General features: G+C 41.5%; 1 protein-coding gene and 1 long non-coding RNA gene across 3 annotated transcripts in view; both read left to right on the top strand.

Annotated features, from left to right (window-relative positions):
* The first annotated feature begins 21,559 nt into the window (after positions 1-21,559).
* Positions 21,560-37,834, top strand: RAB18 (RAB18, member RAS oncogene family). Its single transcript, XM_080583362.1, has 7 exons — positions 21,560-21,725; positions 23,635-23,690; positions 29,737-29,798; positions 31,755-31,827; positions 33,935-34,053; positions 34,131-34,197; positions 35,695-37,834. The coding sequence occupies exons 1-7, from the start codon at positions 21,658-21,660 to the stop codon at positions 35,868-35,870; spliced, it is 621 nt and encodes a 206-aa protein (XP_080439488.1). The 5' UTR covers positions 21,560-21,657; the 3' UTR covers positions 35,871-37,834.
* Positions 37,835-52,112: 14,278 nt separating this feature from the next.
* The window catches only part of LOC308191181, a 45,639-nt gene continuing 25,662 nt past the window's right edge, over positions 52,113-72,089 (top strand). For both annotated transcript variants that reach the window (XR_013947772.1, XR_013947773.1), the window contains exon 1: positions 52,113-72,089. This exon is cut by the window's right edge. This is a non-coding gene — a long non-coding RNA (uncharacterized lncRNA).

Here is a 72,089-nt window from a genome sequence, read left to right as displayed (position 1 = left end):
CAATTTCACTGGGAGAGAGAGAACATTATTGATATCATGGACACAATGAAAACGGTTATGTTTCAGGACTGTCATCCACGTTTTTGTGCATCTGGAACATATTTTTCTTGGAGCACAAGAAGAGATAAATCCTGATTTGAAGCCCAAAGAAGTCAACAGAAGTCTTTAAATTGACTTCAGTGGGTTTTTCACCAAGGCTTTGACTGGCACATCATATAAGCAGAAGCCTTAAATGAGAATTAAATTGATTCCTTGGGCTTGCACTGTTTTGGACACCTTTCTTAGCATTTTGGATAGGGAAACAGCAAAATTTTCATGAAAAGATTTTGCTGTGTTGCAATGCATGAGAGACTAATCCATTGTCTGTGATGAAGACAACAATGCCAGCGCTTTATGAAAAGCAAGAGGCAGCAGAGCCCAGGAGTGATGCAACTACGAAAGCTAACCCATGCGTTTAATTTAAACCCGGATCACTTTCTAATCTGGAGCCAGAGTGCCCAGTGCCAGGCATTAGAAAACCCTCAATGCCCAGTCATCAGGCGGGTGCCAAAGGGACTTAAAATACCAGTTTCAGGAGTTCAGAGGCTTCGTGGTATTATCCACTATAGTTTTACCTCATTCAGCAGTGCTTGAGTTTCTTTTGGGCTTTCCATGAGTAGGCACTGACCCAGTATTTGGCCTTTAATGAAGAACAGAAGCATTAAATGCTCTAAAGTTTTCCAATAAAGAAGCAAGCCATTACTGAAATTCACTCATTTTATCCTAATAACATTGCATTTCCTGCCAATAGCTTAAAATATGCCGTTATTCTCCCTGAAAAGAAAAAGGTCTTAACTCTAAAATAAGACTCTGGAAATGATATAATATAAACATGTGCTGACATTAATTACTGTAATATTTATCTATAAAACAGATGGTAGTGCTTTCAAAAATGTGTGAGCAATGATCAGAATGAATTCATTAGGCATTTATACTGCTGTCATGTACTTGCATAGGTGTTGCCTTGGACCCTGCTGTATGCTAAGGGGCTCTTTCTTTTAAAGTGAGGTTTTACCAAACAGATGGAAAACATTATTAACTACTGTTTTCCTTTCTTGTCAAAGATGTTTTGTCTAATCATCGCTATAATTACACATCCACATTGTAGTAAATCATGCTGTATAAACATTTAGAACAGAGTGGATTATTAGGGTGAAATGCAAAGTATTCCAGACATTAAAACAAAACAAATATGGACTGGACTGTGCTGAATAATAACAATTTTCAACATCAAGGACAGACAAAACATAATTTAATACCTTTGGCTTTTCTTTTTTCCATTTATGTCCCATTATTCTATGTACAGTGTATCCTGGGTGCTTTCAAATGCCTCCCTCCCCTTTCTTTGTGTGAATGTGTTACTGAGGAGACATTTTCCTTTATACAGCAGCTCCCTTCAACATCTTGCTGCCAGTGTTTTCTTCTTTTCTTTTAACAAAGGACCACAGAAGCATCCCAGGACACAGCGGACAACAATGAAATCTGATGTGGGTCCTTTGTTTGCTAAGATAGCCACAAAATTTCCATTCTAGTTGAAGCAAGTGTGTTTGATCAGGGCAACCAACTCTTTTGGGGCTGGATCTGCAGTACTCAACCCTTCCACCTGCAGGTCCACATCTGTCAAGTTCACGATCACAAAATACTGGCATGAACAACTAACTGCATTTCTGTCAGGCTTGTAACAGGCTGCTGCAGCCCCACTTTGGGTCACAACCTCAGTTCGGGAATTGCTGGCACTGCTGGCTGTTTGGTGCAGTGAGTACAGCCAGAGTGGATCTGATTTAATATCTAAATCAGATAGCCATCAGGAAAGATATCTGTTCAGTTGCTATAGACAAAATTCAGATTTTATCAGGGATTGGAAGAACGTTTATTTCATCTACTATATGGTTCAAACTTGGGAAACAGCAAATACCTTGAAGCTGTACAATTTCAGGACCATTTTCAGGTCTTCTATTTTAAGAGTTAGGCTGCATCCACATTTTCTCCTTCTAAGTTAAAGGCTATTGCACCAACTGGTTTTTGGACGATCAACAGTTTATGATAGCTACAGGAGCTATGGCCAAAGCAATGAAATACAAAAAGTTTTAGTTGGGTTTAGACATTTTTTTGCATACTTTTGTATTCACAATAGAATTGTTCAGTGTCCTGTGCTGTTTCTGAAAGACACCATGGAACAGAAGAACCAGGAGAGCATTAATGATACTGGGAAATTAAAGTTCCTTTATAGGGGAGCTGAAATATTGAAAAACAAAACAAACAAACAAACAAAAAAAAAAAACTGAGAGAGAGAGATAAATAGCTTCTACGGAAAAGCAAACTAACTATATTCAGTTATTCAATGGGGGGAAAAATCTGTATGTACAGAATCAATTCACCAGCCAGTAAAGGCTTGATCTGTTGGTCTTCTGTGATTCAATATCACTATCTAATTAAAGCTTAAAAATGCTTGGGTCTTCTTAAAAACAAACAAGCAAAAAAGCCAGATTTAACATTCATGATTTTTCCAAAGAAACACGTCCTTTTCTTCCCTGCATCCTACTGTTTTCCTGTTTTTAAAAACCATTAAGCAGTACAAAACAGTGTTTTGCTGCTGCAGATTAATATATTTCTATCCACAAACATTTACATATTTGTGTCAGAAGTTGATCATGGCTTAGATCTAATCAGCAATGTTCTCTTTGTTGTAATTCCATACATTCCCTTAGGAAAACCAAGGGTTCAGAGCTGTCTGTTTCCACAAGCTGATTAAAAAGTCTGTGGCAAATTGTGGGAGTTTGAGCTTGGTTAGTGTCTACTACAACATAAAAACTCACACAAATTGTTAGCACAGCAAAAATGGTTGATCATCTGAAAGCCTGTTATACCTTTTCATAGATGCATTTTTTTACAAGTTTATAGGGTATATTGCAAAGCCTGCCTTCCCAGTTCTCCTACATGGAATGCAGAGGGCTCTCCTCAGCTTAGTTTTGCTGTGTTGAGATGACCCCACAGGGCCCCATCCCTGGAGGTGCTCAAGGCCAGGCTGGATGGGGCTTTGGGCAACCTGGTCTGGTGGGAGGTGTCCCTGCCCATGGCAGGGGGTTGGAACTGGGTGGGCTTTAAGGTCCCTTCCAGCCCAAAACGTTCTCTGATTCTGTGATCCTACTGCAGTGCCATTAGCTGGCAAGGCAGTAGGTATTTAACGTTGCTCTTTCAGAGCACATTAAGGCCACTGAAGCCTTCCAGGCTCAACCATTTCCAACTGCTCCGGCATTTCCAGGCTCCATGCTGCCATTTTTGCACAAGGGCCGCCCCACACGGTCACCCTGTGTGCCCAGTACTGCTCTGAGTTCAGGCTGACCAGATGACAGCTCCCTGATTAAGTGCTGGTGCACGGGGAGGATCAGGCTGTTTCGGTGGCATGCTCTTTGGGTCATACTGGAGCACGCTGTAATTTTGCAGTTACCACTTTTAAGGACTGCCGTGCTGCTTACCCCTGCTGACAGAGGTTTGACAGAGGTTTTGCCAAGCAGAGGCTTGGCACATTGTGACTTTTTGAAAAAGTGGATATTCAGGGTGTCTTTGTGAAGAACCACTGAAGTCATGAAAGGAAAAACTAAGGAACCTGGCACACAGATCCATGCTTCATGAGGAATCTGTTAAGAAGGCTCTCTCGTGCTGTGAGAAAACCAAGGACAAAAACAGACCTCTGGCTGCTTTGAAGCCACTTATTTTGTCACAGTCTGTACAATCTGTGCTCACCTTCATGCCACGTTTTATGCTGACATCAGCGAGCCATCAGAGCTATCAAGGGCACCGGGACTGAATGATAGCAGCGGAACCTCACATCTGTACCAGAAGGTCTGTGCTTCAAAGCTTATGGCAGGAAAAAGAAATCAGCACTGGCCACCTGAATGGGTAAGTCTCACCTGGTAAGCACCGTTCTTGTGTCATAGTGGAGCAGGTGGTCTGTAGACCCTTCCTGACCACACATCTAGTAACAGGTTTCCTGTTACTGCAGCTGAAGGGTTCTGTGGTGCTGGTGGACTTTTCTGTTTATAAGCTCCTAAGAGTTACGATGATAATAGATGATGTATGATGGTAAATATGATGATATATGACTGGTGTTTAGGGCTAGAAGTCTTGTTTGGGTGCTAGCTGGATGTTGCTGTATTGTGCAGATGTGAGCCGCTGAAAAGCCTTTTCAAAGCTGAAAATGGGGATGGCAGGAATCACTGAAGGCAGCGTTGGGAAAATGCTGTATCTGGCTTTCCTTACCACAATCCTCTCTTCGTTTCTTTCTGTCAGTTGTCAGCCAAAACAAGCCCTCACCACCAAAATGTGCCTGGGGAGAGGGATTAGGAGTAGTTGTGAGGGAAGGAGCAGTTTAGGAACACGGCTGCTGTAAGAAAGCAAAAGCTCTCAAATCATCCAGTTGTGTGTGTCTCTCTCAGCTTCTGACTGCCTTGGGTGGTACAAAATGACACATACGTTCCTCCTCTCTTCTATTCAGTGCAGCAACTTCAATAATATCACCTTATACTGAAAATACATGTGAGGATTGCAGTGAGACATCATTTCAACTTGTTCATTTAATTGGACTAGTGTCCTGCTCCTCAGATGAGAAGGACAGGGAATGGCGTAGGAAAGCCTCATCTTGATCTCACAGCTGATCTAGCAAAGATCTTCTGTGGCCCTGCGGAGTGCTGCGGAGGTGAGCTCTGCACCCACAGCTGCTGAGCCCCACGGCTTCTCTGGCATCTTGGGGTTCTGCAGCCAGCGGCGCTACTCCTACCAGGTGCACAGCTGAGATGTTTACTGCTAGCTGAGGACCTCAAAAGCAGTATCCACAAAGGGCAAGTAACCTAAAAGTGATTCCACTACTAGTGTCTAGTCGATGTGCTCTTTCAGTCATTTTTTTCCCTGCTGTTACCATTGAAAGGGACTGGGCTACTGCCACTGAAACAAAATGCTGCAAAACCAAAACCTGGTAGGTTTGCTCTGTTGCAATGCTTTTGGCAGACTGTCAAATATATCACTAGAAACTGCCAGATCCAATAGTGTTTTCTCCATGCTAGCCAGTAGGAAATCAATAACAGCCCTAATCATGAAAGTACAGAGAGATCATGAGAGAGCAGTAAAACAAGGGAAATTGTGAGTTTGAGCTATCATTCCTGTTGATTCTGGATGGTTTCTGCTGGTAATTTCATAATGCATCATGAATTTCCATAAGGCAGAGGGCCCAGCACATGCATAAAAAACGTGTGGAATTTTTGTCCATAGGGTTGAATGCTTAATATAGGGGTTTATATATTTATTTATTTATTTTTATCTATGGAAATACAGGCTGAGACTGCAGTAGGGGACAATTAGCCAGGGATAACAGGTTGTCTGGAAAGCCCCGGTGTGGTGCAGATAACTGTAACCTCTGTACACCCCCAGCCTGAGCAGACGGCCCCTGTGGCTGCCCCAGCAGCCCCTTCAGCTGCCCTAACTCTTTGGCTTCAGTTAAATGACTCCAGCCTTCCGGGGCTCCAGGTGAAACCACGCGCAGTTCCTTGGGAGGGCAGCTCAGAGGTGAGCTGTACTTACCCTAGGAGTATGCGGTTCTGCAGGAGTCTAGCCTGATTTACAGACAAAAGGGACAGAAGATGGGCTAAATTGTGCAGGGTTAGGCTCACATAGCCACATCTCCATGTTTGCACCAGTGTGCTGTGATGCACAGGAGAGCCATTGATACTTCCCGGATGCCAGCCGCGGGAGCACTGCAGGGACAGGACACAGCCTTGGAGAAGAAAGGGCTCCTGTTTCCTCTCAGCAGCCTCCTCCAACCTTCTGTGCTCAGCATGAAGTTGAAAGCAAAAGGAGAAGGACTCTACAATGCTTCTCTGCTGGGACAACACTTGTCAGGAGCTGGGGCTCATGCCAGGCCTGAGGAGGAAGCGAAGAGGAAAGAAGCTTCCAGACAGCAATTATAAAACAATCCCGAAAAGCAGACTTTAGACGGATCCGGTCAGAGCATAGGAAACTATTTATGAACCTATCATGTTCCGTTTCTCAGCAGACTGAGCACTGAGCACGCCGTACGTGGTCAGGTTACTTCACGAATAGATGCATACATACCACTTGCTGCGAGGAAAGGTGATGTGCCAGGCAGGAGGATTTCTGCCATGCGAAGGTGTAGGGTAGAGAAAAAATGTAAGGATGATACTGTTTATACAGCAAAAGGTTTACTGAGCTAGGATTAGGCACTCAAGGCTTTGAAAAGGGGGCAAAAGGACACATTACGGTGATTCTTGATAAAAGAAAGTAGCAAAGACTTTATAGAATTAGGAGGAAAATCCCATATCTTTTTAATGAAATATTTTGTGTTGGATTTCAGCTGCAATGAAAGTACAGGAGCTGTGGGAAGAAGTTCATCCAGCCCTTGGCTGATTACTTTGAAGAATTATTATAGAATTTATATGCAATCCCATATCTCATCTCAGGAACTATACTGTACTTCCATTCATTCAGACGCACACAGCTATAACACGTCAAGTCCGATCAAAGGCGCATTCTGTGGCGTGACCAAGATGCATGTTGAACCAGCTCTGGAAAGAGAGTGCAAAATCCAAAAGCTGTAGGAGCAATAAATAAAACATCACACTACCAGAACAATTTTTGGTTTGTTTGTTATTCTTTCCTCAATTTATTCCTCAAGAGTTCAAGAAGTTCAAGCAAATTCTGTACTTTCAACACTTGGGGAGTTCTGTTCTAGCAGAAAATAATCTGTGGTCCTTTATGAAGGCTTAGTAGTTCAGAACTTCTGAATTTTGGATCACTGATAAACTTGAAATACTTAAATAGTCGATGTGTTATTTTTCTTCTGACATCTATTAGTAAAAGAATAGTTAATCACCTAGTACATGGTGGTGAGGAGTACCTGTGTTCCTAGCAAGTGGTCAGATTTTATCAGTCTTTGAACACTTTTCCTAAAAACTTTTCTTTCTTCCCCTAAACAATCCCGTTTTCACTTGGATTTTATCAGTCTCCATATCACCAATCAGGAAAAAATAAATTGGACAAACTTGGAGTTGTATATGCCCCTGAATTAATTTAAGAATAATAGAAGATTATATCACCTGTATATATGCCATCTGTGTGCTACGAACTCCCAGGACACTGCAATGAGGCCAGTAGTGTAAACGATGTCTGGAGAGGATGACATCCACTGCCCAAAGCTGCTGGTTACTGTTTCATGTACACGAGGGTATTATTAGGAGATATAATTATGATGATGTAATGTTTGAAATTTTATATCCTCTTTCCATAGATTCGGTGGGTGGAATTTCTAGGCTGAAATTACCTTAGCGTGTTTGAATTAATCTCTCCCATTAAAAGAGGTTGTATTTATCACCTGCCTGCAGAATCTAAAACAGAACTCCACGCAGGTGGATATACTGTTTGCCACAACAGAGCTCCTGACTTGCAGATGCTATTCAGGAACCAAGGTAGATCTCAGTGGAAACTATTTGTTCACATAAATATTTGTACAAATTTTCCCAGCAATAAAGCTAAAACTAAAAATAGAAGAAAATTAGTGGAGATAGAAAGATAGATGGTGCAGCCGTGAGATTGATGCTGATGCAACAAGAACTTTCTTTTTGCAGGGCTTGTTTTCAAGCTGGACTTAGAGCTTGCCCACTGCACATCATCAGGAGCCAGATCCCCCAGGAGAGTGGGAAAAAATGACAAGGTCCCTGCTTTTGGCAGCACTGGTCTCAGAGAGGCTTCTGCAGCCTGTGGAGTGCTCCCTGAGTGCCTGCGCTGTGGAGGATATTTTAAGACTGTCTGAGCAGCTAATAAAGCCACCCCAGCTTTAGTCAAAACAGGATTTTAGGAGCTGCACAAACTCTTTTCTTCACATAATAGCACTTGAATCATGTAACTCATTTGCTGTATTGGTAGATATATTTCTCTCCTGAAAAAGTACTGCTGAGGAATAATGGCTTAGAAAAGAGATCTTCAGTCTGAGAGGTGAGAAAATGATAACCTGTTGTGCTTCCTGAAAAACAGAAGTTCTCAATCTCAGCTTTTGCCCTAGACCTATCCAACCTCTTGTACAAATTAATAATTAGACCATGCTTCAGTTTTTGCTGATTCTATAACCTTCTGTAGCCTGTACATCCTGTGACAGCTCCCTGTGACATCCAGCCAGAGCTTACATGCTCTTTTCGAGATACACATGAATATGCACGGAGGGTGAAGCTTGTTTTGTTCATACTAGTTGATTGATAGGGTATTTTTGTTAATAACCTCAAATCTTAATTTAGTGCATTTTCATGGGAGGAAGAAAAACTCCTCTAGTTTTATTTCTTTAAAGGATAAATCTTGGGATCTGCCCTCAGCCTGATTACTCAAACTGGTGGAAGCACCTTTACATGGGAGCTGTGGGGAAAAAATAATCTTTTTCTATGCTGCTCCTGCAACATCAGGGCTATATTAACTTTTCTAATTGCTAATCTTTTGCAATGCCACAGAGCTGCGAGGGAATGGCTAGCAGACATGAGGAGCCCTGCTGTCTCTAGTAGGAATGAAACCAGGCAGGGTGTGCCCCTGGACTGTCTGCTCCCAAAGCACAGAGACCATGTAAAATCTCCTTTTGCTGTTCCTCGGATGTCGCTGGCAGCACAGCAGGGCCGTGCCTTCAGCTTGTGTTGAGGAAGAGGTAGGATGTGATTGAGTTTGATTAGAATATGATCTTAGCAGAAAATGCAATTTTAGAATAAAAGGAAGCTATGAAGAAGTAGCCAGTATCGCTTACGTCTGTAACATGGGAAAAGCTTTACTTTTATGTGCTGGCTAGTAGGCATCTGTCAATCTGTCAAGCAGAAGGCTTATGGGGTCTACAGGTCATAGGGACGTTTTCTAATATCAACTTTCTTTGCTTTTGTAGTGTTTGTAACACACAATCCAGCACATGGAGCTAAAGTTTCACACTAATTCTGCTGCACAGTATGGCTCTATAGCACTGTCTAGCTCTTTCACGATGCTTTCCATCACTAGAAATGTTCTGTAAAGGAGCTTATTTTCTTGTTCCAAATTTGCAGATAAAGAAAGGCAGGCAATAATAACATAAATACATAATGTCATTTTTATAGGTCACCCAGCCAACTGCCTCAAAATTGAACCCTGGCCACAAAATCCCCGCGGTGTGATCTAGCCACTACATAACAGGGACTTTCTTGTGTGTACTCAGCTTAGCCAGAGTGTTATAGCTATTGTTTGTATAGGAAGTTGTATCTCCTGAAACATCCTGTAGCCATGCTCAAGGAGAGATTATTTATTTTAAACAGAAAGGGTAAAGTAATAAGAGGTCCTAAGCAATTTTGAGAACTGTTGGCCTCTGCATACGTATTTAAGAAAATGTAATGTTATAGAACCTGTGTTTGCTTATTTGGCTAGACGTTAAGTTGTTGCTAAGATTTCAAGGCACAGGGAGTTTTTGATTCTTTCAGACCTTTCAGTTCAGTGGAAAAGCCTCCTCTGGTTTCCTGACTAGCTTTCTCTGCATTACCTCCTCTCTGCAAATTGTCCTCTGTGGTCAAACCTGTATCCTGACTTCAGGCCACAGCTCTCTCTGTTGCCAAGATCCCTCCAGCTAGGTGAACTCTAACAAGACCTCCCTGAGAACACCTCTGCCCTAATTCTTTCCTACATCCATGTTCCTTTATACAAAGAAGCTAATATTTTCTGATAAATGACATCATCCTTCCTAGAGAAGTGCAGGGAAATACTGGAGTACCTCAAATAGACCAAGATGGTGACTGTTGGTTAACATTAATGTGTTATTTTTGAAAATAAAGAGAAACTTCCAGCCAGTTCTGCCTACACAAGTCCATGAGCACATCCTGAATAGCAAAATATTATGTGAAAATACTTCCCTGGGTAGCGTTGAACATTCTCTATTCAGACACAACACACTGAATCAGATTAAATGAGCAAAAGCTTACTGAAAATATATGCTTGCAATTGCTTGTTGACTGAGTCTTAAATACTCAGGTGATGCACCAGAAACCACAGTTGAAAACAAGTATTTTTTACTTTTATTTTTTTAAATGGAGACAAAAACAACAGAAGACTGAAAAACAGGAAATACGTGCAAGGAATCACTGTGGAGTGTGAAGGAAACAGGGTGCATGATGTATGAGGGGAAAACATTACGAGTTAGCTCTGCTTATACAGAAAATCACTGTGAGATTTATTAGTAGTTCCCCAGGAACAACACCAAGCCCTGTATAAGTGGGCAGTGAATGAAAACAGGAGGTCTGGTACTGGACTGCTAACGAGTTACATCCTCTCATGCTCAATGTGTGCATTCAGATCACAGATTCAAAATAGCAAAAGCCCATGATGAATTAGTTCTAAAAAAGAGTTGCTAGGTTCCTAGAAGACAATTTAACATCAAGCTTTTTTGTCCTACGGAGAAGGTCTAATAATTTCTTAATACCCTATGAAGAATTTGCCTAATTTCACGAACTACAGTTGCACGTAAACACACTGAAACAGACTGTAAATTTCAGAAGTGATCTGCAATTAAAAAATTTTACATGAACCTTGTCTTGCTGGCATTTCAGTCAAGAAGAGATTACTTTCACTGATCTTTACAGGAGCTGAAAAAAGTCTAAAACATGTAGTGATTGTAACTCTTTACATTTACAAATGAAAATGAAAAAGCACCACTGTGTTAGCAGTCTGCTAAGAGCTGGGTAACAAGGAAGACCTGAAATTCACTGAAAAACCAACAACCAAACAAACTCAAAAGCCCATGGAAGCCCAGAACTGACTGTCCAGGGAAAAGCCCCATAGCACATTTGCTGAAATGCAATAGCAACAGATATTTATGCATCGTCAAATATTAGTCATGACAGAGACATAAGCATTGTGCCTTGAAAAAATATTTTGTTTGAGGATTGTGCACAGATTATTAAAAGGTCAAAGCAAACAGGAAATTATTCATATCACAGTGCTTTGGAATCTCCTGCCACTTAAATGGATGAACATACTGTGCCTCATCACCTCCAGTTATGATGGGGATGATTTAAACCCGTATTATCTTATTCAAGCAACTGTGAATGCAAAAGATACATAAGATCAAAGGATAAAATACGTGCTAGAAGATCTGCAAAAGTGCTTCCAAAGCTCAGCATGCTTCTAGGACCTGGGGTGGAAAACTCAAATGACAAATGGAAACCAAAGGCTTTAAAGTCCTTAGCAAACACTAAATATCAATTTGTAATTGAAACACTTGTGGGAAAAACCACTTTGACACAATGGATGGTGCATGATGGAACAAAAGATCTTAAAGGTAGAATACAAGGCCTTGGGGACTCCAATAGTATACCCAAAGACTAAATGACAGATCTGAAAACTGTAACTTCATTCAGGCTACCGGATGCAGCACAAACAGAAAGTTGAGCAGACGAAACCAGAGAATCAAGGGGAAGTATTACAGTGATGCAGGAAACCCAGTGGAAAAGTAATATTTTCAAACCCAAGGGAACAAAAAACTATGTGTAACTATATATATTGTATAACAGAGGAGGATTAGGTGAAAGACAAGGAATAATCCTCTCATGCCAGGAAAATTCAGTCATCTAATTCAAACTCCTGATCCAGAAGAAAATATTTTGGTTTGTTTGCAAGAGTTTTGGCTTACATGTTGTCATGAGGAGATGACAGAAGATTATACTTAATGTTGCTATCCAGGACATTAAGTCTGAGCACTGTTTGGAGACAGATGTCACCAAGAAAAACTCAATCTGTTGTAGGGAAAATTCTTGCCTGCAGAAGTAGGGCTGGTTTTATCTTTCAACCATTTCAGAAGTTTTGTGATTTTGCAGAAACGAATACCGTTGGACCCTGTTCTAATGCAGGTCTCCAGGCATTAGTTCAGTGGAAATACAGAAATAATTGGAAATCAGTACCTCAGCTTGGTATTAAAGTGGCTTGCTCATTTACTGGCACTGTTTCATATCAATTGAGAGGTAAGGAAAAAGATCATGAACACTAGCCGTAGATTCCTGTTGCAATTTTTGCAAGGGTATAAGGGTAGTTTTAGCATTGTTACATTTTGACTGTGTCCATCTATATTTTGGCTTCAGAGATTGTATTTTGCCTTTGCTTTCTCTTCTAAATTGTTGTTTGAGGTTGATGTGTTACATGATTTCTGGCTGGCTTCTACCTCAGAGCTGCATGATAACTTTCAGAAGAAAGGGATTATACAAATACATTATAAAATCATTATAATTGTTTATGATGGACTTGCTAGGAAGAAATACTGACTACCTGCATCTCTTAAAAAGGAGTTGCAACATATCGTCAGTGTGCCTCAGCAGGAAGTTTTGTAATAATAATACATTCCAAACACTAGAGAAATGTGATGAAAGTGCAAAAGAGTTACTCAACCATGCTACTGCAAATGCTTCCAAAACCCTGATGCAGTGCAGTTTTTATAAGGGACGATCTAATGATGCACAGTGTTTGTTATTATGCTGCCATGGCCACCTAGTGAGGAAAGTGCTTAAAAGAAAGTGAATATAGACGGCACAGTTACACCAGCCTTGGCATCGGTCCTCTGTTGGACAGGGAAACAAGGGTCCTTTGCCGAGTATGTTGGTGGATAAAATAAGCTATGCTCCTGAAGGAGCGGAGGACGTCACATTCCTTGAGCTGTATTTATTTTGTAATCTCATGCATTCAGTGATGCCCAAACTTTGGAGACACTTCAGTCAGGTACTCCATCTGCTGGAGGTTCCACCACGGACAAACAGCCCATCCTGTGCCAAATGCCCATTTCCACTGCCTCCCTTTGTCACAGTCATGCTACAATAAAGTAGCTGCTACATGGCTTCTCTCATAGGTTTGCTATGTTCCTGTCTTATCAGCTGGCTTTTGTGTTTGGTCAACCCTTGATCCACATGGTTATTACCACTATTAGTACTGTGGCTTTTTTTGATTGGAAAATGATTACTTAACATGCAAACAACAAAGACGTAGGACTGGGAGCATGTAATTGACTGCCTGACCAAAGAGATCACAGGAACACTGACATGACGAGCCTCTGAGTCATGGCGAGTCTCTTGGAGAGGCTGAGGGGAAAGGAAACTCACGTATGTAACGAAAACTTCAGACACCTCCAAGCAGGTTACATAAAATATTATGTCCGGACACGGTGCTAGGAATGAAGGTTTGGATGTCATAAATAACTTCTCCATTAAACAGGTAGCTCGTCACAAGAGGAAGAACAATTCTTCATTTTGTCCTGAATGTCAGGAATGGTCTAGTTCAAAAGGAAATTACAAAACAGCCTTACTGCAACAATCACGTTCAATAACAGTGTAGAAATGATGAACAGTAAAAAACAAACAAACAACAACAAAAAAAAACAGAACAAAATCAGTAAAAAATAATAAGGAGAGGACTTAAAAAAAGAACTTAAAAGAAGACAAAAAGGTAAACTAAAAGGGTAAAATGCAGGTAAAATGCAGACTATTTGAAGACACGCTACTTGAGGATCAGTAGTATAACTGTAAACCACCTGTCAGTAGCAGTTATAGAAAGACACAAAAGACCAATATGGATGAACAGAAAGTTATAGGACATTTAGAATTAAGAAGGCATTCCCTGGGGCGAAGAGGGCTATAAGCTTCCTGGCTTGTATTGGGAAAAGCACTGCCAGCAGGTGGAGGGAGGTGATCCTTCCCCTCCGCTCAGCACTGGTGAGGCCACACCTGGAGAGCTGTGACCAGTTCTGGGCTCTCCAGTACCAGAATGATACCGACTTAGTGGAGTGACTTTGGTGATGGGCCATGAAGATGGATAGGGGACTGCAGCATCTTTCATATGAGGTGAGCCCAGGAGAGCTAGGACTGTTCAGCTTGGAGAAGAGAGGCTCAGGGGGAGCTTATCAACATCTGTAAATGCCACATGGAAGGGAATGAAGAAGATAAAATCAGATTCTTCTCACTGGTGCACATTGACAGGACAGGAGAAAACAGGAACAAATTAAAACACATGAAATTCAATTTGAACACAAGAAAACACTTTTTTTTTTTTTTTTTTTTTACTGTGAATGTGGTCAAACGCTGGAACAGGTTGCCTAGAGTGGTTGTGGAATCTCCACCTGCGGAGATATTCTAAACCTGACTGGATGTGGTCCTGAGCAACCTGCTGTAGCTGATCCTGCTCAAATGTGGTGTTGGACCAGTCAATCTCCAAAGGTCTCCTTCAACTTCAGTAATTCTGTAATACTACAGAAACGTGGAGCTTCACTGAAATGAGGAAAATACAAATGAATACAAACTACAGCAAGCATATATAAAAGCAGAATCATACAAAACTTTAAAAAATGTAAGGAACAACTAACAAAACACACAAAACCTGATAATAAATTCCTTATCAAACATATCAGAAGAAATCTACCAAGTCTACCAAATAAAATTGTGATCAGTCAAGTTATAAAAAGGACCTCAGGGAAGAGGTAGTATTACATTCAGACTAAACAAACAAACAAACAGAGTTTTTTTTTTTCTGTGATTTTGTTTTAAAATACTAAAAGTACATCCATAGTGAAGAGCTCTGCTGTGGTTGTTACCACTCCAGAATGAAAATGGAAGTAAGTAGAAAAAATTATAATACATAATTCTATGAAAATATCAGTACAGGCCTAAGTGGTGGCCAATAAAACAAACAGACCACTAGAAAATACTAGAAAATACCCATAGAATAAAACAGAAAATATGCCATTCCTTGGGGACACTCCTATTTTGTGTACTTTGCATAGTTCTAGTCTTCTCATCTGAAAAAGGATCCAGGAGGACAGTCACTGTACAGCAAGTGAAAACAGGATAATTAAAATTATAATGACATCCATGTGAGGAATGATTAAATAGTTCGGGATTCCTCTGGCTGAAAAAAAAACAAAACCGTGAGAGGACATGATGGCAATCTACAGGATCAGGTGTGGCATAGAGTAAATTAATAGACAGTTGCTCACTGTCTCTTCTAATATGAGAAGGGAAATCAAATGAAAGTAGTAGGTAGTACACATCAAACTAAAAGAAGGATGTATACGTAGCTAAGCTGTGCAACTCTTTGCTGCAGGAGGCTCTAGATGGTGTATGTTATTATGGGTTCAAAATACCTGGAGGAGAAATTATCTTTGATGAAGAAAAATGCAGCTACTGTAGAAGAGAATTGCAGCTACTGTGTATGATGACACCATCACCACGGGCTCCAAAAGCCCTGGGTCACAAACTGCTGAAGGCTGCAGTAACATCCTGGGGAAGTACCATTACTTGCTCTTGCATACGCCACTACTGCCTGTCACCGGAGACAGACAGACTTTGATCGGCCCTGACAAAACTGTTTGCCATGGTAGGCCTTGGTCTGACCCGATTTGAATTCCAATTTCTGCATGCATTTCTTCTAGTGATTGTTAGAGATTTAATAAAGATTGCTGTTTGGCTTACTTGGCAGTCACTGCCTTGATATTGTGTCTCTGTCCTTTGCCCACCAGATCCTCTGGTTTGTCACGATTGCTTCATGCAGTGTTGCGCAAAAGGTGAGATACTGACGAGTGGGGTTACTTAATCCAGCCGGTGCCATTCTAACAGCTAATCCTGCAGGCACATGCAACCACAGGCTAGATGAGGTATGTTAAACGTTCAGAAGGGATTATCGATAAGACGATCCCAAAGCAGAGATGGGGTTATCCCTTCCCTTCCCCCCTTAATGTTATCCGTTACTAAAAGCAATTGGAGAAGGCTAGATGAATACATTATTTCTTAAATGGAAAGTAACTCCATTCCCGATTTTCCTCCCTTAAAATGATCATTTAAAGTTGTGTGGTGCTTAGCTGCTGGCCAGGTTAAACCACAAAAAAAGTACATCCTCTTGAAAAACAAGAACATTCATTTCAGAACAACTATTTTCTGAAAAGGAATGCCAGTTGCCTTCGTTGTGGGAAATACAGATTTTTACAGAAAGGTACTTACTGCACACAGATGCGTGCCTACTTTGCCTCCTCTAGTAAGTTTATGGTATTCATAAAAAGCATCTCTAGCTCTCCCGCCAACGTATGAAGTCCAAAGCAAATCCTAAAGTGGCTTTTGAAAAATTCATGAAGCAATGTGGAAATAGTAAGCTTTGGAAAAGTACTACTACTTTTTATTTCATTAAGACCCAGAGGAAATACTTCATGTGAACCTGGTCTGCCAAATATTCTCTTTTTGTGTGTCTCTTCTGATCTTTGTGGTAAATACATTATACATTGTGCTGCTCTGGATACAAATACATTTGCCATGAACAAAGAATAATTCAGAACACGAACTGCTCAATATGTTCATGAAGTGCACATGAAGTTCAGCTGCAGGAAAACTCTAATATCCAAACTTTGTTGTTCTTTCTGTGTTCTTTGTAAAACATTGTCTCACTCTTTTCATTGTTGATGTACAGTAGATGGTAGATGTACTTCAAATATGAAAGCTGTTTTCTTCTTATTTAAAATGTAGTTAATGTTTTATAAGGAATCTGACAATCATAATCAGGAATCCACTTCCATATCATTATTATTTATGTTTTTCAACAATTGCTTTAGAGATATCTTAAACAGAATATTTAGGTCATCCAGTCTTAAGAGCTGCCCTTGGTTTAAAAGTTCATGACATGATGCTGGAAGATAAACTGTAATTTTTAAGACTACTGCTTGCATTAGTTGGGATTAAATGATTAAGCAATTTATCTGAATAAATTCAAAGGAACTACAAGATAGCTAGCCTTTTTCACCATTTTCCAGCAGGGAAATAAGAGGTGTTGTGTCTTGAATATTACATTAAGTATTGAGTAAAATAACAGCATTTCAAAGCACGCAACTAAGTTTTTCTATTATCTTCAGCAAGCAGATTATTCCAGCACAGAATCTGTAATCTACTCATGATCATTATGCAAGATTCACTTAATGATCTTCAAAATACATGTTGGTTTTCTCTGAAAAATGCTGTTATTATCACTCTCGTATACAGCCTTAGCATTTTGAGTGGCTGAAACGCTATTTTTGTTGTTGTTCTTCCCCAAACTGCTGCCTCCTGTCTGTTGCGACCCCAATGCTGTGTGTAATCCACTTTTTAAAGCTGTGTTGACTATAAGCAGTGTATTTTAATTGCCCAGAGCTAATGTGCTTATAGTCTTAAACCCACCTTACTGCCCACAGAAACTGAGCAGGCACTGAAGGAATCAACAGATGGGAGAGCCCAGCTCCAGCTGCTGTTGGAGAGGGAGGCAAGGAGAGACGTGCAGCTGCTTCACAAAAATAGGCTGTATTCTTTAGAAAAGGAGAGGTCAGCCACAGCGAGGTCATGTACATTTCAGTGTAGTCTTGAAAAGCCCTGACTGGAGTTCTGGGACTTCTGCTGCACTTTCACTCCTTGCTGTTACTTGCTGAATGTGAAATCATACAGATGTGCTTGCTTTGTTTAAGGATGTCAGACGGAAAAGGAACTTCCCTGAATCTGACGCACGTAATGATAGTCACTCTTACAAACTTTGCACGTTACCGTGTGAAGAAGAGCAAAAGAATGAGCATGTGTATGTGCATTGTTTCTGCTAGGAGTGACTGATGAGCTTAGCGCTCAGGCTTGTTTCACCATGAATCATAACTCCTGACCCATTGCCAGGATAATACAAATTGTGGGTCAGGCACACGATCTGGAAATGGGATAGCAGGATCTGTCTTTACAACGGGAGACTAGGTTGCTGTCAACATCTTTCTGAAGTGGCTGAGCTTGTTGGCTTCAGCTGGACATTGTGCAGAGTTGGCACAACTGATAATATCCTTGCAGCTATCAATGAATTAAGGACTTAGCACCCAGAGATGTGCATCCTCCTGAAACTCTTGTGTACCTAAACAGCATAAACAGAACCTATAATTTTCAAGGCCTGATTTTACTGGTAACGGCCTTAGTGATGCAAGAGACAGGAGGAAAGCCATGCAGTTATGTAGCCACTCTCTCATCATGAAATTCACAGCTCAAGCTAAACTAGGCAGCGCTTATGTGGAAAACACAAACCATTGTCTCCCCCGTCAAATCAGTCCTTGCTATTTCTGTTGTCTTCTGTAGCAAATAAAATTACTCCCATATTTAAGCCATAGAAGCTAAAGCAGATGGTTCAAGTCAAGTGACCAAAGGCTCCCAGGCACAGAATTCAGACGCAGGATGAGACCGAGTTGTTTATTCCAGGTTGTCTCTCATGTTACTGACTCATTTCTGACACACTCATCTTTGTTGCTAAGGTTACACCGCAGCTAGCTCAGCAGGGAGGAGCTGGATGGAGGTCTTTCTAGCCCTTACTTGCCCACGGTGGCAGCCTAAGGGCCCCGTGCTCTGCAGCTGCTCCGTGGTCCTCTAAGGACACACAAAGTTCAGTGACCCTTTCACTGTAGATCCCAGCCCTAATGGAGGGACTGAAAGTGACTGCTCACCTTTTGAGAAAGGCTGTCACGGTTACTCACTCTTATGGCCTCTTCTCATGGTCAAGGATATGGCTGAAAACAAAAGGCCTACAACCTTTCTCTTCCTTAAATTGAGAATTAATTAAGCTGAAACCAAGGCGCTTTGGCTTCTTTAGTGAGTTGCACTTTCATACAGGGGAACTTGATACTGAGAATATCATCACAAGAACTATTTTTGTTAGGGTGTTTCCCCTTCTTTCCCTTCACACCCCCGAAGTAATTAAAACCTCGGGAACACTGGTATCATATACTTGCTGTAGCTGAGATGGAGATGACATTTTTCTACTTTTCTGAGTCCTGGATCTGGGCAGGAACTAGGGAGTCTCCATAAAAGAGTGTAAAAGTATGAGGAAAAACTCTGAAGTGCAAATTTCATCTCTCTCTCACTATACATCTCCACATGCGGGAGGAGCTGACTTGGAACCAGTTTTTTTAGTTTTCTACCATCAGCCTGTTTCCCTTAGTATGATGAATGAGGAAAGTTATGTATAATTATTTATAAGTATTATATGCAGACAAGTTAATCTGCTTGGTGCTATTCTGATAGAAATTCAAAGGGATCACTGGAAAAAATCAAGAGTAAGCAGAGTAAGAAATGAAAATGCAGTCAAAAGATCTCCAGTGTTCTTCTAGGAAGAGTAATAATCAGGTAAGCCTACCGATGCTGTTATAGTTTGGCCCTCCCACATCTGAGGTCAGGATCAAAAGGGATAGTAAATGATAAACAGAAGAAAACTTTCAGTGTTATTAAAGAAAAGGATTGGGTTAGTCATCATAACCGAAGACTCCTAATAAGTCCTGAAAAGCAGGCAAGAAAACAGGCAGACACCCATGAATTACAGCAGGCTACGTCTCTTCCAAATCAGAGAGCTTCCCTGAAAAGACCCTACAGATGTCTTATGGAAAATAAATTAACATTTTGCCCTGATAGTTGTTCAGTGAATAACACTTCATTTGAAGGAGCTATATCTAAAATGCACTAATCATCCAGTACCGTTGGCTCCTGGAATAGGGCTGGTACATGCACAACATGGCCTGGCTTTCCAGAGGTGAAGTAGATGACACAGACAGCAAACAGAATCATCTGCTGCAGACAGAGTTGATCTCAGAGTTGGAGGACTACATTGCTTGGTCTGGAGGAGGACAACTCAAAGAAACACCTTTCTCAAAGGGCATGTTCAGGAAGGTCTAAAGCACCACATCCATAAACATGAGCTGTGGAACTGTTCATTTAGGGCAAGTTTGGCTGCTTTCTTTTGTCTGCTCATCTTTAAGGTCAAGGATCTGAATGCCATACTGGCCAACCCTTCATTCCAAGTGAGATACAGAATTATAATCTGATTCTATGGCTACAATGGAAAAAAAATCCATCTAAAAAACAAATGCTCTTTGACTTCAAAGGATTCAATATCTTTACTAAAATACTTTGCTCTTTGGGTCCGCCTTCCAAATTCAAATTCTCATCCTGCTACATGCTAAGATCCCACAGCTCCTATACACTGCAATACAAACTGCAGAGTATAGACACACTCTCTTCTTGTGTCACTCCAAAGCATAATCCACACCAAGAAAACTAAATCACACCCTCAAGAAATCTCAGGTTATTACTAATAAACAGTCACAGTTCACACACAGCCAGATATTTGCACACGCTTAATTATAGAATATGCCTCGATAATTTAATAGGATAATTATTATTATTGTACTCATCCTGGGAGTTTATTTTCTGAGGCAAAGGAGGCAGGACAGCAGATCCTGAAGGCGGAAGGAATAAGGCACCAGAGCTGTTTACTTTTCAAAAGCAAAAGCATGGTTACTGTCTGGACCCTGAAACTCAGTTGAATACAATTGCCCAGCAAAATCACTATTCTGCTAAAGAACTATGCCCTCCATAGCCAGCACGCTGACAAAAACAACCACAGTGTCTCACAAGTACACCTGCCTTGTGCAAAATGCTGACGTGGCTTGATGTCTGTCATTTGGAGTGACTGCAGAAGAGCCTCAGGCCTTTCACTTAGGCTGCAGAGTCAGTGTTTGGAGACGAGAAGAGGCTGTCTTGCTGGCCCAAGAGCGACAGCAAAGACCAAGGACAATTTCAGCCCCACATCAGACATGCGTTTGATTAATATTAAAGGCAATTCACTTGCTTACACACGGTCAGAGGCAGGTTTTGAGCTGTAATAGCAGGGTAGCCAAATTAGTTATAAAGAGGTTTTCTCATTGCAATCAGGTTTAGAAGAACATTTAGGTGTTTTTAATAGAGGACTCTGCCGGGTATGTTTTTCTGCAAATTATCTACAGTCTTTTTATCTTTCTCAAACCTTCCTCAGCAGCAGCAACCTGAGAGGCACCACCCAGCTTTCGTCCCCCAACGATTTTGAGAAACGCAAACATACGCTGCGTGTTTGTCTGAGAAAGTGCCTTTCAGGGTCCACACCTTTCCACTCTCAATTTCATCATTTTCATAATGAAGCGTGTCCAGTGAAAGGATTCACCTTTACCTGGAAACAAAGTACTACCCCTAAGCATGCTGGATGCGTGAGGTGGGAAATAAAAGGTTAAGCTGAGATCACTGGCCAGAGTGTTATTGATATGCTTAGAGGTGGCAGAAAGGATGCAGTGTCATGCCACTTGGCCTGCACTGCTGGACATATGAGGCTGGTGATAGTGGAGCCCCTTTGCTGACTGTTTAGTGCTGCAAGTAGCTGGCTGCCAGCCCCCTCAGCCCTGACACCCCCTCAGATTCCCTACTCCCCCCCCAAGCAGACCCCTCAGCCCTGACCCCCTCCCACACACCGCGCATGCGCGCCCCTCCCGCCCTTCGCCCCGCCCGCTGTAAACAAGCGGTTGCCCCCTCCCTCCCCTCTGCGCATGCTCCACGAGCGGGGCGGGGGCGCCGTTCTCCCTCCTCCCCCGCCTTCACCACCCCACCGCTCCGGGCGCGCATGCGCGGTGCTGTTGTGGCGGCTGTGGCGGCGGCGGGGGGGGGAGGCGCATGCGCAGGCGGTGCCGCCGCGGCCGGGTCAGGGAGCGGCGGGCGGGCGGCGGGGCCGGGCAGGGCCGCGCCGTGCGGGGCGGGCGGGATGGACGAGGACGTGCTGACCACGCTGAAGATCCTCATCATCGGCGAGAGCGGCGTCGGCAAGTCCAGGTGAGGGGCTGCCAACGTTTCCCGGCGGGGCAGAGGCCCGGGGGCGACGCGCTGGACGCCCGGCCTCTGGGCGCGGCCTGCCCTCAGCAGGGCCCGGCCCGCCCCGGCCTCCCTCGGCCCTGGCCCAGCGGGGGGGGCTGAGGCGCTGGGAGCCCTGTCAGGGGCACCCGGGCCTCCCTCTGCGGCTTAGGGCGTGAAATGGGCGTGTTTCAGGGGCTGGGGGTCGTGTGTGGCACCCTTTTGGTGGCTTTTGTCCAAGCTGCCTCTTTTTGTCCTAGTATTTTTTCCTTATTCTTCGACAGTTCCATGGTTTTAGCAAAGGAAATGAGACAAAAATGCAGACGCAATCTGGGAATGTCCCGCGCTACTCATGCTTAATTTCTCGTTTTTATGGCAGTAATCTTAGTCTCCTTTCGTGGCCCTAAATAACATATAAATCGTTAATTAGAAGAAAAACAACAAACCCCACTAATTAAAAACCTGTCAGTCACTGCTTTGAGCTAGCTACTGAATCAATAATCTGGTGACAGGCATAATTTCTTTTAATTGACGTGATTCTTTTATGTGTGGGCATGTGACACAGCATGCCCAAATTTTTATATGCCTGTGTGTATGCTTATTTCTGCAATTCAGAAATGTCGTTACGAGAGACTGCTTATAGGTAAAGAGAATAAAATTGCTGTGAAACAATAACATCTTGGATTGTCATTGCTTACCTGCTCCTCGAGTAGGAATTGTCAGCTGTTAAACTCATTAGCCTGACGTGGGATTGGTTGGAGTCCTGACATCCCGTCCAAATGCTGCGTCTGACACCTGGTCCCTATGATTTGCACTGTATTTGTGGGAGATACCTGCGTGTGAAATAATGGTGGGGAAAGGAGAGGTCGGCTGAGTTTAGCTCTCAGGTCGTGTAAACTGATGTTCTTATTCTAGTGGCAGTATGAAGGTTCTCCGTTTCACTTAAATATGGCAAAATTAGTGCTGGTTGTACTAAAAATAGCTGCTCTCAAATAGAATCTAGCAAAAAGTAAACAGGGCCTTGCTTTGTTTCTCTGGCCTGGAAATGGACAGAAGCTGTCAGTCATAGCCAACAGCTGTCTGCCACATGGCAATATGCACTTGCCACAGATGAATAAGGTTACTAATTTAAACAAACAAAACCGAACCAACAGTATTCTAAGAAACTCTGTGTCTTGCTGGAGTATTTATATTTGGTACAAGCACTGTGGCTTTATGGGTACTTCTAGGAAGGACCCTCCTACTGTAATGTGATGTGCTGGCAAATCCTGGTTGTGGCTCTTCTATTGGTAGCAAACATCCATGGATAGGGGGAAATGCTGCATGTGAAAGCCATTAGATATACAGAAAGGATACAAAACTGTAAAATGGTGTGGAGCTCTTTCCATTGTTACAGTTCTGTGTGTTTATTTGTGATGGGTGTAGTCCTTATTGTTCTGCTGCATGCCCAGTACAAGGAGTTATTTCTGGGATAAAACGCTGGCTTGGAATTTTCTTCTTAAGCTTGCAGAAGTACTGTGTGAGGCAATACAAAATGAAAACAATCTTACATTTGTACCGAATTCTGGGAGAATAAAAATAGAATAAGATAGAAGCAAAACACTTTGAGAAGCAGGCCATGGCTCTGTTCAGACAACTGACCTGACAACCTGAAGGGTAATTTTTTCAGAGAGGCACACTGTAATGGGCTCTCCTTTCAGAGTACGGCTACTAGATTTTTTTCCCCTTTCTTTGTTTTTTATAGGATGGAAGGGATGGAAAATAAGGCGTGTTTTTCTTTAGCTGTGCGATCTTGCTGATACTTTCAGACTTGTAATTTACAGGCTTCTGGTTCCTGTGGCTATACTGCAGTAACCAACACTAACTCTTCTTTTTCCTTCATCCCTATCAGCCTTCTGCTGCGATTCACAGATGATACATTTGACCCGGAACTTGCAGCAACAATTGGTAAGTATGTGCTGATGCTACCTGAAAAAAATGTGTACCAGCTGCAGTACAAAACAGTAGTTAGTTCAGACTTGCCAAACCGGTAGCAAAGTTCAGTCATGTCTGTTCTTCTGTGAGGAAGGAGTGATGTGGATGCAGCTTTAACGTGTAGCACTAATTGGCGCAGAGTGTTGTCTGTGCTGGGCTGCAGTTGTCCCCTTTATGGTGAAATATCGTCTTGGCTAAGGAAACAGATGTAAATGTTACTGTTCATGAAGGTGGAAGCCCTAAGTTATGGGTAGAGGACAGGCCTAGTACAGCAATCTGCAGTTCGGAGTTTGCCAGCAATTCTTGTTAAAATGGAAATGTAGCAGCAACTGTTATGTCTCCTACTGATTTATCACTTTTATTTACGCTTGAATAGTAATACTGCTGTCCAGAACTTGTTCTATGTAACAAGATACTTGGGTAGCTTAAGTGCTAAGAGTACTTAGGACTCTCTTTATTAGAGGATGTCAGCTTTTGCAACTTCCAACAATACTAGAGTGCACTAGACAACGTGTGGCTTCTGCTTTTCTTCTAGAGGGAAGAAATTACAATGGTTTTTTTTTTTTTTCTCTCCTAGTTAGTAAGCAGTTCCTTGGCAGCTAATACTCTTGAAAATGAAAAAATAAAGTATAGAGAGAGCCAAGAATCTAGAGCTGCTGGGGAAAAAAGGAGTGACGTGTCATGCTGTGTTGGTGTGATGCCTTCCAGCAGCAAAATCAATTGTGCTAGAGGAGAGTAATGCAGAGTGTGGGATACACTGTGAGATAGCTGCATCATGTTCTTAGAAGTTTCATTTTGCATCCTTTGATGACAGTCTGTCCCAAATGAGCAACTGCTGTATTGGAAAATAAAGGTGACTTTTCTATACAATTTATTGCAGCAAAAAAAGACTTTTTTACTTCCTCTGTAGGAAGAGTTCTGTCTGAGGGCTTGGATGAAAAGAAAAATCCCTAAGTTCAGCTGCTGGTGCTCAAAGTCAGTTCTGCCTAATTGGTTCAGAAGTAAACAAATTGATCTGTTTTTCACTAATGTAGATAAGGTACAGGAGTGCTGTTTCATGTGGGGTATTGAGAAACGCAGTGATAAGGAATTGACAAGATGTGTATTAACGCTGTTTGTTCAGCCTTTTCTTGCTTTGCTTCTCCTTTGCACCTGGGGATCCCCGCTATAAGCATGTTAAGGTTGGAGAATGACCGTGTGCAAAGGCAGTGAACAGGCATATGCTACGAAGCACTGCTAAGGCTTTCCTGGTAAGGTTGTGTAGTTTCCTGAGCAGATGTCAAAGGTGTGTTTTTCCAACTGATGTTACTGATGCAGTACTGCCTGCTGGCCCACTTAAAATCAGAGTGACATCGTACACTGCTGACCTCTCCAGAAACCTAAGGATCATGGCTTTCTGAAGGCTTTTTAACTTCAGGAAAGACTGAAATCCACTCACGGATGGAGTTGTTTTTATAGCATCTCTAATCTGACTCTATATATCTGCCTAACAGGGCAATGGCAAAATTTCAGAGTTGGCATTGAACTTGTAAATGCTAGTTTTCTTGTGCCATCAAGCCTGAATACAGTGCTTCATCAGCAAAAGAACTATTTTAATTTGTTCCAGAAAGGACAAAACACTCATGCAAGCGGCTGCTGTTTCCCTTTGACCAGTGTAGGCCATGAGGAAGTAATTGCCAGTTTGTGCATTGAAGATGCAAATTAATTTGGCTGTTTTAAAAAATAAAGTCTTCAGGTAGCCCTGTGTCACTGCGCTCATCTTCAGTTGGATGATGTACAAGATTGGTATTCTCTCTAGTCAGTATTGACCTAAATCTACTGAAGTTAGGCTTTGTGGTTTGTGACAGGTAATAGCAGTTTTAATAACAATTTTGCTAGAAAGTATGACAAAGTTTCATGAGCAAATGAAATAATGTTACAAGGCAAGTTGGTCACGATGCAAGTTTGAGCTAAAAGGAGAAAACAGAGGAATGTATGGAGTATTTCAGTAGCTGTAACATCTGCTGTTTGTATGTAAGACTTTTTACCAGTGTCAAAACTTGACGTCAGTGAACTTATTTAAGAAACTAAGTATCTATTTCCTGAAGTAATTCCTTCTCTTTGGGATTTATCATACTGCACAGCAGGATGCGTGTTGGCGAACTGTTGGCTGTTCAGTAGCTGTAACTCAAGGTTACTCTACATCCTCAGGGTAGGGTGCTGCTTCTGGTGTAGGAAAGTAGAATGAACTCATGCTCATATAAAACTTAAACTCTACAGAATACTCAAACGAGCGGAGCTTCTGCAACCCCAGCTGTGAATGTAGCATGGTGTGTGGAGCACTCGTGGGATAGCACATTCCTTTTGTCCTTTTTTCATATTAAGTGGGAAAGAAACAGATTTTTTTTTTTTTTTTTTTTTTTAGTGCTAGGCTATGGCATTTCCATTTTTCTGGTGACTTATTACTGAGAGGCAACATCTCAGCTCTCAGTTCAGGACAGGATTTGTTGTTCATATGGATAAAGTATTTGTGAGTGAGTTCTTACTGCTACATAAGGACAGATTCCAGCTGCAAAATTCTGGGATTTGCAAGATGGTGAGATGCCAAAATGTTTTGTGAATCTGGGCTTGGATCTCTCTTTGTGCTGATTAAACACTATTTCACTTTGAGTTCGGGGACAGAAGGGTTTTTAATTTTAAGGTCTGTATGTTGAGATTGCAGAGTACAGTGCTTTTCCAAAATGAGTGTGTTGACTACAAATAATGTCATCTCCGTACTCACTGCTGAACTAGAGTTCTTATTTAGAGAAAAAAGTGAGGAGAATGTGTTATGTCTGTCTTTTTTTAGAAAATAAATATGAAAACACAAGACTGGGTTAAGGCTTGACTGCAGCATGACTGGTCCCTTGCCTGCTGAGATGCAATATTTGTGTGTCTTGCACAAACCTACAGCTCCTGGGTGCAATTTAAATTAAACCCTAAACTGATGATTTGTATAGTGTTTTATTCCAGATTTTCTAAAAATCCTGTTTCCCTCGGGAGGATGAGCTGACTTTGACAAATATTTTGACTTCAGTAGCTTCTGCTGGATTAACCATGTCTTATTCATCCTACCAGATCGCTGTCATCCTTGCATTCTTCTGAGGCTAACTAGTTCGCAGGGCTTCATCTAATGGATCACTATACGCTGATATTTTCTGTTGTCCTTACTGCTCATGCTTGTCTTTACTCATTCCTTGTGTGAACGATTCTAGATAAATGCTAAATGCAAGCCTTGTTTCATAAGTGAAGCAATGTATTGCATACAAGCGTCTCTTAACTTTTTGGCCTTCCATGCACTTGGAGCCCTGCGACTCCCAGATGTCCAAGTTGTCAGTTACCTTTTACACCAATAATAAGCTCCAGCTGATCTTGCCCTGGGTGTAAATACAGCACTCCTAAAAGGAAGGGCAGCGTGAAAGTGACAGAGCTACTTGCAGACCGTAAGTCCGTAGCGTGCTGGCGTGTAGCACCGAGTCCATTTGGGAGGGCAGTAGGTGCCAGCACGCAGGAGTGCAGTGGAGCACGGTGTCTTCTTTCTGGCTGCCTTCCAGGGCATGGTGGAAAGCACCGCCAGCTTTCTGTTGTCAGGGCTAGAAACGTCCCTTGTCTTGCAAGCTTAGAGCTGACACTTGTCACACAAACATGTCTGCGTTTCACTGAAGTCTTTAGAGAACACACATACCCGGCTCGTTCAGTTTAACCTGATTTTCTTGAGCTCTGCAGTTTTCTGTGTCCTCCTATAGACAATGGATTATCAAAAACCTACATAGTTAAAAGATTTCTTCTCCTTTCGTGGCTTTTGTGTATGTTGAATTCCTCTGTTTGCTAGAATTTTTGCGATGTCTTTATCATCTGAAAGGGTATATTTTACTGTGCTCTTTGTTAATTTTCATACTTCTTTCAAGAGTCTGTAATACGTGGGATTTATTCGCTAAGTTTCTTAATTTACTCATATTGCTCATGCAAAATTTAAAGCATTCTCTCTTAACCTTGCTGCTAGCTTAAAGTTAACTTAAAGGTGCGCAGGCATTAAATGAAAATTGCAGAACTGCGCAGGCACAAGATGCTAGGGCTATTTATCTAATGGGAGCAGGGTACCCTGGCTTCAAAAGGCAGTTAATGTTTGCTCTAAGGAAGAGAAAATTCCTTCTCAAAACTACTATGAAATGCTTTTGATTTATGGTATGGATCTGATAGACTTGTAATACCTACAGTTACAGATTCCGATGTCAGATTTATGGGTAAGTGGGCAGTTGGATGTCCTAGCTGAGCAATGGTGATACTTATAGTTCAGGGAAAGAAATATGCCATTGCTGTGGAAGAAGAGATGGTGTTAGTCTGGAGGTTACTGCTAAATGCCACAAAATTGGCACGACAGGATGTTCTTTAGGATCATGTTGAGGAAACTTGCTAGCATAGCAATGTTCTGAGAACTATGTAAAGTTCTAAGAACTGGGGTTTAAAAGAAAAAAGTTAATAGTGGCAGGTTTTCTGAACGTAACTCTAAAATAAAGCACCATCCTTGTGCGTGGAGTAATGCGTTATGTTACTGCTTAGTCAGAGATTAAGAGTCTTAGCCTCTGAAAAATGGAGAGTTCTGTTCAGTTACTGCAAATGTTAAAGTGCATTGCCAAAATTGTACTTGAAATAAGAGTAGGGGCGCTTCCCAGTGCAGAATGCAGTCACAGTTGACTAGCTTTTATCTGTTCTTGAAACTTCAAGGAAAACTAGTAAGCTGAAGCTGCGCAATGGTGTAATACAAATTGTGTATTTTTTAATGAAGCTCTTTTAAACATCAGCAATAGTGTAAATCTGCTTACAATGTACTGTTTCTTAAGCATCCCATGTCCACTCTGTGGTTTTATAAATTGAGTGCTTTTGGCAGCCACTTAGACTTGTTTGTAATCTGCATGGCCTTGGGAATGGAAGTGCAGCACACTTACCTTGAAACACGACTTAAATGTTCTGTTAGAATAGCTAAAACAGAAATTCTTACAGCAAATACAATGACGGCCGTTTTAATTCAAAATGCAAAGACTTTAATGTGAACAACTTTCAAGTTTAACAGAAAAGCTGTTAAATTTCCACACAACTATTCTACCTAATTTCAGGGCTACTGTCTGTTGGAGAGTAAAATGGAACGTGACCGTACCTAGCCTCTTGAACTTGCTTGTATTACCTGTCCTTTAACTTTGTGCAGTCAATATTTTGTCCTCTGTGGCTTGAGTTTTCTACCGCCTGTCCTTGGGCAAGTGATAGGCTGTTAGCTCCTACACATTTAAAAATAAATGAAAAATATCCTCAGATGGTGAGGTATGTTATCAACAGAAAAACCGTTGTTTGTTCATTTCGTGGGCGCCGTGTGTGATAGCAGTGAGTCCCTGGTGTTGCTGGAATCCTGATAAGAGGCATACTGCACGTTCAAGTCATCTGGAGCTTATTTGGCATGCCTGTTAGAGGAATTGCTGTCATCTAACATTACTTCTCCCAGGACGGTAGTCACCTATTAGATGGATGTCTAATTCTCTGTCTGTGCCAGTTTACCTCTGGCTGACCACCTTGATGGGACTTGATTGGATGGTTTGAGATAGTGAGGGATTTGCCCTGTTCCCCTGCTTGAATAGTTTGCTCCTATATTAAGTATTTTGTTCAAGACCAATAACATGCTCAAGAACACATGTATGAGTAATGAATAGAAAGTTAGCCCATTTGATTCAGAACTTGAATATTTGTTCTGAAATATGTATTTTAATATTGGAAATGATTTTTTTTGCCTTGCCTCCGTAAAATATTTGAGTCAATGGCCTAAACTGTCCTTGGGCTTTTACAAAAGCCTTTCGTCTGTACAACCTCATGAGCTTTAAGTTTAATCAGTTACTTCAATACCTTGCTCTCACTCTTATTACTTCTGCCAAACCACAACTTTTTTTTTCCCCTCTTCCAAAAATATGGAGTATATTTGAAGAACTAAAAGGGTTTTTTTTTTTTTCTTCCATAGGTGTAGACTTCAAGGTGAAAACTATTTCAGTTGATGGAAACAAAGCTAAACTAGCGATATGGGTAAGTCTTGCCTGTGTTCCTAATGCGTTGCTTTGTTTCAGGAATAGTGATGGCTTGTATAATGTCTAAGATGTATAGAATCCTTTTTAATATGGAGGTAACTTGGAGGAGTGGGAGGTTAATCCTGGAACACTCAGGAGGTGGAATGACCTGTGGACTGTTGACTAATGGGGCAGTTCTGTTGTCTATCAGCTTCTTGTGCGATACTGATTCTGGGTCTGCTGGGATAGGAGTGGAGAGGAGAAGGAGTAGGATGGTACTGAACCACTCAGACTTCAAAAGTGTAAATGTGGTCATTCCTAGATTTTTTTTTTGAAGTAATACATTCTTTTAACTTCTAAAGGGTATGCTTACCTGCTTAATGTTACGTCTTTATAGAACACTTGAAAATGCAGGTATTGCCCTTCCTGATCTGAGACTTACCTGCATGCATAGTTCTTCTCTGTACTTGACAGCTTTTAAAAGGATGCAATTCTTAACCTAAATGTTTTAGGTGAAATTTATAGTATACTAATTGAGAATTACTGTGTTATATGCTCAAATTATGCTCAGAAATGTTACCTCTCAAAGTAGTGTAGCCTAAAAATGTTAGCTGTCACACAGACTTACAGGCTTGAGTCATTGTTATTTGTAGCAGATGCAGCTGAAAAAGGGAGAGGCAGAGTTTGTTGTCTTAGCCTTAGTGTTCACATTTGCTTTAGTTAAAAGTAAAGCTTCCAAATTCATGGCAAGTGAAGGAAGAAAAAGTACTTTCAAATTTTTCCCTACATACTCAATTCTGCAAAGCAGCACCATGCTTGTGTGAGTTGAACCTTTTGAGTATTCAAGCTCAAACGTCTTGTAGCAGGAAACAACAAAACCTTGATTCTCAGCTTCCTTGGAAAGTAGCGGAACATGAAATATCCATTACAATTATGTTGCTTTGAAAGGGCATCATATCTCAGTTAAGAAGCGGGACTTGCTCTCTTAATGTGACAAATAGTAATCTTCACTAGAACATAGGCTTGACAAGGAAAAAAACCTGCAACGACTTGTCAGTTGGCAACTATGAAGAAATAAGTCTGAGGTAAACTGGAAATGCGTGGAAAGCTGTATCATGACACAGAAACAGCTTGAGATGTGTGGGATTCAGTGAGTGACTTGTAGAAACTTGGAAAGCCAAGGAGAGTTATTCAGGTTCTTTGGCTGGGAACCATTTTGAACCCCCGCTGTTTCATGTGTTGAGAAGGTTGTGGAGTTGTTTGTTCTCTTGATGCATTTCATTTTTTTATGAAGGTGACTTCAGTTGACAAAAAATTTAAGTAAGCTTCTAACCTGGGGTAACGTGGATGAAGTTAATTTAAATCTTTGATGCATAAAGTCTGCAGTATGTATAATGCTGAGATAGTATGTACTATAACTTAATCTCTGACAAGAAATTAGCATTCGAATACTTGCTTTTTTGCAAAGCTGTTGACACTTCAAATTTGAGGTTGTAAATTCGACTTTGTTTAATAACAAATAGAAAAGACTTATTTCTGCTTCAGCTCTGTCATAGCACGTTAAATGCATTTACTGTGGCTGTGTGGATGGAGGTGTTAGAAGTGAGGGAACTGCTTTTGTGGCCACAGGTTTTGACGCTTGTTATAAAATCTTAGAGTGCTGCTTTCTGGCTGGCTGCTGCCCTGCTAGCTGCACAACAAATGCTTCACCAGAAATAACTATGTTATTGTTATACAGCCCAGTTATTCACTACACTTAACAGTTTAAATGTGTTTCCCAGAACAGACTACACAGAATCTCAAAGTTAATGTGTGGTAAAATGACGGGCAGCCATAAATTCAGTTATTCATCTAGTTGTGTGTGCTAAATGACTCCGAATCTTACTTTGTGTGTTCACTAGAAGTAGGATACCTGAGAGTTAAAGTAGGTTCTGCTCAGATTCTGAATAATGGAACTTTCTGAATGGCTTTTCAGGATACTGCGGGTCAGGAGCGGTTCAGAACACTAACACCCAGTTACTACAGAGGTGCACAAGGTGTTATCCTAGGTAGGTATACCTTTGCCTGCTATTTTGAGTAAGTGGGTTTTTTTTCTTGTGCATTGGGGCTACACAAATTCATGTTACCTTTATGTAATGGCAAATCAGTATTAAAAGTCGTTATATGTGTGTCAAACAGCTCGTATACTAAATGGTCTGGAGTTTGATGTCTAACCACTTTCTTGAGTAGTCTTTCTCACCAATTTGAGAACCACTGATTTTTGCAGGAGTTTAAAAGCTGCTGCTTTTCAAAGGGATAGCTTGGAGCTCTCCTTGTACTGCCAGGAATTTGCTCACTGATTGCTAATTCTGTATTATGCCCATGCTTAGTACGCCAAGAGTCAAAAAAAGACTCTTTTTTTTTCTAATGAAATTACTGTAGACATGGTGGAATTTGGCTGGGACTCTTTCTTTTTGCTGTTTGAGTCTCCGTACTGCTGTGATCTTACGCTGTCAGAATCAGAGCATACAATGCATCAGTCTGCAAAACCCGTAATTGCAACTATGTAGTGAAGTATCTCTTGTTGTGTGTATGAAAGCCTGTTAGGCACTGTCCTATGAAGTTCTGCTGTTCCCCTGTTAGAATTAAAGAGCTAATTAAAGAGATTAAGGGCAGGGAATGGTGGTTTTTTTTTTGTTGTTTTGTTTTATCTGATTTTAGAGATTCTTGACTGAACCTTTTTCAATTATTGTGTCCAGTCCAGCTGTTTAATTTAAAATGACCTGGGCCATGATTTAGTGGTAGGTTTGGTTTTGTACATACTGTTTCTCAAGTTTGAGTTCCATTATCTTCCTGATATAGGAAGACACTATGAAGGCACGTCTTGTCAAGTTACTTGGTCACTGTCACTGAACTTGCCACTTAGTGTTGAAAGCTTTAAAAGTAAGCAAGTGCTATTTAGGAGCTAGAGAGCTCTGCTGTTGAGATTAGCCCTCTAACTTCTTTAAAAAATAATCTCCTACTATTTCTTTACCAAACAGCTCCCTAGAAGTAAGTCTGTTCTTGCAAGCCAAAACATAGGTTTGATTGAAACCAACTGTTTGTGTCCATCTGCACATGGGAAATGAGAGTGAAGGAAAAAACATTTTCATAGCTTGAAATGGCCGTTATTAGATAGTCACTGCCTAGAGGAATTTAGATCTAACAAGGTCTGCTTTCTGTCTGCCCTTTCTGCTCCTGGTGCCTCTTGTAACTCTTGTATGTGTATCCCATACACAAGCTAAGTAGCTTGAAACACTAAAATGCCGAGGATTCAGTATTTTATTAGTATTTGTGAGGATTTGGTGGTCACTTCACTTTGGCTAAACGAGGAGTAACTGAAGGAACTGGGGTTGTTTTAGTCTGGAGAAGAGGAGACTGAGGAAAGACCTCATTGCTCTCTAGAACTGCCTGAAAAGAGGTTGCAGCAAGGAGGGTGTTTGTCCCTCTTTTCAAGTGACAAGTGACAGTACACAAGGAAATGGGTCTCAAGTTGTGGCAGGGGAGGCTTAGGTTGGATATTAAGACCAATTTCTTCATGGAGAGGGTCATCAAGCATTGGAATGGGCTGCCCAGGGAAGTGGTGGAGTCCACAGCCTTGGTAGTGTTAAGAGATGTCTGGACATGGCACTGAGGGACACGGTTTAGTGATGGAACTTGGTAGATCATGTTGGTGGTTGAACTTGATGCCCTTAAGGTCTTTCCCAACCTAGATGACTATGATTCTAACAGTAGCGTAGCAGCAGCATTGTATAAATAACGCTCTTAGTAATCGAAAGTGAGATGTAATCGGTACAGAAGGTCATGACATCTTCTTGGCATATCTTAGGTATACTGGTGTTAACAAGTATCCTCTATCGGGTTTGCAAGTATAGGATTCTTTGGAGAATGATAGACTCTGTCATCTAGACTGTCTAAGCATAAATGAATCTGAGTACAGTAGATACTAATGCAGAGCAACTCTAAGATTGTTATCATCAATGATTGGAGCTGGTGAATGAAGTGTAAACTGGAATTCTTGGGGCTCCTTTGGTTTTCTAATTCAAAAAACATAATTTTTGCACCTTTTCAAATGTAAGCTGTATTTCTTTATATTGTAGAAAAATATTGTGACATAATATTGCTGATATCTTTCAGTTTACGATGTCACGAGAAGAGATACTTTTGCCAAGCTGGATAACTGGTTAAATGAACTGGAAACGTACTGCACAAGGAATGACATAGTGAAAATGCTTGTTGGAAACAAGATTGATAAGGTAAACTGAATTCAATTGCAGTAAGCATTCTGTTGATATATTTTGTTAACAATACATATTAATACTGTGTCTTATAGGAAAACCGTGAAGTTGACAGAAATGAAGGTCTCAAATTTGCAAGAAAACATTCCATGTTGTTCATAGGTACGTTACAGGCATTTGTGGAGATTTTACTTAATTTTTTTTATTACATAATGAAAGTACTATTTTTGTAGGATTCATAGTTTTTATACATGCAGTTCAGTTAGTGGTATTTCTCAGCTGCAGTAGGTACAAAGATGATAAATATACCTGTCTTCTTTAAAACTGTCTGTAAATATGCCCAGAAGTCTAGTCTAGCTGTGGGTGAATATACTGGAGTGGTCAGTAAGGATTATGGGTGGAATGCAGTATCTACTGTAGTCTGACAAAACCTGGTTTTGCTTTGTTTGTTTATTTATTTTTTGGTCCGGGCCTAGTTGTTGAGTTAATAACAGAAGCAAAATGAAAGAGGGAGAACTAGTACTAATGGCCAGCTTTCAGTATGCAGTGTTCAGTACTTTATTTCAGTATTTCAGCTCTTCAGCAAAGAGCTGGTACGTGACAAATCTGTGTTAGAACTCGGATGTAAAAATAGGTGGGAATATAATTAACTTGTAAATGGTGGGTAGGATGGAATAGTGACATAGTCATGAGTGAAGGAAAGATGCTGGTCTCATCTTTCTGCAAATGAGATGGGTTTTGTAGGCAAAGCCTTGTAATGATAAATTAAAGTGGGTGGTGAAGTGATTCTTTATGCACAAGTTTATTACCTGTTTCATTTAAGGATCAGCAAGGATTACTTTATAGGATGACTCCAGTACCAAAGCAGTTCACTGACGTGTCCTGTACTTCGGCTTGTGTTCCTCATCTTTGACTAAGGACATTTCTTTGCCTAGAATCCTGCAGTGTTTCTTTCTGGCTTCATTGTCAGATGTGAAAATGGAAAAAGCTCAAAGTTGAGGCGTAAGCTGTTAAGTGTATGGAAGATAAAAAGAAACATGAAACTGAAAATAGATATATGTGTGCGTGTGAGCTAAGTGTCTGCATAGCTGTATAGAAGAACAAGGCAAGCCTTAGTGGAATTGAACAGTTACAGATGGTATCTGTTTGCTCACATAATGTACCCTGTAAGCAATGTTTCTTGGGTTTAATGAAAGAAAGACTCCTGGATGAGATTACCAAGAATTAAGCTAACTGCAGAAGAAATGAGATCACTTATTGCTTATTATTAGAATAGTTCTATGGAGGCTGACCTAGAATCCTACAATAGGGAGTCCTTTGCTTCTTATGATGTAGTAGTACTGCAGTTCTTAGAGCAACCAGGTTTTTCAGACTTTTTTCCCTTTATTGAACTGCTTTTCACAGAAAAAAATAACCTGTCTCCATATACTCTAGTGACATTCAGTTTGAAAGCTCTTTTAATAAAGCAGCAGCTCAAAAGACTTTGTGGCAACAAAAATCTGCATACTTGCTAATTCTGGCACTGCTACATGTTATAGTATGTGTTGTAGAAGTTGTAAGTCTAGGTGGTAGGCTAAGACTTGACTTGAAGAAAAAATACTAAACAAGTTATTGGAAGCTATGCTAACGTTTGACTTCTTGCAAATTCCCCTTTTCCAGAGGCAAGCGCAAAAACATGTGATGGTGTACAGTGTGCCTTTGAAGAACTTGTTGAAAAAATCATTCAGACTCCAGGACTGTGGGAGAGTGAGAGCCAAAACAGAGGTGTAAAATTAACAAACAAGGAAGAAGGATATGCAGGAGGCGCGTGCGGTGGATATTGTTCTATGTTATAAACTTTGGGAAGCTTATTCTTTGCATATTTAAACAGATAGTGACATCTTTCTGTAAATAAACTCATTAAATGCTATTTTTAGGGACCTTGCAGTTTGCACATATTTGTTTTGTATCATGGCAGTGAACACTAGTAGGAAAATTGTTCTGCAGCTTTCCCAGTTTGAAAATGTTATGGTAAGCATGCCCAATTTGCGATCTTCAGGTTTTTATAAGTAGCATAAATAACATGCAAGAACAAATGCACTAAAAGTTTTGACTGCATACATCCATCATGTAACTATTCTAAACAAGTCCATCTAACACATCACTACATTGTCTGCTTTTTCTCTTGTTTTTAAATACTGTTTAAATTACAGAACTATATAGTGTGCACAGATCTTAAAAACAATGTCAGCTATGTTACATTTCATCTCTTCTAGTAGATGCTTTTTATGATATTAAAAAAGCACGATTATACAGCTTTTAGACAAATGCTGAATTTTTCTTTCAGCAAAGCTGTCTAAAATACAAATTGGCACAGGCCACAGTTGATATCAGCACCTTCTGGAAGAGATGCTTTGAAAGCTTTTTTTGCAAAGCTGGGAGATGCCCATTTTTCTTTTTAATCATCACTTCAGTTGATGGCTTAACTGGAGTTTTAATCCTGTGATATTTATATACTCAATTTGTGGTACTCTTGCACTCTAGGTTTTTATTATGCAGTCTACTCTACACCTGCTGTAGAAAGTCTTCATTTTGGCAAGGGATCTAAATGACATCTTTGTTCTTTCATTGTGAATCAGTTTGCCACACTTCAGTACAGATGCCTAATTTTCTTAAATGTTTGTAATATAACTATCAAACTGTAGCTCACTATGGCTGTGAAGATCACTATTACATGTCTGCTTTGTGTGGCTATCTGTTCAGAAATATAACTTCCTGTCACAGACACTAAGTGGGAAGCTCTAGGGCTTCTGTATGGAAAATACTATTGCAATGAGTATTCACTTGAATTTACTGTATCAAAGCCAATGGTTTGTTTCAGAAGACTTGTATAGGCTAATAAATTTTTTTCCACAGTATTCAACTTTTCTAACCTCTTTCTATTGTAAAGTTGTATATTTTCCAGCACGTGCAATTTAAACAAGGTCACTTCTTACACAGGAATCGTTTCTGAGTTTTGAAGGACAAGATGAGGATGCTGTGTTGATTTTAAATTTTTTTTAATAATCACTATAGTGCAATCAGTAACCGAACTATTGGGCAATTTCTTGTAAATACAGTGAATGACTACCTTTTATTACTGCAAGGTTTTGTGTACATGTTAGCATACATGATCTGTATTTTGCAGCAGGTCTTGGCTGCTTCTCTTAAAATACACTTTTCACATGGAAATTTGGTTTTCTATTGTTTGACACTTGCTAGAAAACAATACCAAATTTGAAGACTTAACCGTGCTAGTTGTTTTTACCAAATATTGTATCTATAGTATTGTTAATGTAGTAGGATAATTTAAATATGTAAATGTAATTGATATTAAATACACATACATATTGTATTAAAATGTTAGCTTTGTATTACTGTTTCATGATGCAGAATATGTGGACTGAGCAAATCTTATTTGTTAGTATTGAGGCCACTGGTTACCAGTTTTGTGTATGTTAGCAGTAGAGGAAACTTGTGGAAACATAATATAAACTTACTCAGTTTTAATTTCAGTAATATTGGGCAAGTATCGTAATACAGGCAGAGGCCTGCAATTTATTTACATAGCTGTTTTTCCCTCTAGTCTGGATACATCCCTATATAAGGAAGAGACTTAATTTTTAGTTTATCTCAGAAAGGTCCTTTTATCACAGGACCAGGATTCATCTTTTATTCTGACTTGGCCAGATCTGACAGCTTCCCTTCCCAAAGGGAGGAACTGCAGGGTACTGTGAATAGTAGGGATTGTTCTGTGAAGAATAAACTCATTTGCTCCTTCTTTCCCTGCAAATTCTTTTGGGGGGTTGGGTGGGGGGGGTGGGGGGGGGGAGAGAGGAGTATTCTGAAACAGCCTGCTTAGTAATCTACTTAGTAAGACTCAGAACACTTAGCAGTCTTGTATTTAAAAGAAAAAAAAAAAAGGCATTTTCTAATTGAAACAAGCTCTTGACTTGCAACAAGCTTTTCTATCTTTCCCCTTTTAAGCCTGTTTAGCTATGTCTGTGGGGAATGGCTTTTCCTAGAGTTTCACTTCCCTCCTTCCTCAAGAAGCTGTGTACTGGAGGGTGGTAGGTTCCTGTGCTTCCCGTACCTTAGAGCAAATTTAGCATCAATTACTTTGGCTCTGCTACATTCTTTGTTAGGAACCCTTTCTTTTGTTTTTGGTTGCCATCTTTCAAATGAGACTGTTACCATACTTCCGATGTTTTCTATGTGCAGGTCAGAATTGTATCAGTATTTTTTCCAAGTGCAGTTTCACTGTTTTGGCTGTCATGCAACTATGTCTAAAACTACTGCAGGCTGCATCACAATTTCTGCTTAATACCGGTTTAAGGCCTATTTGCTGTTAGAAGTATACCTAACAGATCGTTCAGTCTACCTCAGTAAGTAGCTGAGGGATAAAGGGGATAGCTATTGTTTTTCATTAGGTAATGAGAATGTGTCCATTTCCATGGCAGATGGTTTTTATATGAAAGTACTGAACTGGAGTGAGATAACTGAGAAGTCTTACGTGATCATGAAACAGAATTAAACCTTAGGTTGTTTCCAGTTCATTTACTCTGTTTTCAATATTAAAAACGTTGACTAGCAGTTAGGTACTTGTGACTGGCAGAGGTTGTTCATAGCCTTTACACCAGCCTGGAATAATATGGCAGAGCAGTTGGATCATCTTGAATTTACACTTGTGAATATTACCCAGTGTTGTTATGGTTTTGTCTTGGATTATCTCTTCCATGGTTTTTAAGAAGGGAGATGGGACAGGCTTTTGGTGGAGGCTTCAAGATGCTCTTTTTATCACTCTGATATTTCTGCTAGCAGGGCTTTTATCCAAAGGACAGCATCACTTTTCCTGTTCTCCTACTGCAATAATGAGATCAGCAGCTGGCTCAAAGTAAGCCTTAACAAAATGAAAATGTCGATTCAGTAAGTCCCTGAACAATACTATCAACTGTCTCGTCAACCTTGGCAGAACTTCAGGAAGCAGTGGTGTTCTTGCCACCATTACATACTGCAGTGGCAACTGGTCTATATGCTTCATTTTGTTTTCCTTGTCTGCCAGCTACCTGAAGGATACATAGTGAATTGCAATAATTCTTCTCATCCTGTCCTATGGTTTTGAGTAATGTAATAATTTCATGTTTTGAGGCTGAACTGGATGTGTTTTTTTTATTAAACACTTGCAAAACTTGGCCAGCCTATGCTGTGAACAGCACGAGTTACTGCTATTTAGCTACTGGAGGGCCGATATAAATGCTCAAGGCACTGCATCCAGCCCGCCTGTGCTGTCTTGTTCAAAACTCCTGTAGTAACTTTTGGTGTCTTGCTGTCCTTGATGAAGGTGTCAAGTAGCTGCAGTAGTATGAGCAGGGCTTCTATGTGTTGCCAGGTAAATGATTGCATGGTTTGTAGATGTAGTTGAGCCTTCAAGGGCAAAACATAAGGTGTTTTTCCTGGTCTTTTTCCAGCAGTGTTAGATTTCGGGGGACGGGAGAAGCACTCCATTAAAACTGTCTCATTTTGTAAGGTTTCTACATACCTTGCTCATGAGTACCTGTGGCACCTTAATTAAAAATTGAAGGGTTATACAGGCAAAGAACTGTGAAGCTGTGTTTCCAAACTGCTGTGTGCTTGCTTTGTGTGGCTGCTTTTAATGCAAGAGTAAGAAATTTTGTCCCTGTGCTTGTGCCAGAGTAACATCTGGTCCTTTCTGTTTAAATTGAAATGCTCACGGTGGTTAACTACCAAAGATTTCTTCTCATAATACTAGTTTCTCTAGCATCTATGCACATCTTACATGAAGTGATAGCAAAATTCCTGTTGGAGTTCCAGGACTCTGGGGCTCTGCTTCTGTTATCTTACAAGCTTCAAAAAAACCACAGAAGCCTTAAAAACAACAACAACAACAAAAAAGCGTTTGATTAGAATCTTTTCTAGTGTTTTCTGTGGGATGATCGGCTCGGGATTTATTTGGCTCTGTAAGTGTCTTCTGGGTTGGATCCTTTCAACAAGAGTGTTGATGACAGCATGAAACTTGAACGTAACTTAAGCTCGAGCCACTTATTGCTTTTTAGGAATAGGAGCAAAATTTTAAACTGGGGTTCAGGGATGAAAGGTAGCAATAGTCCAAACTGTGAAGGCAGTAAAAATATTTTAATGATGTTATCCATAGCTAAATATATTTGAACCTCAACTTTAAATGTAATGAATTACTGCAATTCATGGTAGATAATGACAACAACGATACAAAGCCTGCAGCTAGGTCGCATCCACAAGAACAGAAGCAAGATTGACTGTACTGGAGGCAAGAGTTGGGCTTTATAAACTGATGATGCCTCAGCTTGGTATGAAATCAAAGGTGAAGTTCCTTATTCATGAGGTAATCAGGGTGTTGGAAGATGGAGACAACAGAGACAACATCTGCCTAAATGTGACTTGACTAAGATTTCTCAGTCTTGAACACAGCGTGGTCAAGTTTGGAAGGGTCCTCTGGACTTCATCTTGTCCAACTCCCTACTCAAGCAGGGCCACCTAGAGTTGGTTGCCCAGCACTGCATCGGGACAGCTTTCGAGTATCTTTAAGAGGAGGACTCTGCAAACTCTCTGGGCAAGCTCTGCCAATGCTCGGTCACACAGTAAAAAAAAGTGTTGCCAGATGTTCATAGGGAACCTCCTGTGTTCCCATTTGTGCCAATTGTGTCTTTTCCTGTTGCTGGGCATCTCTGGAAAGAGCTTGGCTGCATCCTATTTGCTCCCTACCTCCAGGTATTTGTATAATTTTTTGAGATCCCCATCTCTTAAGGCTTAACAGTCCCAGCTCCCACGGCCTTTTGTCACAGAAGAAATGCTTCAGTTCCTTAATCCTCTCTGTGGCGCGCCACTGTACTCTCTACAGTATGTCCATGTCTCTCTCGTACTGGGGAGCCCAGACCAAGCCAGAGTACTCCAGGTGTGGCCTCCCCAGTGCTGAGTAGAGAAGGATCACCTTCCTCCACCTGCTGGCAACACTCCTAAAGCAGCTAGAGTCACCATTGGCCGCCTTTGTGGCAAGGGCACGTTGCTGGCTCACGTCCACCAGAACCTCCCCCAGCTCCTTTTTTTTCAAAGCTCCTTTCCAGTTGTGTGGCACCTGCACTATATCTCCTGGTGCTTGGGGTTGTTCCTCCCAAGGTGCAGCGCTTCCACTTTTCTCTTGTTGAGCTTCGTGAGGTTCCCAGTGGCCCTTAAAATGGGGGCATCGTCCCCGGGTGGGCTCGAACCACCAACCTTTCGGTTAACAGCCGAATGCGCTAGCCTATTGCGCCACAGGGACTCATGTTCTGCTATTTTTCAAAGAGCTAAATTCCTGATTGTGTTTGATAACTGCTGAAGGTGGTGGCTGTGTGTGTCAGTGACGTGCACAGAATGAGAGACATCCATGATTGCGACCCCAGGCTTCTCACTGCACTGGGGAACTGGAGGTTGGAGATGAGATGGTTGTTGGCCAGGGCTAAAGGTGAAGTGCAAATTTTGTGGTCAAACTTAAATCTTCATTTTTCAAAGCTTCATAGTTGTACTACCTCGAAGAAACTACCGATAAAATACAGTTTCTAGTTTCTCTTTTGTTGTTTATTTGATAAAGAAAACACAGTAAAATGTTGGCTTGAAAATGGTAGAATTGCTTTAAAAGTTTAGCAATCTCTGCAAGATTGCACTTCGGAGTGCTGCTGACAACACTGCTGGCAAAATCCTCCTGCAGCTCAGCTGCATGAGCACAAGATGATGTGTGGGTAATCATTTTAGAATGAGCCTGTGTAGCTTTTTTGGAAGGGTAGGAAATACTAGGTAGGAGAAAAATGCACCTTTAGTAGTAAGAGCACATAGCCTTCTCCTGATATGGAGTCTGACAGATAGCAACTTCCTATCTCTTCCCACAGTGTTTTAATCTGTCCTTAGAGGCAGTCTGTGCTCTGTGCCTCAAAACAGTGGAGCTGGGGTCTTGCTCTGCTGGCTGCTCACCCTGAGAATCCAACGGGAATGGCACTCGGTTCCTGCGTGCCGTGGTGTCCTGGCACAAGGCAAGGGTACGGAGCAGTTTTCTTCCTGAGCTGGAGCCGGAGGGTGGCTGAGGTCTGTGAGCCTGGGAGCTAAAATGTCCTCCTGGGTGGTGGAGTGTAAACGTAAGGAGTGAAAAAAAGTTGTAGAGCAAACCTCGCTCAGTACAGGACCTTCTGTTTTGTAGTCAAGTATTAATAATGGTCTTTCAAACGGTTTCCATGATAATCTGTTGGAGCACTAACAGCATTCAAGCTTTGGCAGTAGTGTTTGAACTAAAAAATTATTGGTTTTCAAGACTCTGCAGGCATTACTCATGCTCATTTTCTGTGACCTAGCGTTTGAGTCAAAGCTTGGAGGAGAGAGAAGACATTAAATTAGCAGGTCGAGTTGGAAGAGACGCGTGCTTAGGCACGGAGGTCCTTTTTCAGGTCTGTGGGCTGGCTGTGATGGAGCTGTTGTCACAGCACGTTGCTCTGCTTCTAGGTGGGAACCAGCAGATGTGACGGGGCTCTTTTCTGTCAGCTCTGAATGCCTGGGCCTCACTACAAATGGAGCAAGCTGGGTGCAAGGATGGTAAATGAATAAGGATGCGAAAACCATCGACAGACAACACAGCACAGGTGTGGGAGTGGGTTCAGATGCTGAGTGCAGGTGGCTGGAGCAGTGCAGGACTCAGAGCTGCTGGCATAGCTGGCAAAGGGAAGGAGGGAAACTTTTGTTATTTCACAAGCAAATGTGTAATGAAATATGATGGGCTGAGCCAAAAGGTGAGTTTAACCATAGAATATGCAGCTTGCTACTCTTCTTCCTTTGAAGAGGAAGAAAAAGTCATCTTTCGGTCTTCTAATCCCCATTTGCCTGGAGAGGAGGGACAAACTACATGAAGCCAGAGCAATCAGAAAGAAGTGCAATGGGGTTTCTCCTGTAACTTTTAGGCAGAGAGTAGCAATACCTGAAGGCTTTCAGTGATATGCTTCCGTTCTCTCATCCTTTAAAATATGAGTAGCAGTCTTGTGAAGCTGGAAAAGACTTTAAGATACCATAGTAGTCTTTCTACCCCAAGAAAGGATCAAGTAAACTCAAACCATTCATGCATTTAAAATATTATTAAGCAAAACCCAAAAGTGATGATTTTATTGCTGCCACAGACGACCTCTACCACTGGTTTTGGAACCTCAACAGGGGATGCTTTTGCTTTTGTTTGACCTTTATTTCCTTTGCTGTAAGGAGAGCACACTCCTTTCCCTGGGGCTCCTGCTGAAAGTGGTGTTTGCCAGGTGATGCTTACATGCTGACTGGAACCAAGCTGAAGATTGTTTCATTTATGAGAAGCAGCAGTTAAATTTCTCACTGGACAGGAAAGCTGCTCTTTGCAAAGTGATGCCTTTTCAACGTTTTTCCACTTTTTGTGTAATCCAGTACAGAACCAGTAATGTAATCTCTCTCTGAGACTGCACCTTTCTTTCATGCCTCAGTCTCTGTGGATACGAATAGTATCAAAAAGCTTAAACCTAGTAATAGACTTAATTCTCGGTGCGACTCTAAGGAAAGCAGCTTAACTGCTTTGTACCTCGGTGGCCCTATTTTCTATACAGGGAAACATCTTTAGGGCTTCTTTGTTGTTGTTTATCAGAAGCTGAGTTTTTAGCTCAATCACCCTATGGTAGTCTGAATATTTCAGAATGTCTATGGTGGAGTTTTGCATCCTAGCTGAGTCCTAAAAGGCTCTGCCATTGCTGCTGGGGACTCCTGGGGGGAGGCAGGTCCTTGGGGATCATCACTGCCAGCAGTGCCCTGCCGAAGGAATTGAGTCGGTAGACTTGGAAATGCATCAAAACACATTAAGGGAAAACAAATGATGAAGACCCCCTAATTTCTCTGGCAGATGTTGTCTGAGCATTTTTTCAGCCTAAGTAAACCATACAATTGAAAATAGTTTCACTTCAGCTATTTAACTTCATGTTTTCTCATTTGTTCTATGCTCACACTTCTGTCCTGACCCAGGCCCCGTGTGCCAGTGCTCGATGACCCTGCGTGCCTCCCCACAGCCTTTAGCCCCACCAGCACCGCGCTTTAAATCCTTTTAGAGTGGCTGCTATCAGTGTGGTAACAACCATGTGTAAGTGATGGTCATTAGTATGGTTTCCCTATGCTCAGTGGAAAGTTCTAGGTCTATAGTAAATTTAGGAATAAAAGAATGCTTTAGAGATGTCCAATCTTCTAGGCATGGCTGAAATTGTGAAGGGGAGAAATGACATGGTGCTGAGACAGCAGTGTAATTTAATGGCTGCTTGTCCTAGGAATACTGTCATATTTTGCAATTACTTGCAAACACCTGATTGCAGCATTGGAAGAAGGATTACTTTGATGTCTCTGTAGGAGAACTGTTTAAAGCAAACTGTTGCTATCTATTACGCAAGTGGTTATGTACCTTCTAATGTTCTGCTGCCCCAATCATGCTCTAGAAATGTGCACCATGTTGAAAGAGTGCTGCCTCCTCCTGCCACGCTCCGAAATCCACCCTGCACCTTCAAAACCATCAATGATAGGAGAGGGGCTGGCAGAGAAGCACTCTGCTGCTTGACCTACATCTGTGGTGTGGACAAAGTCCACCTTGTAAGTAGCCTGCCTTTTTTTCCCCAGGATCCCCAGAAATTTGTATGGCATAACTGATGTGGGAGCAAATTAGGAAGAAAAAAAAAAAAAAGTCCTGTGAGTGTTAAAGACAGAATTCACTCCATTCTGCCTTCTCCAGCCCCAATCTGCTTGCAAAAAGAATTGACATAAAAGTCCATTTTCAGGATTGTGCCATTGCTCAAGTGCATATGTGCATCATATGAAAAATATCTAATCACGTGTAAAATACCTTTAAGCTGTGAACTTGTGTGTGTTCTCATGTGCTGTAACCTCTGCCTCCCTTGCAGACTTTCCTGTAGGCTTTGCAGGGGTTAGAGGAGTTTGCCACCAAGCAGAACTCTTTCCTCCAGAGCCTTTATCGTTAAAATGACCTATTGAAAAATTCCCCTTTGCCTGTGCACAACTGATTTTTATGAAGTCTTGTCAAATCTCCTAATCCAGTTTTGGTCTTTTGGTGCAATTCACTTTTATCCTAAAGCCCAGCTCTCCAAATTTGCCAAGGAAAACACTGGGCACTGTAGAAAGAACATTTTAAATGGAGCTGCTTTGAGGAACCTGTTAGGAAAGTTAAAAAAAATAAAAAGACAAAAGTCAATGTGTTTTTCATATCTTAAATATATATATATTAAAACTTTTTTTTTTTCAATGAACTGATTAGAGGCTAAGTGGGCCCCTGAAACCATAGTCTCTTTCCTCACTGAAATTTTATATTTCTGAGTTAATATGGGGCAATTAAAGTGCTGGGATTTTTATTTAAAGACCAACATGAACATTGTAATAAGATAGCCGCAGGCATAACTAAGAAATGCTGCAAAATGAGACTGTGCAAACTGATATAAGAGAAGGACAATAGCCTGTCTTGGGCATCCGCAGCTATCCCTAACTGCAGTATGAGCTCTCCACAATTATTAGCCTTCTGCAGTGCTTTGGGACTTGCTAAGTCACTGCAAGACTGCTAGAAGCATTTAAGTGGCAGAATTGCTTCAGAGGATTTGGGTACAAACTTGTGTGAAATCCCCCAGGGAGACAAAGAATCCTGCAGCTTTAACTAACATGCCTGAGGTCTCACAGGGTGAAGCCAACCAGTTCTGTTCTAGTATGGTATTGGTAGATTCTCAGAAGTTCAGTGATGAGATATATAAACTTCACTTAGGGGCACTTGGAGTATGGGGAAATAGGGATTATGGCTTGACCCAGGAGCCATTAGTTTTTGTAGCCAAGGGTGGTTGTGTACTGTTGTTATAGCACTATGGTTTTGGGTAAGAGAGAGGATGTTATGCTTCCTCTAGATTAAAGCAGATCCCAGTTACAATTTTGCTCTTGGAAAGAAAGGTGTATAGATAATGTGCTGGATGTGCAGCTCGATGTATGCTCGTTCAGTGGGCTCATCTTACCAAATGATCCTAATGTTGCTATAGGGTTTCCTTGCCCCTCTCCTCAGTCTATCTATCTATCTATCTATATATTCTTGGTGGCTGTAATGAGCAGTGACTTAAAATTTTTACAAACTCTTGATAAAAATGAAGTGTCTGCAGTGTTGTGGCTGCACTACTGTCTGAGGTTCCTGGTTGACATTTACCTTGTAAGTAATGTCAGTTTGATCTACGGAATGTAGTGTTTACTAATATCATGTAATTCTGGATTTTTCTTTAGCCTATCTGATGATGATGTGTCAAACTCTTTGAAAACCTGCATCATTTCCCTTACTGAGTTTTTTGCCCCAAAGAAGGAAATCAGATTTTCCTCTTTCCAATAAACAGTGTTTAAAAATATTTAATTCTCTCAGCTACCTTCTGGCCAACCTCAGTTACGGACAGGCTTCTGACTACTCATGTGTAGCCATTTGTCCCTTATTCGACCTATTTTGTACAGTTACATGACATTCTGAAGGATATGAAATCGTTAGCAGGCCTTTCAGTCCCAGTTCTGCTCTCTGGTTCGTGCCTCTTAGCTGCACATTGATTAAAATATGCTTTCATTCTTTCTCAGTGGAATACTGTAGCATCTTTCTACTGCACTGACTTGAACTTACGTGTGTATAGCTGGCCTCCAGATCTTCCTACTTGCCTTTCTGGATACTGATACAGCACTGTAACTTCTCGACTTCATGGAATTTTGAAAAAAAAAAGTGTGTGTGAATGCAGGACTCCCACAGCTTCACAATTCTTGTCATGGCGTAAAACTCAATAGCCATCTTGAACATTTAAATCAAAAGCAATGTCTTAGCCTTGCTGACCACTGTCCTCTCACAGGTGTCTGAAATCTTGCTTTTCTATCATGCAGTAACGCAAAAGCTTGTAGGTTTTCCCTTTCATAAGCCAGACAAAATACCTCAGCAAAGCTCCCTGAAGTCCTGCACATGTAGCTGTAGCTTATAGATGGAGAAATTAAATTCTTGTATACTTGTTGGCTTCAGGCTTACGCAAGCATATTTTCATTTATCTTAGTAAGCATGTTAAAAATTACACCTTTAGTTAATCTGGTTTAAGCAGATCATGTAGAGAAGGCCAGGGATGGAGCACAAAGAACGACTTCCTTAAGACTGAACAAAAATGATGACTTTATCCTGTAGTGGCTGAATGGCTCCAGCTGGCTTTTGTTGTGCAGTACAAGAAACCTCTGTGTGAAGCGGTGTCAGAACTAAGAGGCTGGCTGGTGTGTTCCCTTTCTCAGTGCACTGCTCCGTGTGACTTCCTGGATGCTCTGAAAATTACAGTAAAATCATAGCTGAGAAAGTGACTTCCACAAAGAATAACTTGCTACAATAGACAGATCATTACAAAGCAAGGGAATTCTGGAGGGGAAAAAAAAGTCATTATTAATTACAGAATAAACTGAATGCCATGAAAAAAGCAGCAAGGGAGAGAGAGCAGGACTGTTTTTAGACCAAATGCTTTTCGAAGTCTCTTCCATAAGATGGCAGCAGCTTATTTTGTGAACTTGGCTGGGAGGCTGATGTGAAAGGGGAGCTGCAGGAAGCCCTAGCAACAGGCATTCATTCTTCTTCATCTCTATTTGTTTGGTACATGTCCACTATGGCTGTCTTCATAGATTAGTCAGGAACCTTGCTTCATGTGATAAAATATTTTCTGATATTTGATGCAGAGGTGATTTTATATACCTATATTTATATACTTTTTAATACAGGCAGAGATGCTAAAAGACAAAGTGCAAGAGACTTGTTAGTATCAAATTACTCTTCAGCATGCACAGCAATGAAGTGTGCAGAGTGCAAGGGAAAGTTACTCTTTTGCCCTATTTTGGATTGTTTTTGAAGTGTTCCACTTCACGTGGTTATTTTGTTAATAACTGCGCAAAGCAGCTTGAGCTTTGTGAGCAGGAGAGGTAGAAGAACAGCTGGGATTTTCTCCCTCAAAACCTGGAGATCTGTTTAATGCCACAGTCAAGCCAAACACGTTTTCTTTTGAAGGAGGGGATTGTGGAGAGGTGGATTATTATTAATTTGCATAACAGAAGGCAGTTGAAGGAAAAATATTTAAGAGGAATGATTTTCTGAAATATTTTTGCATAAAGAATTTTATATTTCAGGTATTTTCATTTTCCTGTCTAAATGTTTTCCATGTTTTCAGTGACACCCCCAATCGCATGTGCAATACATTTTTATGCAGGTTGGCTCTCTCCTGTTCTTCTGATGTATTTTTACCTCTGCACTTGGGTATCAAACACTCCTCACATTAGTACCAAATATTTAATAGTCATACACTGCTCCAATACCCTCTAACAGAAGGTTCTATTTAAGTGCAAAGTATGACTTTTTTTTTCTCAGTGTTTTTTCTTGTTCTGAATTGCTGGATAACATGGGAGGAGCTAAAAGCAACCTATTTTTGGCTTTCCCTGGTGCTTACATTTACTGGCTAATGTTAGTCATCTGTTTGTGTTTCCTGTGTCCCATTAGAATCCAATCCATCAAGGGCACAGGCATTGCAGTAACAAAGTTGTAAGCTTGAAAAGTGGGAGGAATAAAACTCTGTGGTATTTGCCTTTCACTCATTTGTAAATAGAACTGCCTGACTGCTGTGATTCTGATTTCTGCGTTGGTGGAATAAGACGTTAGAGCAGAGTCTGGAGGGGTCCATCACAAGCCAGGTCCCACATTGATCCTTCCTCCTCTCTTTCAATTCACCTCTAGCTTGCTGAGCACCCCAGGACTGGATCTCGGCTGGAAGTAAATGGGCCAAACACAGCAAGTGGGAGTGGTTTCCCCAGGCATCCTGGGAAAGAGATGCACCCAAATTACGGAGGATGGGAGTATGATGATCTAATCCTGGAGGAGAATCTAGGGGTTTAGAGGCTGAGAGTATCTCTTTCTTAAATCTCAGACCTGCTTTTCTACTGAAAATAGCAGCCGAGATGGGTTGCTTTATTCCTTTTTCCTTTCTCTGTGCCTCAACTTCAACCATGCCTCAACTTCAACTAGGAAAAGACGGACTTTCAGCTCTCAAATTTTGGCCAGTGGTAAAGTTTAAAGTGCCTGAAGAAGTTATGCTTGGCAAGAAATGCAATACTTTAAGGGGTCATTTCATTGTTACTGGTCTGCAGTGTGTGCTGCCTGATTTATACCAAGGAGACTCCTGGAATGTGTCCTGGTGACTTCTTTCTTTCTTTCCAATTAACTTTAAGGAAATAAAAAGAGAGATGAAAGCAAGTTATTTGAATAACATTTAAGATGTTTTATTTATTCTAGAAAGGTTCAAATTCTTTCCAAAAGTCCTCTTCCATTCTCAGAACGCAGCCTTTTTCACCTCTAATTGTTTGTATTGTGATAGCATCCAGAGGCTCTGGTCAGGGTGGCTCCAGAGGGCTTGGGGAAACAAATTGGGTGAAATGAAATGGAAAAGTAAATGAGAGCATTTCAGAGTGTACAGAGAACACTGGGTGTACAAGGCTGGCTTGCGGCACTGAGCACAGGAGCAGATCAACGTGGAGCTGGAGGCTGAAAGAGGAGGACTGAGTTCAAAGCTAAGTCTCTGGTTTATCCAGGTTAGATGGAGTTGAGGAGGCTGAGGAGCATGGCCCAACATCTAGCTATGTGTTAGCCTAAGGATGCGGCTTTTCATGGCTGCCTGAAGCACTTTGTCTTTCCTTTGTGCAAAGTTGTGTTACAGAACAAGTTAATGATAATGATTTTGGTTAGCAACTAATTCCTTAGGGCAAATGGCTTTAAGTCAGTTGTGTATCAGATGTTGCCACATAGTACTTTGATATGGTGTTTAGCCACAAATAACTCATGACAATATTTTTGTATTATAATACACCATAATTTACTCCTAGCAAGCATGTAATTCTTAAGAGACAGAGTGGCATTTGGCCTATATGTTCTTTGGTCTGCTTTATATTGAATCCAACACAATGGGTGCAGCTGAATGATTTAATGTCATCCTGAAAGAATTTACACAGGCTGCTGAAAAAGAAAACAGGCCATGGAAATAATTTGTAACTAAATGTGTTCATAAATATGGGGCCACAATGTACACAGAGTTTGTATAATGCTGTCCCCTGCTGAACTTTTCAATGGTCTTGGATACTTACCCCCCTGTGCAATAAGGAAGAAAGCATCCTGTAGGGTGAATTCCGTTACATAGTAAATTCTGTGAAATGCTCTCCTCATGTCAGGCAGGTGGAAGCTCAGCATTCCAGGACAGCTCAGGAGAAAGAAGAAATTCACGCTAAGCATGAAGGTATTCTGTTTATTGATATGCTGGTTTGAAACAAGAGCGAGAAATCCAAGAAATCTGCTAAAATCTCCCTCCTAGGTGGAGGTTTCAAGACTCCTGCCTATCAAAACAAGCAGTTTGCTTATTCACTGAGTGTTCTCAGGGGGAAAATGCAGTCATGGAGCTATCGATAGCTTTTCTGCCCGCTGGCCTGCAGTGGTGCATGTTGGGACTTGGTACAAATATGAGTATTCCTGTGACAAGATCCTGACGTGACACTAGTGCTAGGGACTGACTTCATTGCAGCAAAATCAATACAAAGCCAGGGTTTTCATTGATAATCCCAGTTATATGCTGGACCACATAAAAGGGTGATGCTTGCTTTATTAGGGTAGAGAAATAGCTTGCTTGGTCACCCGGACTTGCATCACTTCTAGCAAACTGACTTAGTTTTGATTTTGAAGGGATTATACTTTAAAGTTGTCAGTTTTCAACTCCAAAAGTTTATTAACTTTTTATTTACTGAAGAAGCCATGTGGTTCCTTGCATTAGGATGCTCATTAATTCTGCTGTATTTTAGCTGTCAGAAACCTACTGAAAAGGGTTCAGAAAATTTCCTTGCCAGCTATTTCAGTGTACTTTAGACAATTTATTTTATTCTGCTTCTAGCTTATTTTATTTAAACTTATACTTGAATGATTTCCTGAACATGGGCCTAAATAAATCATTTTTATTTCAAAAACAATGCAAGCAACTTCAACCAATACTCAGAAAGATATTGCTAAGCAAGTGTAATGCTTCCTGTATGGCTTCTCTCTTGAAATTGTCCCTACACTAATGCTAAATAAGATTTTTTGGAGGGGTAAAATTGTCCCTAGAGCTGTAATAGGATCTGCCAGTTAGCAATCTTGTAGCCCCTGAATCCCACTCATTGCCAGGGAGCTTGGTGTGAGCTTAAGGATGTGTATGGGGTGGATTTTGCTGCAAGGTGGAGGCTGCGGTCAAAAGTCAGGGACAAAATGGACTTAATGAAAGGTGAGATCTCTTGCAACACATCCTGCCCGGGGTCTGGTACTCACATCTGCGAGGGCTCAAGCAGCTCACTGTCTGCTGCTGTTCTAGTGTTTTAAGGTGGTTAAAGGCTGGGCCAAAGAGACAAAACACAAACAGGAGTTTTCTTCCCCTGGTTGCATCCACACAGGCGGATGCTGTTTAAAATGCCCGTCCTTTGAAAAAGTGGTACCAATAAAATACGTCCCAGTAAGAAGCCAATTTATGTACCAGAAATGACTACATGTGTTACATAATTAGAATACCTGCCCCGACTCCTGAAATCCATCACCGTTGGGCCTGCTTTTAATCTCGTGTCGTCTCTCCAGCTTATGAGATGAAATGTAGCTGGGGAGCGTTATGAGAACCAGATGGAGGGCCTGGCTGGAGGGCTGGCGGGCTTGGAGACTACCTTGGCCTGCTCAGATCACAGCATGCTGTGTACCCTTGAATGATACCTTAATCCATGATAAAGACAGACAGCTCACTTTTCCAAAATCAAAACCATATCCATCAATGGTAACCCCTTTCCAACGCGGCACAGGCTACTACTGCTTGGAAATAGGTAGTCTGGAACAGCTTGACATAGGCAGAGCTGGATGGCTACAGATGGATAAGATAAAACCATTCAGCTACCTAATAAATAAATTTGAAAGATATTCTAAGATGATACAAATTCAAGTAGTAACTTGATCTATTATCCCAGAGGGATGTTTGCTCCACCTTTCAGTCGCTGGATCCTGATTTATGGTACACATTTCTAGGTTTTATTTTTTAAGAAAGAAAACGTTTAAAATATAGCTGGTTGACCTATAGCTCTCTGCCCAGCTAGCTTCATGCTGCTTAAATTAATACAACTTGTCCAAAAATGTAGTTGAATGGATAGGTTTTTAAGTCAGCAAGGATTCAGTTTAGGTAACTAAATGTTATTCCTACATGGTAAAATACCAGTAGAAGTAAAGTCAATAAACTCTAAAGGCAAATACACTAAAGAATTCTTATGCATCATGATTTTCCTCTTGCCATCGAGGGAAAAGATTGTATTTTATACAGGAACTGAGATGTTTCCCTTTCTGTAGTCCTGTGTGGATTTAACTAAAGCAGCAACTAAGAGAAACAAGACGTTTCATAAAGAAAGCCTTGTTGATAATTATAGAGTGGTTGTAAGCCTACGTTCATAGCCTTTATTTTTCTTGTTCAGAACTTTATTATGAATCTTTAAGTTTCAAATGACTTTTGATACTTTGCATGTGTGAGACAGGTTTTAGGTAAATAAACACGACTTATTATTTTGGGATAATACTTCAAATATATATTTTAAAGGGTGTGTTCTTTGTTTGACCACATACAACTCTTATAAATCTATAAGCTAACTGTTCTAAACCAGATTATCAGATTGTAAATACGAGAGGACAGAGCAAAAGAGAGAAATAAATGCTGTTTCTAGTGATCAGTTCTAGCTCTAGCAAATCAGCCTTACGTTAAACAGGTGCAAATTATTTATTGGTTATTCAAAGTTTTCATCATGGTCAGAGTTAGAAAAATTAATCGTAACAGCATAAAAATTTTGTGTTCATTTGTCTAATTACAGGTTATATTTATGTTTGCATAAAAGTAAGAGACTTTGACAGCTCGCTTTTGAACAATCTGCTGTGTTTTTATTTTATCTTCCATGTGTTTGATTAAGAGTAGAAATCAGTTGATGAAAATGTGAAACTTAGCTTACCAAGTTCTGTCCTTACAAAGATAAAATATCTTTTTGGCTAGGATTTTGCCTGCTGCTTTTTTAATATCTCCTGAACTCCAATGGTGTCCTTGTTATAATGTAGCCCTGCAGATGTGAACAATTTGCTAGTAGTAGTAACTTTCAAATGTAAGGCATTCATTGATCTGGAAGAAAAACTTTAATCTGTGCAACGGCTTTTCTTTACAGGTAGTGTTCTCTTTGGTAAACAATTTACATTAAACAATATATTCTGCTGAACAGCAAGCATACGACTCATGCAAGCCTGTACTCTGTGTTATATATCATAGAGTTTGAAGCACTTTGTGTGCTGGGGAATTATTTTCATGAAGCATTGCTTCAGAAGGCTGCGTACCTCAGAACAGCATGTTTTGAAACTTCTGAAGGCTTAACAAAAGACCCTCAATCCACCAGAAGGGTGTGAGCTGACCATAACAGCTTGCAGCGCTGCTACTTATAGCATTTGATGGATATCCAGGTATAAGCTTCACAGATTTTTCTCTGCTGCAATCTTTTACCTTTTTTTTTTTCCTCTCCAGAACTAGTAGCAAAATTAATCAGCCCAGTCCTAGAGTTCATATTTAAAAATTTTAAATTTCAGAGAACCAGGCCTTAAGCAGTATTCCTTCTGTTTTGCACTAGTAGTATCTCCATTTGCATATGATACCGTGTATTTTTCTGATTTACTGCTTTAGTCAAGGAAGGAGAAAAACATTCAAAGCATGTTGTAAGTTATAACAAATAACGTTACTAATTTTTGACATGCTGAAAAGCCAAGAACCCATAGTCTGTCTGGTTCAGATTTGCTCTGTCCCAAGGTGATATGCTGCTCCTTATTCATGCTTTATTTGGGATTCCAGACATTTAAACTATGTCATTCTGCTAGTGTATACAATGCATTTATTTTATTAGGCATAGTTGCTTTGTTATTTAATGCCACCCAGCATTTTCAAGGTGGCTTAGACTATAAGCAAAAGGGCAGTGTCAACTACTAACATCTACAACTTAAAACAGACCCGATACAGTAAAGGGAAAAACATTAATCATCAGATGCTTGAGTACCAGCAGTGAAAGTTGCCCTTGCATGGTAAGACAAATCCAACAGGCAGTCATCTCTTTGTTTCAGTCTCACCTCTTGGTAAGCCTCGAGCAGCAGGTAGCCTTCTGATAGCTTTGCACAGAGGAAAGTGGTAGCAGAGCACCTCTGGAAGGGTGGCTCATGCCCAAACCAAGTGATGTTGCCCTACCACAGAAGATCTGCCAGCAGGAGGCAGACCCCTGGAAGCAACTTATATTGTGCTGCCCAAGGAAGGGGAGCTATGAGTGGCATCAGGAGTGGAGGCTCACAGGGCCACAGCTAAAACTGGTCTCATTTTATATTTGCAGCTGCACTGTCTGTGCATTGAAGGGACATTTTGTATGGCTTAAGGCGATGCTGAAGGGAAGGCAGAGATGGTGAGGATGTGGGTGTGTTAGCAGTCTCCTCTGAGTCTGTGTTAATGTTTTCTGCCTGTCACTTGCTTCATATACAATATATTTCAACGTGAAGAGCCTAGCTAGAGTAAATTGTTCCACAAAGAAGAAAGCAAAGCTTTTCACCATCTAATCAATATTTCCTTAAGACGTGCCAATGTTTACTGAGCACAAGTATGGTCTTTCTGCTATAAATCATGTCATTTCTGACCCTAAACCTTCCCTGCCCAGATGGCCTCTCTTCTGATGAGTGACGTTTAGGACTGGAATATTTGCATTTAGGACAGGGACACTGTGTGTGCTACAAAGCACATACTTGGGTGCTGTGCAGATAGTAATTGCTGAGTTACTCATGATGATAATTCTTGGGAAATTCAGAATGCCTCAGTACATATGACAGACTCCTGGATTTTGACCAAGAGGGTATTATTTATAATAAACATCAGTATTTTTGCCATCCACTGCAGCTAACTACTATCTTGGAGGAAGATTAGTTTGTGCACTTGTGTTGCACACAGACATATACAAAGTCTAGCTTTCTCTTGAAAAAGCTTGATGTTTTGGTAACTAACTAAATGAATAAACATACAATCTTTCAGGAGCTGGCAGAACAGCATCTAGTTCTGGTTACCCTCTTTGTTTCCCTCCACCCTCTGGCTCTCACCATAATTGAAGACAACTGCTCTGGCCACTCAGCTCAGCATCTGCAAGATGAAGTTATACATCTCAGAATTAAGGTCTCCAGACATGGCACCCAGTTGCCAGCACATTTCTTACTCTCTGGTATGCTTTGGGCCTCAGCTTTGGCCTCAGAGCTGTCTACTTGTCTCTGAGACTGCTGCTGATGCTCTTCTAGCCATGGTGAATAGCTCTGGATTCCTGTGATGCTCTCTATAATATGCAGAGGAAAAAGAACGGGGAATGTTGTGAGAGACAATTATATGGAGGTAACAGTAAGCTCATTTTACTTGCAAACTCATCCAGAGCAATCCGATTATTCTCAGAGCTTACGCCCCACATTTTTCTGTGACATAGATGTGAACTGAAGAGCACTCTCTGCCATTGTGCCCTGGTTCAGAGTACCTGTTATTTCTGTAGCAACAGCAATTGATATTTTATTTTATTTTATTTTATTTTATTTTATTTTATTTTATTTTATTTTATTTTAGTGGAACAGTATTACCAGAAAATTGTTAACATTTGCATGGAGAAGGTTAACTCTTTTAAGTGGCTTCATGCCATTAAGTAGGAATGTAACCACTCCAGTATAGCAGTTTGTCCATGGAGAGGAAAAATAGCCCTTCAAAACCCTGGCACCAGTTCCACATTAGAGCTAAATTACTGTAGCAGATTGAAATGACAAGACTCACATTTTTAAATGAGCATGTAAATGAGGCATGTGCCCAGATTGGCATGGGACAGGAATCCTAATTTGCACATACGCCTTGGGATTTGCGCACACACACAAAAGCAATTAAAAAATAATCTGGCAGAGCATATATAATACAAGGCTGAAGGGCTGAGTTTAATATTCTTACACCAGGGGTGTGTGAGAAGACCTAAGCAGCCTTTAAATATTCAGTGTTTTATTTAATAGGCAGCACCAGGACAGCTGAGGACAGCTGATCACAAATAACCAAGGAAGCCTGTTGCAGCATCTCCACTCTGATTACTTCATATACTCAAAACTTCAGTAATTGGCCAAGTTGAAAACTTTTTTTTTTTTTTTAAGGTGAAATCCATATATTTCTCAATGAAAAGGAGGGGTTTTATTAGTTCAGTAACATCAGTCTGTCTGACATCATTATATTTTATTGTTATAGCTTCTGACTTCCAAATATGATTGCACAGTGAAATAATCATATGTGTGATTTAGTAGAAAGCTGTGAATGGAGGACTAGAGCTTCATCAATCTGTGTACGAGCACAGATGAAGTGACTGACCCCGATCCAGAGGCCTTCCAGTTGTGCTCTGTTGCTGCTCAAGCCCAAATTACGTATCATATTTTTGCCTTTTTTTCTTCTGTTTTGTGGAAAGCTGCACTGTGCTGTCAGTTATGCTCTCTGTGCGTGTGCAGATACTCACTTCCAACCCAATCACTGGCAGTGTTACAGTGCACCAAATAATCACTTTTTTAAAAGTTGGTTTTAAAGATGATTTAAAAAAAAAAAAAAAACACACATAAAAAGAGTCATGGGGTGGCTTTTCCAATAACATCTTGAACTTGTAATTCTGCAATGCTGTCTCTGAGCCATTAATGAGATCCATATTGCAGGGATGGCCTTGAAGTAATGGAGGAAGGAAAAAGCAGCTGTATTTGCTATCCAGTGGCTCTGTGTTTTTCATTATGGTCACTCTTATTTTTGTTATGGGGTATATTTTCTGGAGCAAACAAGCTCCCTCGGGCTGTTTTGTGGCAGAACAGGTCGAGTGCCAGGTCCTGGCTCTCCGCAGGATGCAGGCCGTGGTGCTGCAACCTGCCAAGCGAAGCACCCAAGTGCCTCTGAAGGCAGCAGCACTTTCTGTGGGTGAAAGGCCTGGCACAAGCATTTCACTAAATGACTGTGAGCATATAACCAAAAAAGCAACCCAACCAGCAAGATACTGCCAGAGCTAGCCTAACGATCCAAGTGTTTTACATAGCTGACAACTAGGACAGGTTTATCCTCTCTGAGTGACACATTGGAATAATATTAGCTAACTGTCTGTAGCCTGGTTGGGGCGTCTCCTTCCAGACACATAATTGTTACCGTCACCTCTCATGCTGTATGGTATGCAAAACTGATGCCTGTGAGTTTTGCCCAAGTGCTTTTTAAGAGCACGGGAGGCAGACAGCCTTGAATTCTGAACAAACAGTGATGGCTCAGTTAATAACGGGCTGAAAAGTGCAAAATTAAAGCATGTGTTAGAGCACGTGCATTAGCTGGATAGTTTTTCAACAAGCTGTCAGTCAGTATGAGTAAGAAAAGTAGAGCTACCATGGTAGACACAAAGATTGCACTTAAATAACTAAAGCTCATCTTTGATCCATTTTGCAGGGCTGGACTCACTGTGCTCTCTCCTTGCTTCATGCAACCAGGGACTGTTTGTAGCCACTGTGGTGGAGCAGGGGCTGGAGCTCAGATGGAAGAAGAGAGCCCCAAAGGAGGGTTTAATCCTAGTCAGCTCTCTGTAGTGCGCAGACAAATCCTTGCCCTAATGAAAGACTACAAAACTGGAGCAGAATTTATTAGACACTGGCTACGTTTTAAAAAAGATCAAAACAATATAGGCACATCGCTGCTTGATTTTTGGCTCTCTGGTAGCTAATTTCTCCCAACCCAAATCTGCACATTTGTAATGCAAAATGTTTTACTTCACATTAAAGTGAGAGTGTTTATTTATGCAGTTTCATTTCCAATAAAAGCTACGCTTTACAGTGCATTATACAGAATGACAGCGGTGCACTGAATTACAAGGTCACGCTATAGATCATACTCACTTTGCCAAACACCCAGTGAGGAATTTTGAAGTAAGCCGTAGTAAGGGGCTGAGCAGCAAGCAGAGCCAGAAACAATACAGGTTAGAAAAATGTTTGTTTTATTTAGTGAAAGAAGAAAGAGTTTGACTTATTAGGGAGGCTTTTCCTACCGTATTCGTTCTGGGTCCAGGTCCTGGAAAGAACGTTTGGGATGGAACTTCCTGTAGCTGACCCTAATCTGTCCTCAGAGCCTCATGCATCTTCCTCTAAACCGAGGAATATTGGGTGTGTTTGAAGATCTAACTAGCCGTTTATGCTCTGCACCGTTACGTTACCAGACCTGCCTTTTTCCATAATGTGTGCGAGGCTACACGTCTGGTGGAAGGCGAGCAAGTGTCATCATCTGCACGTAGATGAGGTGTGTGCTACCGTGCATCTGAACGCTGTGGGTCTAGATAGTAAGAGTGCCTCCTTCCAGATGTTTTCCAAGGTCGTTTGTCTTCCAGAGGAAACATTTGCCCCAGGTCAGAGAGGGTGACTGAGGTAACACTGCAAAATGCAGCCACTGAGTGTGTTTATGCATTTGCTGTGCATGGAAAACAATTCGGAGACAACTTTTTGGGATGTGTAGAAAGCCAAAAGGCGCTGAAGCCAGCATGGTGAATAACTTCTGAGTGCAGTTCTCAGCCCCTGTTTCAAATGTGGGGCAGGAGAAACAGCACTAATGACAAAAGCGTAGAGCCACAAGAGGAATTATTGTCACACTGGCACAAAACCCAAGATCAAAGTAAGATTTCAGCATCAAATGGGCTGTTCTTGAGATGCGAGTGGTGAGCTGAGCCTAAAGATCTGAGGTGTCTACAGTAAACTGGACTCTCAACAGACTCAAAGCTGCTGCTTTTTTATTTCAACGCTTGTGGTATTCCTCAGCCTACACAGCTGGATATTATTATGGGAATATAGCTAATTTGATGGGTCTTACTGCCTAGGGGTTGCACTTTGGAAAGCATAGAGCTGGTGGTGCCAGCTTAGAAATCTCCCTTTTGACTTGGGTTCTACCAGGTTATTCTCTACAGAATAGAAAAATTGACAACAGAATAAGGAGCATCTTTGGTGCAGTCTGATGGTTTTTTTGATGCAGAGAAAGCACAGGAAAATCAAAAATGAACAGCAGAAGACATCTCCAAGCCTCTCACTAACCAGTGACTTTGGCAGAACTGCCTGATCCTTCATACCTACTATTTAGGGCCTTTTTAGCAGCGGTTCAATGGAGGTTCAATGTGCTGTTGCCTCTCTGTCTAAAAAGCAATTGCATCCCCCTGACTGGTTCTGACTGGTAAATGTTTTTACAACGTAAGATTGATTTGTGCAGTGCCCTGGGTCTATTGTCCCAGCGTTTCCAGCACAAATCTCTGCTCTGAATTCTGTTGCTGGATCAGCTGTGGGACTGAGTACCTGCACTTAATGCAAGTGTTCCTGATGCATTTTTCTGAATGTTGTCATCATCTTCAGATGAATTGAGGTCAATCAAGGGTGAAAACTGGAAAACTGGGGTAGGGACCACTAGAACAGAGTATTAAAGGCTTGGTAATGGAAGTCCAGGACAGTAGAGAAGTGATAGGAGTGGATTTCTCTGTGTGAGTCCAAAAAGGAGCTGAACGGCTTCTGCGGTTGACCCAGAGTAAGGCTGACTCTTCCTCACTGAACTTCAGTGAATCAAAACAAAAGCAATATCAGTGGCCTGACACAAGTTCTCCATCGCCCTTTCTTGTTATTGTAGCTCTTTGCATAGGCTGCACACCATGTCTGTGCAGTTCTGAACACAGTGGGGTCTCCAGCATGTCACACCAGGTCAATCCCTCTTTCTCTAACCAATACATATCTCCACTCCTCCTGCAGCTGCAGTGGTTGCCTTCTGTCCAAAGTCCTTCAGTCTTATCATAGAGGAGGGTGGTGTTTTCCACATAGTTTCAGGGGACTTTGCAGTGCCACAGCTTTTGTGTTGAGCATCACTGCCAACATTCTGGTCCAGACTCTAATGGCAGCTCATCATTGAATCTGTCGTGCTGGTTGCTTTCCTTGTTCCAGACCGCTGGATGACTTAGGACAGCAATATCAGGTCCGATAAGTCACACCTTTACTGGTTTAGCCCAGTCAAGCCCTGGGAGAGCGTCACTGTGCCCAGCGAGATGTTTACATGTAATAGCATTTACAGCTCAACACTCTGAAAACATAATCCATGCTGTCTGGCAACACAAAAAAATCTAATAAGAAAGGGTAACTACTGTGCAGAACTGGAGTCTTGGATCCGTTCTGCTGTATTTTTCTCCAGGGCCAGATAATCAGGCTGTGACATTGCTCACAGGCAGTGCCCAGCTGTACTGAGCACCAGTGCTGAGCTGCCTATTAATACGTGACACGTACAGATTAATAGCAGTGTTATGAGCAGCTGGATGCTAATCTGATCTCAAAAGCAGTTGAAAAGTTATTGTGAGCACCTCAGCATGCACCAAGCAGTGGCTGAAGTTACTGCTTCACTGGGGGCTGTGCTCTTGCACAACGTGTAAAGCACTGGCACTGGGGGACATCAGCCTGTGTACTGGTTGGAGATGGGTGGCTTTCGCTAGAAGCTCCTGTCATCGCATTTTGAGGAAGACTTTCTCTGGACAGATTCATGTTTGTGTCCCAGTGGTTACTTCTGGAAATTAATTAACTCCTCAGTAAGTGAGGAAAAGGTAGATCTGACTGCAGCAGGATAGACTGCATTTATCGAGTTCTTTAATTAAAGCTCTTACTGGTTTCATGCTTTTTTGGTGTCAGAGTAGATTTTTACATTGAATGACAGGAGAAGGGGGAAAAAGAGGAAATGTTTATTTAATTCATTCTATAGAATGTAATGACAAGAGATTGTTTCCATACGTACTGTTTTTCTTGACCTTTTAACATTTGGAAATGTCAGGAAATACCATTACTGTAGGTCTATCCAGCTTTAATGCTACAATAACTTTATAGCTATTCACAAGGGAAATTATTATACATTGCCTGAAACAGTGAAGGTGTATGCAAGCATACACACAGATCTCTTTTTCTCCCTCCCTGCCAAATAGATCTCTGTGGCTGCATGCAGTCTCAGTTAAAAAGGCAACTTTTGCGTCCCTGTAATTCTGAGTTTGCTTTCAGACCTGCTGGATTTACTGAGACAGCAAAGAAAAATTTTTCTGTGAAGTTTAAAGAAACTTCAAATATTGTAAAATGTACTTCAACTTCCTTTGATATGGCAATGTCCAAAATCACATAGGTTTCTCAAATATAAATATTAAGCTTGGTGTTTTTTTTGTTGTTGTTCTGTTTTGTTTCTGAGGGGGCCTGTTGAGATTCAGAGAGGTTCAGAAGAAGGCACTGTGACCCATGCACATCACCTACCCTTTAAAACTGAGGAATAGGTTCCAATCCTGACTTTGACGCTTGAATTGCAAAAGCCCTGGAGGGTTTTGCCATGTAAGTAATGCACTTCCCAGCCCCAGCACACATCCGTGTCTTGTCATGGAGCAGAACTCCGCGAGGCAGAGCTGGGGAGATCCTCGTTACCTTGGACAGCACCAGGCCAGCCTGGGACCTATGCGTGTGGTGACACCTCCGGCCCCACTGCCCATGGCTGAAAGCAAAGCAAAACAAAAACAGGGCAACACACACATTGCTTCAGGGATTCTGGCCTAGAAGAAGTCAGACCTTTAGTAATTTCAGAGGGATGGGGTTTTTGTCCTCGGTTTAGGAAGAAAAGAACCCAACAGGTGGTGTGAATGAATCTTTCTCCTGAGAATTTCAGCTGGGAATTTCAAATACAAAAGAAGAGAAACTGAAACCAGAGAACACACTTGAGCATATTTTTTAAAGTACTGTAAAGGATTAAAATTAATATTGAGAATAGACATAATGATTGCATGCTTTACAGAAGCCAACCACTTAAATGTTAGGAAAATATCCTTAAGGTTATCATTAATTTTACACCGTCTGCCCAGAAATATCCTGGACCTTCTATTTGCTGATGAAAGAAGCTCTTCTGGGTTCAGGAGAGTCACAGTCAGCTGTGGATGTGGTCAATTTTACTTATCATGTATGCAATTAAAATGAGCAGTCCCCCAAGTCTCCAACTAGAAATGCCCTCCAAAATTGTAATCCAAACTAATGATATGGTACTTTTGTTATCACTTCACAGGCTTAACTGCATTTTTATACAAAATAATTTTGAAGTACAACGCATGAGTTCTAATTGTCAGGTGAAATGTATTACTTTGAAGAAGTTTGGAAACAAGAACTGTGAAAACTGGCTACCCTAGAACATCAACAAATCTCTTCTATTGGCTGAGATCAAGCTCACAGCTGAAGTTTGTATGGGTTCTTCCAAAGAATATAAGAAGAAGATTTATACTTTGACAAAATTTAGATTTATTTGGTCTTTTAATTACATATATTATATGCATGTGTTTCTGTGAGTATAATCTCATTCACGCAGGGTAATCTGACTATACTGTCAAAGTCTTCCTTTCTTATTAATTTTTATGATATCAGTATTACTAAATGTTAGCTTCCAGATGTACTGAGCAAGGGTCTGTATTTAAGTGTTTCAATCATAATTTGCTAAATATTCTTGAAAACCACGGATAGTATTCAAAACATTGAACAGTAATGGATTATCCTGATAATGACTTAAACTGCTTTATTTCTCATTCATTACATCAGTTAGGAAAAATCTAAATTAATTTTAGAAAGTGTCATCATTAAAAAATTTCAAAGGGGGTCTTCGGGTTTACACACACGTAGACATGCACTTATACCTGTATATATGTTCCTATGTGTCTTTACAGACACACACAAACACACATGATTCAGCTTTATGCTTGGTCCCAGCCTAGAAGAAATTCCCGGTACTCGTGGATAGCCAGTTTTCACAGAATTATTTTCCAAAATTTTGCAAAGTTGTAAACTATACCTGACAATTTAGACTGGTATAGTCATGCTGTCTTTAGGTTTATGGAATTCGTGTACTTTATTGGTTCGGCTCCCCAATGATTTATGGACTTTAATTATAAACTCAGACACTGTTATATGTGTGAATACTAATAGACATGCTTCACTTATAGGTACAAGTTGCTCCTAAATTATTACATGTGATTTCTGGCAGTATGCATTGTCTTTCTGACACCCTTCCCATCTACGTATTAAAAAGAATTTTCCATTTCTTTTTTTAATCTGCTAGATTTCTGATGAACATAATTAAACACAAAAATGGTCTTTGATGCACCTGACATTTAGTATGTCAACCTAGTGGTGAGCTACTTCAAGACAAGATTTTGCACAGGTTTTTCTGGACTGTTTTGTATCCATGAAGGATAGAAGATTTATTGGCCCAGGTTTTTACTGCTAGTGCCTGAAACAGAAACACAGCTTCAGTGCTGCAGCCTGTTCAGAGCCCCCGGCTGCAAGGACTGGAGCGATTCCTAGGGTGGGACACAGGCAGGACAAACAGACTGCTGCAAGAAGACCTATGAACTAATTGCCAGACAGATGTCTGGTATTCCTTGTAAGAGAAATTAAAAGCTGGAATAACCCTCTGGAGCTATCCAAAGTTGGGTCTTTTATAACATGAGCCAGCCAACCGGACCACTGGGCTACAGACAAGGGGAAGGGAGGCACAGAAGACAACATTGCCTTCTCCTCACTTCTGGGAGCAGGTTCATGAACCTTATCTTCCACATCTGCCTGTGCTACCCTGCAAACTGCCAGGAATTGCAGTGGATGTTTAATCACAAAAGTGACACCATGCTTGCTTTGTTCAAATCAAGGGGTTTGTTTTGCCTTTTCAATGTGCCAAATTGAATGCCTGCTTAGACAAAAGTGTGCTCAGATCTACCAGCCCATTTGCACAACCTTGTTAATTGGTTTCTGTAAAATTGTGCCTGATTAAGAGCCTTGCAGTTACATTGATTTAATTGCATACAACTATTCCATATTAAACAGCAGGTATATGGGTCAAATTATCCAAGTGAAGTAGCAATAGCCTTGAAAAGGTCACAAAAGCTAATACCTTTGAGCAGCTGTGGCCTTGCTTTTGCGAAAACATCAACGAAGTCTCAGCCAGCTACAGTGGTGAGTACTGGAAGTCAATAATACAAACTGAGATATCACTCATGAAATGCGAGGCTTACTCCCTCCTTGCCTACATTCCCTGTGCTAGTGGAAAAGGCAAACACCGCCTCTTCGGCAGAAGATTTTGTCAAGAGCTGAACGGTCTTCAGGCAGGAGTGGTAGGTGCTAAAAGGGAAAAATGTGCATGATTTGATGCATATAGATTAGCAAAGAGCACAGTGTTGAAAATTCCTGGCTGTGGGTCAGTTCAGCGTAACATTTGGACAACGTTTCCCTGAACTGAAGTATCTTAGTCTGGAAATCCAAACTGGTGATAACAATTAGTTGTTCCCTTTGCTTCTGCCCTTAATTAGGAATCTATGGGGAGAGGCAGGGGGGAAGCAAATGAAAAACAATCAATCATCTTCAAGCCTGTCAGAGGGTGAAGGTCAACTTGGATTTAAGATGTGGCTTATACTTGATTCTTATTTGATCTGCGCCACCACACACCCCTCATACTTTAATACATCCTGGCAGTCAGAAGCTCCAGGGCTGCATTCTCCCATTCCTTGCCAGACAGCGGCCGGGTGGCTTGCTGCAGAAGGCTGTAAGGAACTGAGAAAGACAAGAGGTCATCAGTGACCACTAAAGGATCAAAGATGGGGAAGTTGGGTGGTTTCATACAGCGAATCTCCTGTGGTAAATGATTTTATATTGCTCAAAGTCCAACTCTGGTGCAGTCCATTTTTACTGCTTTTCTAAATACCCTGACTTGTTCAGAAATGCAGTAAAAAGCTCTCGTCCCAGCCCATTCAACTTAAAAAATGGAAAACAAAATCCTCTTAATCCCTGCTTGGATCAGCCTGCACAATGAAGTAGCCAAACTGGTAGTCACAGTATTGCTATGGTGCTCAGGCTGCTGCGATTCCTACACCTTCTCTCTCTCAGATCACCAGTGGGATCAGTCATTCTCTATTAGGCTGGAAAAGCCCAGAAAATAAGAACAATAAAAATGTTAAATGTGCTGTGGAATTTCATTCCACTTCTATAATGAGCTTAGCAAACCCTAAAGCAGAGAATACATAATTTCAAACAGATTTTTAAATAGCTTTTGTGTCAGCAATCTTGGAAGAGGAGCAGGGCCAGCTGATGATATTTTTCAGGAGTAGAAGCGGCGGCTCTCTGTGGCTGATCCCGCAAGGTGCTGGCTGCCCTGGCTTCTCCTGCGACCACCTGGAGCCGGTGATCTGCAGATCTGCACCTTGTGGGATGGGGACCTGTCAGGGGGTGGAAATGGAGCACAAGGGTGCTCCTGCTGTCACCTACTGAGGAGTGGTGGCAACTGAAGGACCCCTGGTAATCAGGCACGGGGACAGCCAGCTGGACCTTGTGAGGAACTGACCTCTTTTTACTGGAGAAAGATGCTGCTGTAATTATAGTTTCAATATATCCTCCAACGTGTTAAGCTTCATTCAGTGCCCTCCTTAACAGATCTCTGCTTTGAAGCAGAAGAGGAGAAAAAAAAAGCTTCTCTATCATGGGACTTTTTTGGGCACCTTAAACAATAGTTATAAGGTAGAGCAGGAGGATTGCAACCCAACACCATCACATCTCTCCAAAGTCTTTCTCTCTGTTCTTAATCTCATTTCGCTGTTAACTGCTCAACAGAGCAATAAGAAAAGGATTTGAAGCATCCCATCAAGCCAGCACAGATTTTTAGCACAGGCCAGTCCAATTAGACTATTATGGGTGGCCAAAATAAGATCACCATGCTCTTGATAAGTCAAATAAATAAAGTCCGAGATGGTCATGTTGTAGTGAGCTATTTGAAGCTGAAAGCAAGAAATTTTCAAGTCTCAGTTTCTGTCTAGAAAAACAGACAACACTGAAAGGCTCTGCTGGTCTTGATTTAAAAAAAGTAGAGCTGGAAACGAAACAGATGAAACCATTAGTTTATTTCACTTGAAAGCTTCTGCTTTGAGGAGAGCTATGCCATATTGTTCTGTACAAGGACACCAGATTAATCGCCTTTTCTCTCCTTCACCTTTTATAGTGATGCTGCACAAATGGTATCAAGCTGACGGAGAAAATTATAAATATACTGTGGCTGCAATTTAGCAGCATTAATCACACAAATTTAGTAGTTTTAGATGGTAGTAGGTCATCCATTAGCTGAGAAGTTGACAGTTGTAGCATAGAAGCCCGAGTTCAGGCCTCATCTTCCCCTTTCAGGTCATCTATTTCTTTCTCGGCAAAAACATCTGGTCATTTCAAAACTGTAATTTTCATACACTTTAGCTAACAGTGGAATGTTGAAAAGCTGTTCTGAAAAACATAGTTCTTTCCTGTGCCAAACCAGTTGGCCTAGAGTTAGCAAATGTTGTTATAAATCTTCCCTTTGCTTTTTCAACAGCTCTAAAACTACAAAATTAAATGTTTCATAAAGGCTAGCCAGTGGATACAGGTTAGTACGTTGCAGAAGGTAAGCATGCAAAGACACCCCTTGAAGGCTGCCCCAGTCACCCCACAGAGCTCAAGCCTACAGAACCCCAAGGCTGCCTTGTGTGCAGTGATTTTGGAATTGTTCATATACAATAAAAAATGACAATATCTGCTTCAAGGAAAACAAAACAAAATCAGAAAGCCCAGACCTTAGAAGGAGGATCCTTTCGCTTTCCTTGCTTCTTCCCAAGCACAGCTCAACATAAGGTGCTGAGTGTAGTCAGAAAGAATGCAACAGAACTGCAGTCCTGCCTTCAGTCATGTGTGTGCGTGCTCTGCATCGCTATGAGCCAGTGGAGGTCTTTCTCACTGCTTGTTCTCCAAATCTTGCCCCAGCCTTGTGTATAGAGTCATAAATAGTAGGCTGAGAGATTTCTCCCACATGCCTTGCTTATTTGCCAAAACGAAAAAAGGAAAAACAGTGACACAGTGTTTACCAACCCAAAATAATTAGCAGTATGAAGTGAAAAATTTGGAAGTGATAAAATGATTTCTTTCCAAGATAAATTTCATACTGTGAAAACTGAGGACATCAGAAGTGTGCCAGCTGGTGCACTGGTTCATCCCACCAAACTACAACCCAAAAGCCTGGGGATGGTGAACCCAACTTCTTGTTCCACTGGTCCCACCACATTGGTCCTATGACATGTGGCAAGGGCATGCTGCATACAGACCTGCTTTGGTCAGAAACCCTGTTCTGAGTGAGGCATAGGGATGTAAACTCCCATCTCCCCTCCCCATACAAGTCCCCTGGTTTCTGCTCTGGAGGCCAACACAGGCAAGGTACCATGCCCTATGCTGTGAACAGTGCATGGATCTGCAGGCCAATCAATGGTGATTTAAAAAAAAAAACACATCAGGGTGTAGGATGACCCATTCAAGAGGAGACAGTGTTTCTGGTTTGCTGAAAAGTCTAGAACTACTGAAAATTCAGGTCTGAGCCAAAACTTTTTTTTTTTTAATTACTGTTCTAGTTTTGTGGTCCTGACGAGGACAGCAAAAGGAATGGGAGGATGGAACACTCTCCACCACTGACTCCTCACATGCTAATGCTGCTCATCAGGAGCAGCAAGAAAGCAAGAAGAAAACAATGACTGCACGGGATGCTTTTTCAGAGCCATGATAATATTTCTGGTTGGAGGGAGGCAGTTAGAAGAGCCCAGCAGGGTGTAGTACTGATTTAACACGTGAAGGAGGAAAGCTCAAGTTGCTCGTCTGCGTGGCAAATCCCAAACAAGGACCTGGCTGCCAGGAGCACTGGGGTTCACTCACTCTCATTTTGGTTGTCTGTCACTAGAGCTGTTCTGCTTTGTGTAAGGATTAACCAGAGCAAAGATGAAACCCCAGCCACTGAGCTACAAGCTGTGTCTGTCCATGGGCATGTTCAGAACAGGCACTAGCCAACAAGCAGCTTTTCTCTTGCTCTGTAGAAGGAGGCAAAGACTTAAAAACCCTTCACCTGAGAAAGAGCAGGAACTTGAAAGCATGTCTTTCCCAGTCTGGGTGAACAGCCTCAAAGCTGGCGTTCTGGACTTGCAGACTCACTTTTTTTTCTGATTCTACATAAAAATGTGAAATAGCCATTTTTTCATTCTGAGGAAGACATTTGTAGAACTCCCCAAAGTAATACAGGCTGGGAACCTGAGCAGGAGCCTTTGCGGCCACAAAAAACAGGAGCTGGTCATGCATTATGTTAGGAAAAAGAACCATACAGAAAAGTTACTTTTAGCCAGTTCTGCCCACCCTTAGTGTGGAGCCTGGTAGCCCAGTATGTTAGCTAATAGCCAGGGATGCTCAGCATATAATGAGATCAGCCTTGAAGTTAGAGTACAGCACAGCCACAGAGATTGCCTGTTTCTTAACCCTGATATTATGATTTGCTGCCTTAGAGCTCTCAAGCAGGCAAATAACACCTGCCCTGGGAGGAGAGACCGAGAATTACAAGCACAGAAAGGTGTGAAGGCAGGCTGCTGGCTGGGTGAGCTTCCAGCCTCACGTTTCAGCAGGGCCCATGCGGAAAAACGCTTCTTATTTCCAAGTCCTTTAGCCAGTCATGGTAAAATCGCAGACTAGCTCGTGAGCCAATGCCTCCTGTCATTTGCTGTCCAGGAATGTGGAAGCACATTTATTTTCTAATGGAAATGAATTGAGCAATGATGCTTGCCTGCCTCCAGAGCAGGATTCTTAATACACTGGTAATGAGATGGGAGAAGGACTTGTTATCCCTCACTTTTTCTCTGTCTAAGTCTTTGAAGCTCTTATGGCAATACAAACCAGTGTAAAATGATACTGCTGGCATGGTGGTGTTATATAGAAAAACTACAGAGGTAGAGGGTGACTGTGCAAGCTGTAAATTAGGTGGGAATGAGATTTTGTTTAACAACATTTTCAGATTTTAGAAACAGACTAGAAGAGGGGCAGGTATTTTATAAGACACCTGTGTCTGCCCAGTGGCATACTCCAGTCCTGCCACTCTGCAGTAGCAGGTGTTCAAAGCAGTAGCAAAGTTATTTCAATACCTCAAGGAGATCTGACTTTGTTTTTAGCTTGTGATAAATTTAATTCCCCCATACCTGAACTAGTCGCCCTGCTCTTTCTCACTGTTGAGCCTTCTACCTGGGCTTGTTTAGCTACAGCATATTGACCTTGCAGCTGATGGCTATTTTGTAAGAAAAAAGTGTCCTCCAGCTTTTTCCCCTCATTTCTACTTCAGCCAGCAATAGCCACCAAGGCTCCCTTCCTCTTCCACACATCAGTCTCTCACAGTTTAAGTTTCTGTGTGCTCTGTAGCCAGAGAAGCCACACCGAATTTTTAGAAGCTGTATTTGGGAGGCATGGTCTTTCCTCCCACCCTCTCCAGCGGCCGTGGCTGGCGTCCCGTTGGTGCTGGGCTGCGCGGCAGGCGCAGAGCGCTGCGTTAGTCCCGTTCGTGCTGGGAGTGGGTTTCCTGGCCGCCGCTCGGGGCTGGCGATCCCGCAGGCTGTGGTGGCGGCAGCCAAGGAGCAAAAATTTAGAAAGCTACTTAACAAAGAGATTGCACATGTGCTGCTCGACCTGAGGAATGAACAATTACTTTCCTGACTGGTCTAAAAGGGGGCTGCTTTATTTCAGTATCAGAAAAGAGATTCTGGCTTTCTCCCCAGCCACGGGCAGAGCAATTCTTCATTAGTGACGCTGCGTGGAGACTTGTATCAGCCTCAGAGCAAGCTCGGCTACTTCATCTCCTTGAGTGCGTCCTGGTTCATTGTCATTTTCTGCCAGCCTGGTCACCTGGGGAAGGTGGGCCCGTGGGCTGCGAGGCAGGGGCTTTATCCCTATTCTACATCAATGACTCTTCTGTTTGGTCCTCCACGCAGTACAAAACAAAACTATCCCCAAGCAAAACAAAAAATCTGTGAAACTCGAGGTGAGGAGGGAATTTTAAAGCTTCCACTTTAAGGTGTGCTGCTGCTTCTCCCCTTTTGGCTTTCTCAGCAGCTAAGGGCAACATCTCATGTAGAGCAGGACACGGGGGTGAAGGGGCTTCACATCCCAGGCAGGCCTTAGCATGAGCTCTGGGTCCCCACTCCCTTTTTTATCTGGCACATTCTTCCCCTCTGGACCCCTTGCAGCAGAGACCATCTCTCATAGGGCTAATGCTCTCTAGTGGGGGTTGTTTATGGCCAAAGCTTTAAAAGGTACATGAAACATGTCAGTGCTATGGGGCCCATGGTGACTGGCAAACCATTTGGAGCAATATTCTCTCTGCAAAGGGAAATAGTACAGAAAGAGCAGAGAAAGGGTTGGAAGGAGAAGGGGAAGAGACAGAGGAAGTCTTACATTCAGAAAGCACTGGAGCCCTTGCAACGAGCTCATATTGCTTACACGGCATTCTGCGCAAACTGTTTATGAATGCCCAAGGTTTAAATTATGGTGGTGTCAGCAGCCATTAAAGTTTGCTGCACTGGAAGTATTTTATCCTTGTCGAAATCCGCCTCCTGCTCTTGAAAGAATTTCAGAAATAAAAATGAAAGCTAAGTTTTCTTTTAGCTTTATCCTCTCACCATCCCCATCTCCATAAGGCAATGATGATGATGATGATAATAATAATAGTAATAATAATTAGGATGTCCTGTCAGACACTGCTTGGAGTGACTGTATGAAAGAAGAAAAATTGATCACTCCCTCAGCAGTTGCACTAGTCTCATACAGAAGAAAGAAAGACTATACAAACATTTAGGAACAAGTAGTATTTGCACCAGGGTAACAAATACATAATGCCCCCCGCTTCCCCGCAGACATAAAGGAATAGTTAGTTATCTGTGCCAAATGGAATCAAGTCAAAACTGGAACTTTGATGTTGTTTTCTTCAGGCAGGATCACCCACCGGAGGATTTAATCGGTATTTGAGCCTTACTGGGGGGGCCTGAAGGGCTCACCCTGCTGCACAGTGATTTTATTGGGCCAGCATAGTGGGATCAGTGTTGCTCAGGTCTTAATTTTATCCCGCGCCAAACTGCCTGGGGCAGGAAACTTCAGGTCTGGTCTCATGCAGTTTCCGAAAGTCAGAACTCGATTTGCCATCTGGGGCTACTCCCAAATTATATAGGAGTGCAGCTGGACTTGGAGCCCCTTTGTACAGGGAACACACAGATGCTTTCAGTACTGGCTCTCAAGTACCTGCCCTCTCCCATTTGCAAAATGTCAGCAACGCTACGTTTCGGTTGACTCGTCTCCCCTCTGTAGAGCTCAAAAGCAAGTGTTCATCTCATCTTGGGTTTCCACATGTAGCAAACAAGACTCTCAGAAAATAAACATTTGTAATTATCCTCAGCCACCACTGGATGTCAGTGATTGCTGGACTTTAGCAGTGTTTTTGGACAGAAAAATTAAAAGGCTGAGTTTTCAGAAGAGCCTGAGTTGCGTACAGGACCAGGACCAGGCAGTACGAGTGCAAGTGGATGGTTTGACAGACAAGCACAGGACCAGATGTGCTCATTTGTTTCAGGCCGTGTGTGCTTGCATTTGCACCCACCCATACTTGTACGCACTATTTTGTAAAAAATGCTTTAAAACAGAGAAGAGACTGGTGAAAAAGAGGTATACTTTTGGCTGACAGACCCAGTAGAGCTTAATTGTCTCCATTTGATCTGCTCAGCTGCAGGCTGAGGAAGGCATTTCAGAAGTTGTAATCTGAAAACAAGTCATTGACACATAGACACAAGGAACCCATCGAGGAAAATAAATAAAAAAGGACATTTGTTTTTGTTCAGGCACTCTCCAGGGCAGAATGAAGGAGAGCAGGAGGCATAACAAAACAAGTCATTAGGCATCCCCTGGTTTTTGCAGGCAT

Source organism: Anser brachyrhynchus (genome assembly GCF_964034855.1).
Source record: "Anser brachyrhynchus genome assembly, chromosome: 2".
NCBI lineage: Eukaryota > Metazoa > Chordata > Aves > Anseriformes > Anatidae > Anser > Anser brachyrhynchus.
Note: the sequence above shows the minus strand (reverse complement) of the source record. Positions and strands in the feature narration are given on the sequence as shown.

Excerpts from the sequence above, each read along its gene's own strand:
- RAB18 (XM_080583362.1), top strand. The coding sequence starts at position 21,658 with ATGGACGAGGACGTGCTGACCACGCTGAAGATCCTCATCATCGGCGAG. Across the intron at positions 29,799-31,754 it reads AAGCTAAACTAGCGATATGG|GATACTGCGGGTCAGGAGCG; the intron begins GTAAGTCTTGCC and ends ATGGCTTTTCAG. Across the intron at positions 34,054-34,130 it reads TTGGAAACAAGATTGATAAG|GAAAACCGTGAAGTTGACAG; the intron begins GTAAACTGAATT and ends TGTGTCTTATAG.